The sequence below is a fragment of the Melanotaenia boesemani genome, chromosome 24 (genome assembly GCF_017639745.1).
Source record: "Melanotaenia boesemani isolate fMelBoe1 chromosome 24, fMelBoe1.pri, whole genome shotgun sequence".
Taxonomy (NCBI): domain Eukaryota; kingdom Metazoa; phylum Chordata; class Actinopteri; order Atheriniformes; family Melanotaeniidae; genus Melanotaenia; species Melanotaenia boesemani.
Window position 1 is genome coordinate 7,092,592 of NC_055705.1, and position 56,670 is coordinate 7,149,261.

Consider the following 56,670-nt stretch of genomic DNA (forward strand, 5'->3'; position numbering starts at 1 on the left):
TCTTAAATTTTCAAACACTGACTTTCAAAGTTTCAAAACGTTTTCTTTCAGTTTCAGATTATGGCAGTGTTCTCATCCCATATGTAAACAGCAGTTATTTATTAAATAACTAATAAATATTGGGCCTGTTATTGATTATTTTGGACCATTGTGGCAGTGGATTATTGACCTGAGTGGATGATGGATCAGGGTAGATTATCACTAACTGCTGAGTTAGTTTCAGTCTCTTTGCATCATTTATTAGAAAATTAATTGTGACGATAAAGTTTTCTTATTTGAACAACACGGCCTCAATTCCTGCAGCTGAGATCAGTTTTTGATGTAGTACTTTGTTTTATTCAAAACAACCACAATAACACAACCTAAAGTCAGAGTGATGGAAACTTTGTATATTATATACATATGTATGTAATTAATTAATCTCAATTAACCACATTTTAATTGTATAACAAATGTAAAAAAAATTATTTTTGTTTATAAATATCATTATGATGTGATGTTATTTATGAGGTTTTGACCAGCTTTATGTTAAATATTATTAAATTGTCTTAAATATTAAAGCCTGTCATCATGAAAGATTTTATCTGAAGAAAAAGTCTCACAAATTTAAATGAATCCTGAAATGAAATGAAACTCGGACGCGTCCACTTAAAAGTCTCTTGATGCAGCTGCATAAACAACCCGCTGCTGGTCCTCTTCATTCAGCCTCTGCCAGAGTCCGTTAATTTCAGGGCCTGAAATTCATTTTTTTAAATGGGGGGGTTCCCCCCTTACATGCATCATATAGGAGGGATTTGTTCTCTTTGGGGGGTCTTACCAGTGAGTTTTACTGCAGGTCTCCTACTCGTACCTCAGATTAACGTGCAGATTTCATTGCAGTCTCTCTTTTCTTAGTCGTCATCTCAGATAACTTCAGATAAGTTCAGATGATTTAAGGAGTTCCTTAACTGAGTTTTACCAGGTGATGCCACCACAAGAAGGATTGGGGCAGACCACCTTAACCTTCCACAACTTATAGAGCATCCAGACGAGTAGTGGATGGGTGAAAACACGGTCTGGTGAAGGCTCCTGGTGGTAGAGACTCGGCTGAGGTGGGTAGTACCACAGCTTCAGGTTGTCCTGGAGCTCCAGTTTTCCCTTTACCCCCGATCTTAAACAAGGCTTCTGATATCCACCCATGGTCTTCAGGTGGAAGCCCTCTGCCCACAAACAGGGCAGCTGAGTGAGGGGTGACCCAGTAGGGGTTACAGGGTGGATAGATGTGAGTAACAGGTTGGGTGGAGGAGGGAGGGTGGGAGTGGGTGGAGGAGGGGCTGCCTCTGGGGTTTTGAAGCCCTGGGCCCTTCATTCTGGCCACCCTGGATGGCTGGTGTCTGGCGGGGTCGGCAGCTGCCGATCTTGGCCCACGGGGCCTGTACCCTGTGACCCCGGGGGGCTCTGGCTGGGGCTTTGCTCTGCCGCCCTTGGGGTGGGTCCATGGTAGTCTTTGTGGTGGGGTGGCTTGGGTTCGTGCTCCAGGATTACCAACGATCACCCCGATCTCTAGGCTGCCCTAGTTTGCCTCTAGTCTCCGTGGAGGCGTGATCGCGTTTGCAGGATCACACTCATCTCTGATCGCTCCTCATTCCTCATCCTCTTCATGCTGACAGTCACTGAGTTGTCCAGTGTGTTTATACACTAAGAAATACTTTTGTTTAGGATTATTTTTATTATTATTTATGTGTGTGTCTTTGGTGCTTTGGTTGTTGATGTGATACATCTTGTTGCTGTCTGGGTTATTTTTTCTTTTAGGAACTCCTGATGATTGTCAGCTTAGTTTACTTGTAAAAGCTGTAAGAAATTCTTTGTTGTGTTTCTGTACAGGTGTAGCAGCAGAAGGAAGGCTCCTTCTTCGCCTCTGGTTCCTGCAACAAGAGGGGGACACTCTCCTCCGCCTTTAACTCCAGGGCCTGTCTTTGGGTGGATCCTGCTGGACTATCCAGCTCCTGTGGTCGCAGCCTCCTGGCTGCCCTCCAGAGAGCTGTTTCCTGTCTGCGCCGCCTCCCAGCCTGACTAAACTAAATATTTTAATATGTAGGTGTTGACAAACATGCAGTTATTGTGGTATTTATGTATTTATTTATCAATTTTACTGGTGATTTAAGTTTGATTCACTAAGTATTCTATGAAAATGTTACCACCACTTCCTTTCTCCTCAGCGGAGCTGCTTTCAAAGTGATTTTCCAAACACATGAAGTTTCTGGACAAAGTATCAGATCGGTATCGCCGATACTGGCTTGTATTTTACTTGGTATCGGATCAGAAAGAAAACAAGTGGCATCGTACATCACTACTCCAGTACTCCTGCTGGCAGCATGCGGTGTGACGGAAACCTACGAGCCTGCGTGCTCTAGTCTGGAGCTGCTCTTAAAGGGCCAGCGTCGCTAAAATACCCCACACAGTTATCACAATACCAGCTTTACAAGCAGAACGAATGTGAACAGGTAAACAGTTTAAAACATAATAAGCTCTGTTTCACAATGACACATGTTTAATATTAGTTCACTTGTCTACAGATAAATATATTTAGTTCAGTAAACGGCCTCTCATTACACAGTTCTTACCTTTCAGTTTACCAAACCAAGACTTGGTGGTTCACATGTTGCAGCTGCAGAGCCGAATGTCACCATGGCCAGGAAAGTGTCTCAGGTAAACTGCAATCACACGTCAACTGTTTAAAAGTGGGTTGTTAATACAAGTTACTTAGACTCTGTTTTACAGAAACAAGTCATGGAAGGTGGAGATTACTGGTTCTCCGGTCAGCACTGCATCTCAGTGAGTGATGACCTTTTCAGCCAGAGCATCTGTAGTTCTACACTTCATTCTCTGTACAGCATTAAAGTCTTTTCCTACAGATTTAAACATCCGATGATAAAACTTTGTTCAGGCTCTAGACCCCCAAACTCCCTTGGTGTTCCTCTGTTTGATCGGGAGAGGATGGAGCACATCTGGCGGGTCCAGAAGAAGCATGTGAAGAGCATCCAAGATCCACCAGGTGTTGCTCTCTACACTAAAACTGGGAGCTGACCAAGGGAGGTGTGTGTCTGCCGGTGTTTAGGTGAACCAGAGGCTCAACTTCCTTGGAGTCTTTTCATCTGCAGCTAAACCGCTTCAAACCAGGTTTGTGTTGAGAGAACTGAAACCAGAACGTGTGTGTTATTATTGACGTGTGGTTGTGTATGTGATGTGGTTCATGTGTTGTGTACGCCAATAATGTTTCAGTTTGATATTTCATGTTACGTTTCAATGTACTTCTAGGGAGCAGTGCCAACAGCCTGAATGTTCAGGTTTACCTGTTGGAAGGCCTACACAGGTGGAACCAGGACCAGGTGTTGCTGCCATGGCAACTGAGAAGTCTCCTTTGTGCTGCTACTCTGGTGATTTGCTGCATTCTGTCAACCAAACCTACAAGAAGCTGTTTGGCAGAAAGGTGGCGCCAGAGTTCTGTCCGTCCTCATGTTACACAGGTCAGAATTACATCAGTATTACCAGGACAAAGGAAAAGCATGAGGCTGCATCTCTCTGAAAACTCTTGTGTTGTACTGTATACCTGTGAAACTGTGTTGCTTAGTGAAAACAATATTTAGCCTTTTGTTACTGTGTATGTATTTCATGATCCTTCCAGCCGACTGGTTTTTACTCATTCCAGTCTGCATGGTGTTTATTTATTTGGTCTTGTCTCAGGCGAACTCGTAGGAGTGCAGTATCTGTTCCAGCAGACTGGTCAGGAACTGCAGGACATGAACCCTGACTCAGAGGAGACCGCCCGGTTGGTTGAGGAGCACGATGTGGTGCTTGATGAGGAAGATGAGGGCTTTTCTGACCTCACAGACGAGCCACAGTGCTGGATATGGAGGTTCAACCTGCTCCCAGCACCTCCTCCACGCTGGCCTCTGGCATATCTGAGGCTGGAGATTCCTCACATGAAACTGTGCTCAGTAACAGTTATTTGCTGCTGTTTTCTACATACTGTATGTTCACGCATTTTATTGAAACTAAAGGTTTTAAATAGTAATTTTCTGTTTTCTGCTTAATAACATTGGCAGGCTGTTGATGAGCAGAATGTGGCTGGATACCAGCATGTGGAGGAGAAAGATCCTAAATAGAATTTAGGGAACTTGCTCGTCAATAATTGTAAATAGTTCTGATTGTTTGAGTGATTATTGTAAATATTGGTCTTTTTTAAATGGTTCTTGTATTATTCATTTTCTGTGTAAAAGCAACATTTCTCATTGTGAAGAGCGACATTAAACACACAATATTAGTGAATAATTGTAAATAGTTTAATTATTGTTTAACAGTGTTTATTGAAAAACATGTTTGTCGTTGTTCTTAATGACATTGAACATTAAACTGAGTGTGAAATGATTATTGTGGTGATTATGATGAAAGTATGTAAATTACTGGTAAGAAAGAACCACATTGTGACATTAAACTAAATGAAATCTTGTTTTTCCCTGATGGGGAATAATCTAGTGAATATATTCATATTAAATAATAATATTTAAATAAACTTTTCCTCCACCCAACCTCCCATCTCTCCTGGGTAGGCTGGTTGGTGTTTCATCTCCAGCTCGGATCCTCTACCAGAGTCCTGGGAGCTTGAGGGTCCTACGCAGTATCTTAGCTCTTAGCTGCTCATCTGGATGGAGATGTCTGATGGTTCTCCAGGTTTCTGGTGGAGCCGCTTCTCCAGTGTGGAGGACACGGCCCCCAGTGATCCCATGACCACTGTTACTACTGGTGCCTTCACCTTCCAGGCTTTCTCCAGCTCTATCTTGGGTTCTTGGTATTTCTCCAGTTTCTCGTGTTTCTTTTTCCTGATATTTACCTGGGGTCCTGCCTGGTGTGGTAGATCTGGGTCTCGATTGTCCTGGTACTCAAGTCTTGCTCCTGTGCTGCCATGATTAGCGCCTCTGTGCTGTCCTTCAGTCCAGCCCTCTCTAGCCATTGGTTGGACTTGTTCCACCACTTCGGCTGTCTGTCAGTGGTACATCCCATGCAGGGGTGTTGTTTGTTTTGTGGAAGCAGGTGATGTGGAAAAATAGTTTCAGGTAAGAAGAAGAGCTCTGGACGCCATCTTGATGTATAAAAAAAGAATGATTTTATTACAAGAAGTGACATCTTAAACAGATCTGCAGAGTCTGTGAGGTCTCTGGCCAATCTTGAGAATCCCAAAACCACATGTGTGAGGCACCTTATATACCTTTCAAACAAAGACATTCCTTAAGTTCTGAGTTGACCAATCCTGTGGAAACACATATGTTTACATATATGGTGTTTGTGTTGAAGTCCAGTCTCTAAGACAGAGAAGCTCATATGTTAAGAACCTGAGTGTGTCTTACATCAGCCTGTCTATACATGGAGTCTAAAATTAACTACTCTTAGCAAATTGCAGTCTGCTTAAGCTGCAACCCAGTATATCCCAATCTATGTCATTTTAATTCATTCTAATTATAAAATGTTGATAATAAGACACTTCAGGGACTCGTCCTCCCATGATGGTTCCTCCATTTCATTCTCCTCCAGGTTCTATTGTCTGAGACATTCACTGAGTGCTTCATCCCTTGGGTCCATCTTCCTGATGTGTTCATGGAGCTTGTTTCATCTTGGATAGTGGCCCTGATGCTCACTAATCCTCATCCTCCCTATTTGTGCTTAGCGTAGAGTCTCTGGACACTGGATGTGGGTGGAAGCCTCCATGCATGGTGAACATCTTCCGTGTTTTAACATCTGTGGTCTGAACTTCCTCCTTTGGCAGCTTATTTTCCCAGCAGGGTGTCTTGTTCTTGCCATTGAGCTGACTTCTAAGCACGTTGCAGGTATTACAACATGTACTATATAAATATATATATTCATTCGTTATCTGTAGCACTTTGTCCATTACGGGGAAGCTGGGCAGGTACACCCTGGACAGGTCACCAGTCCATCACAGGCCCAACACAGAAAGAGACAAACAATCATTCACACACACACTCATTCCTAGCGAGAATTTAGAGACCAAGTAACCTAACATGCATGTTTTTGGACGGTGGGAGGAAGCCAGAGTACCCGAAGAGAACCCACGTGTACACGGGAGAACATGCAAACTCCACACAGAAAGACCACGTCCCTTCAGGTTCAAATCTATATTTTTGAGTCCTTGTTTTTATTTAGTCTAGTGTTTAATGTTTGCTTTACTTTGTGTTTGAGCTGCTGTAACAGTGAAATTTCCCCACCGTGGGATCAATAAAGGATCTTATCTTATATATATAGTTGTGTTTGTGGTTTTTAAGCTAAGGCTGCACCACGTTGCTAAAATGAGCACACTTAGCTTACAGAGAAACAACATGCGCCAGAAATTCAACAAAAACGTCCTTTTCAAAAGGTTATTAGCTAAACCGTGTTTTTTATTTTTTATTTTGCTTTACAAGAGCTTGTACTTTGATTACTGAGGTGTTGTTTGTATTTGTGTGAAGTTCTCTCACGCTACTATGTCCTGTGTATTTGTGTAGTGAAATTTTAAGTGTGTAATTTAATTGTTCTTCGGTGTAACTTGGAGGATTTTTCAGTGTTAAATTAAATTCCCTGTTTCACTCACACATATTTATGTTTTATCTCTGTCCTCCAGGTTTAAATCTCCACATTAGTCTAGTTTTCTGTGCAGGGTGGGATTTCAACAAGATAATAAGTGCAAATAAATGTCACTTTTATGTCCAAGATGTTACAGACATTAAAGAGAATAAAGACAATAATTTATTATAATGTCTTATTAAAATGTAAATATTGCTAATATAGTAAAAAAAAATTCAATGTTTATGTTTAAACTAAACATGTAATAATTCAAATAATTTTATATTATTAATATTCTTGTTAATTTATATATATTAGTAGCCTAAATATTGATTTAACATGAACCTTGTGTGTGTATATTCATTGTGTGTTTATTTTCATATGAAAGTCCATGGTTGTAGCTCTGCTCTAGAATCTTTGGTTATAATTATTCATAATTATGCATTGAGCAAGTTATGGTTGTTTATAAAGTGCATGCACCATTAAAACAATGTGATCAGTGAGACAGCTGACTGTGGCAAGATGGCCGCCACTGCAGACGTTCAACTCACTTTATTAAAATCAGCTGAAACTAATCAATAATCAATACAGTCATTACTGTCTGATGAGACCTTCTGGAATCACAGTGAGGGGTTTCTCAGTCATTCTGGTTAATAAAGAAACTAAATGTGTGGATGAAGAATGCAGATTTGAAACTACAGCAGCTCTTCAGCTGCTCCTCTGATGAAGATGATGAGGAAGACATAATACTAAGCCCAATCGCAGAGTTCCACAGTTGGGCCTACTAAGCCCCCTCGCAGAGCTCCACGGTGGGGCCTACTAAGCCCCCTCACAGAGCTCCACAGTTGGGCCTACTAAGTCCCCTCATGGAGCTCCACGGTGGGGCCTGCTAAGCCCCCTCGCAGAGCTCCACAGTGTGGCCTACTAAGTCCCCTCATGGAGCTCCACGGTGGGGCCTACTAAGCCCCCTCGCAGAGCTCCACGGTGGGGCCTACTAAGCCCCCTCGCAGAGCTCCACAGTGGGGCCTACTAAGTCCCCTCATGGAGCTCCACGGTGGGGCCTACTAAGCCCCCTCGCAGAGCTCCACAGTGGGGCCTACTAAGTCCCCTCATGGAGCTCCACGGTGGGGCCTACTAAGCCCCCTCGCAGAGCTCCATGGTGGTGCCTACTAAGCCCGCTCGCAGAGCTCCATCGTGGGGCCTACTAAGCCCCCTCGCAGAGTTCCACGGTGGCGCCTACTTAGCCCCCTCTGAGAGCCGCGCGGTGGGGCCTACTAAACCCCCTCGCAGAGTTCCACGATGGGGCCTACTAAGCCCCCTCATGGAGCTGCATGATGGGGTCTACTGAGCCTCCTCACAGAGCTCAACGGTGGGGCCTACTGAGCCCCTTCGCAGAGCTCCACGGTGGGGCCTACTAAGCCCCCTCGCAGAGCTCCACGGTGGAGCCTACTAAAGCCCCCTCATAGAGCTCTACAGTGGGGCCTACTGAGCCCCCTCACAGAGCTCCACGGTGGGGCTCACTAAGCCCCCTCTCAGAGCTCCACGGTGGCGCCTACTAAGCCCCCTCGCAGAGCTGCACACTGACCTGTGCTGACTCCGGAGTTGGCGATGACTGTGGCATTGGTCCACTGGTCGGCACTGGAGACGGAGTAGGAGCGTTGGTGCATGCCCTCAAGGCCGCCAGTGGAGCTGGACTAGTAAAGGAGTGAGATGGGTGAATTTGGGGAATTGAGTTATCAGCCTTGCAGCAGCGTTCTGAATCAACGGGTGACAGTCAAGCGATTTTTTGCTTAAACACGTGAAGAGGGAATTACAGTAATCCTGTCTGGATGAGATGAAGGCATGAACGATCATCTCCATCTCAGATGATGAAACAACTGGACTCAGCTTAGCAATGTTTTTGAGGTGATAGAAACAAGAGCGAACAAGTGATTTTACATGAGCATCTAAAGACATTGCAGGGTCAAGGGTTACACCAAGGTTCCTGACCGAGGGCTTAATACATGAGGCAAGTGGGCCAAGACTCTCAGCTATCTCAGGGAAAAATCTGTCAGGGGCACAAACAAGGACCTCAGTTTTTACATCATTAAGTTGAAGAAAGTTATCATTCATTCAGCTCCTGAAAGCATCCAAACATCCAAGTATGCATAATTTGAATCTTAAAAACATCCTGAGGTTTAAAAGAAACAAAAGGCTGAATATCATCAGCATAACAATGATAAGAAATATCTTTAAAAGACTGGTTTTCGTCCTGCTTGTGGGTCTGTTTCCAGTTGTTCTGAGCTTGGTTTTGGGTCAGTTCGGAGGAGAATTGAACTAGTTTTGGACTTGGTCTGAAGCTGGTTTTCAGCTTTGGGTGGTGTAGTTATAGAGAGGTCTTAATTATGTTTTGTAAAAGTTTTGTAAGGATTAAACTGGTTTAAAGCTAATCTGGGTTTGAAATGGATTTTCAGTGGTTTTGTGATATTTTCTTAAACAGTTTCAGACTGATGACCCTGAACTGGATTAAGACATATAGAAAATGATGAAATGAGACTTCAGACTGGTTTAACGGTGGTTTGTGACTAGATGCTGAACCAGTCTTGTGTGTGGGCTTTACAGCCTTTCAGTTAATGATTTAAGACTTCATCTTAATATTTAGGTCCTTATTTTGGCATGAATCTTATTTTTAATGCTCCTCGGAGACCAAGACTGAGTGTCCCCGCAGCTCTAGTAAGACTCCTGTGTGTGTGGCCCCTGGGGGTCCATTGAAAGCATTTCACAGCTTTAAACATTACTTGAGAAAGATTGGAGGGTGCAAGGCTGACAACAGAGCTGCCAGTCAAACTTATTGTCACGGCAACACACAGTCTGACAGCTGTCAGTCTTTGCATCTCGCTCTGTGTGTGTGTTTGGTCCTCAGGAGGTAATACTGCCACTTAAAGCCTCACACACACTGCTACACACAAACAAAAGCACACGCAGATTTCATTAGCATCACAAACAGTTAAAGCAGCATTAGACTCTGGCAGCTAAATCAATAGGAGACAAATGATAGGCCCCATCGCAGAGCTCCACGGTGGGGCCTACTGAGCCCCCTCGCAGAGCTCCACGGTGGGGCCTACTAAGCCCCCTTGCAGAGCTCCACGGTGGGGCCTACTGAGCCCCCTCGCATAGCTCCACGATGGGGCCTACTGAGCCCCCTCGCAGAGCTCCACGGTGGGGCCTACTAAGTTTCCTCATGGAGCTCCACGGTGGGGCCTACTAAGTCCCCTCATGGAGCTCCACGGTGGGGCCTACTAAGTCCCCTCATGGAACTCCACGGTGGGGTCTACTAAGCCCCCTCGCAGAGTTCCACAGTGGGGTCTACTGAGCCCCCTCGCAGAGCTCCACGGTGGGGCCTGCTAAGCCCCCTCGCAGAGCTCCACGGTGGGGCCTACTAAGCCCCCTCGCAGAGCTCCACAGTGGGGCCTACTAAGTCCCCTCATGGAGCTCCACGGTGGGGCGTACTAAGCCCCCTCGCAGAGCTCCACGATGGGGCCTACTAAGCCCCCTCGTAGAGCTGCACGGCGGGGCCTACTAAGCCCCCTCTGAGAGCCGCGCGGTGGGGCCTACTAAACCCCCTCGCAGAGTTCCACGATGGGGCCTACTAAGCCCCCTCATGGAGCTGCATGATGGGGTCTACTGAGCCTCCTCACAGAGCTCAACGGTGGGGCCTACTGAGCCCCTTCGCAGAGCTCCACGGTGGGGCCTACTAAGCCCCCTCGCAGAGCTCCACGGTGGAGCCTACTAAAGCCCCCTCATAGAGCTCTACAGTGGGGCCTACTGAGCCCCCTCACAGAGCTCCACGGTGGGGCTCACTAAGCCCCCTCTCAGAGCTCCACGGTGGCGCCTACTAAGCCCCCTCGCAGAGCTGCACACTGACCTGTGCTGACTCCGGAGTTGGCGATGACTGTGGCATTGGTCCACTGGTCGGCACTGGAGACGGAGTAGGAGCGTTGGTGCATGCCCTCAAGGCCGCCAGTGGAGCTGGACTAGTAAAGGAGTGAGATGGGTGAATTTGGGGAATTGAGTTATCAGCCTTGCAGCAGCGTTCTGAATCAACGGGTGACAGTCAAGCGATTTTTTGCTTAAACACGTGAAGAGGGAATTACAGTAATCCTGTCTGGATGAGATGAAGGCATGAACGATCATCTCCATCTCAGATGATGAAACAACTGGACTCAGCTTAGCAATGTTTTTGAGGTGATAGAAACAAGAGCGAACAAGTGATTTTACATGAGCATCTAAAGACATTGCAGGGTCAAGGGTTACACCAAGGTTCCTGACCGAGGGCTTAATACATGAGGCAAGTGGGCCAAGACTCTCAGCTATCTCAGGGAAAAATCTGTCAGGGGCACAAACAAGGACCTCAGTTTTTACATCATTAAGTTGAAGAAAGTTATCATTCATTCAGCTCCTGAAAGCATCCAAACATCCAAGTATGCATGATTTGAATCATAAAAACATCCTGAGGTTTAAAAGAAACAAAAAGCTGAATATCATCAGCATAACAATGATAAGAAATATCTTTAAAAGACTGGTTTTCGTCCTGCTTGTGGGTCTGTTTCCAGTTGTTCTGAGCTTGGTTTTGGGTCAGTTCGGAGGAGAATTGAACTAGTTTTGGACTTGGTCTGAAGCTGGTTTTCAGCTTTGGGTGGTGTAGTTATAGAGAGGTCTTAATTATGGTTTGGAAAGGTTTTGTAAGGATTAAACTGGTTTAAAGCTAATCTGGGTTTGAAATGGATTTTCAGTGGTCTTGTAATATTTTCTTAAATACATTTCAGACTGATGACCCTGAATTGGATTAAGACATATAGAAAATGATGAAATGAGACTTCAGACTAGTTTAACGGTGGTTTGTGGTTAGATGCTAAACCAGTCTTGCGTGTGGGCTTTACAGCCTTTCAGTTAATGATTTAAGACTTTATGTTAATATTTAAGTCCTTATTTTGGCATGAATCTTATTTTTAATGCTTCTCGGAGACCAAGACTGAGTGTCCCCGCAGCTCTAGTAAGACTCCTGTGTGTGTTTGTGTGTATGGCCCCTGGGGGTCCATTGAAAGCATTTCACAGCTTTAAACGTTACTTCAGAAAGGCTGGAGGGTGCAAGGCTGACAACAGAGCTGCCAGTCAAACTTATTGTCACGGCAACACACAGTCTGACAGCTGTCAGTCTTTGCATCTCGCTCTGTGTGTGTGTTTGGTCCTCTTGAGGTAGTACTGCCACTTGAAGCCTCACACACACTGCTACACACACTCTGGCAGCTAAATCAATAGGAGACAAATGATAGGCCCCTTCACAGAGCTCCATGGTGGGGCCTACTAAGCCCCCTCGCAGTGCAGGAAAGCACATGATTTTAAAATAGGCTATTCCAACTCGCCATGTAATACTTGGTCAGGTACCTTAAACTAATTGCTTCATTGGAGGATATCTACAGCAATGTGACTGTCTTTACAGCGTATTTACAGGTGCACCAGATTATGATTTGATACAGACACAACCACACTAAATAACCAGCAAAAACTAGGTGAGCTGAGGGCATCTTACATTGCTACTCCCACACACTGAAGATGTTCCAAAAACCTTGCTAAACATTAATAGTTTTGCAGCATTTTATCACTACCATCCATTATCCAGTTACATCCCATCAACAACCATAAACAGGGCAAAGAAATGAGTCTTCACCATGTCCTGATTTGTATGAGGTATATCCAGTTTCCAGTATAGAGCATTTTGATTCTGAAAAGGCATCTGAACCATAAAAGTTGTTTGGCTAATTACAGTTATTCTCAACCCACTGTGAAGACATTGCCCAGTGTTGTGTGTGTTTGTGTGTCTGAAAAAGGGTTCAGTGGTAAGAGACTATGGCTCAAATAAACAACAAAAGCTCCCCGTCAGGGAATCAAACTGGTCTTCTGCATGAGAGGCGGAGATACTGGTCACTATACTAACAAGGAATGCTCTGTAGGCCCAAAAGCTTCACATCCACTACCAAAGGTAAACTATACAATTTGGAACAAGCTCATAGTAACTGCTGAGTTGGAAGCTGCCAGAGTTTCATTGCAAAAGATTACACCCTTTACACTTCTGCATGAGGGTGGTTACGGCGTCATCGCCACAAACACCGAGTGTGTCTGTGGAGGCTTGACGAGCACCTCTTGCACACCTAACGTACACCCTGCTACGCAGACGGTTACACAGATGTAATCTTACGTAGACACCAGACGAGTATAAATCCAGCTTAAGGCAGTGGTCGCCAACCAGTTGATTGCCATCAGTATCAGCTCTGTCCATTTGTCCACCGCAAGGTTGTCCAGTGACAATCCCTTAACACTGGAAGCCAGGGAGGGCTAGAGGACAAAGTCTGGTTATGAGGCAGCATTCTTGCTCCAGATACCCAAATCTCACCTGGCTGCACTGTGCTGAGGGTGAAGTCGGGGTATTGTGTAGTATTAGTGCTGCAAATACCGAAATCTCACTCAACTGCGCTGTGGTGAGGGTAAAACTTTCCCATATAAAGTGTGAGTTTTGTCACCCAAAAGCCCAGCCCATTCCAAAGAAGTCTCATTCATCATTCAAACATCTTCCTGTCATTTACTGGAGCTTGAAACATCAGTTTAAAAAATTCACTTTGCAGGATGACATGATGGTTCAGTCATTTTTCAAAGTTCTTTTTGGAGTACCAGGGGCGCGAAGACGGACTTTGGAATAATTAAAGTCAGAGCAAAATTGTGAAATTTATTCAATCCCCTCCTAGGGCCCATATTAAGGGATTGCCATTGGACAACCCCTTTTCCGTAGGCGTCATAGATTTGAACTTGAATTTTACTGTATTGTTGGGAAAAACTATGTTTCCAGTAAAAATATTCATGCTTTAGAAAAATGCTTATAAGAGTGACAGTTGATCACTCAAACAAATTTCCTACAGTCTTTATGGCCCCTGAAGCTCAACATTGTTCATTTTGGTTCACCCTATGGCTCTGTCACTAATCTTTGCATAGTGAAGAATTTATTAGAAAACTCTGATTTTGTTTCCATAAAAATGTGTCTCTACTTTTTACAGGTCCAATATTTTACTACAAACTAATTTTATCTCTCTTTAAAATTTTAGATTTAATTTTGTTATTTGCTTCTTTATTATAATTAAAGGTGTTACTGTCAAACATTATTATTAACAATATAAATATTAGTTATTATTTTCTGTTTGGGAGCTTGTGTGTTTAACTAGAACTGCACTTCTGAAAAAGACTTACTGTCATGGACAAGTCACTTCTAGGAGTCATCTGAGGGTTTTTCCAGGAAAATGTCCAAGGCAGGTCCGTTATCTGGTAATTCCTGTAGATCTTCAGTCTGAAACAGAGCAAACAAGCACATCACTCACAGGACAACAAACCAGGTTAGAAATTATCCTCCTAACTAAGGATAAAGTCTTCCTTGCCTGCTCATCCATGTCATTTGAGAGATCCACAACCTCACAACACGCCACATGTGATTCACTGTCTGAGGACTGAACTCAGACAATAAATCCAGTTGTTGGATCAACATAAAAACACCATCTATTTCCTGTCTAGAGAACAAAGGGTAGACTGCCTTTGTCTCAGCAGACCTTAGAGGATTATTCTGCCTCTTTTCTTCAAAGGTCTGGTCTTATCTACATTCTGGAAAAATACATTGTTAGTAAAGATCCTGTATGATACACTTTCAAAATATATTGGGGACTGTACTCAGACACTGAACACAACTTTTGTACCAAATTAAACAACACCACAGCAAATACCTCTCCAACTGTCCTGCAAACTCATAAAAATAATTAATTACACAAAAATCTGACATTTGATTTCTACTGAAAGTAAAATAAATGGAAAATGTTTTATTTAAGATAATTCAGAACAAATTATCCTACTTTTGATCAAATGATCTTAGTAAATATGAACGCAACCATTTAGGAAATTCTTAGCCAACATTAACCAGGAATGTATAAAATGTGGGAAATTATAGATTAGAATTAATAAACAGGAAATAATAAGATGCTTACATACAAGATAAAGGTTAACTATGGAAAGCCGTTTTATTCAAAATTAAACAAATAGAAAAATAACTAAATTATTGAATATATATATATATATATATATAAATAAATATATATAAATATATAAATAAATATATATATATATATATATATATATACAGATATAAATATATATACATATATACATATATATATATATATATATATTTAAATATATAAATAAATAAATATATATACATATATATATATATACATATATAAATATATATACATATATAAATATATATACATATATATATATATATATATATAAATAAATATATATAAATATATAAATAAATAAATATATATATATATATATATATATATATATATATATGCATTAATTTATTTAATTGGGATCATGAGGACACTTTTATTTTGGAGTCATTTTTGGGAGCAACATATAGTGTAGCACCACATTGTGCTGCGCCTATTTCGTGCTTCTGTTTTATTTCGGATCCTTATATTCAAATTAAGGGGCGGGGCTTCTAGACGTGGGCTGACTGTAGTAGGGGCAGAGCAGAGTGCCTCTAGAGAGAGAGTGGCGCCATCTCCGTTCACTGCAATGGTTCAGTTTTTTCACAGCAATGGCGGCGTATGGAGCCCCTCAAAAGTTCCCGGAAGTTAGCAAAAGCTAAGCAACGGTCAATGTATTTCAATGGAGCAGATTGTCAGAGCTACATTTCTTCAAGGTAAGATGTTTTAATAGTCATATTTCCATATCAGTTGTGCATCGAAATCAACTTGACAGGAGTAATTAAATATGTCGACGGATTGTCACCGTCTAGATTAATATATTTAGAGATTATAAACCGATAAAAGTTTATGCTAGCATACTGATAGCAACAGATGCCACAGGCTGATAAATGTAAATTCTGTTCGTCAATATAAATTGATCCAACGCCGTTGATAGCGAGGTTAATGTGTAGGGAGAGCGATTGTAGTTACATTTTTATTTAATTTTAATGTATTCATAAGGCTGTGGAATTATGGACAAAGATATGAAAATGAATACACAGTATTAGACAGCACAATACTCTTAGTATATATGTTTACAATCTTTGCAACTATAAAGCCTAACCTGTTAAATGTAACAAACATGTTAACCTTAAGAACTTAACAAAATATACATATACAAAAGAAGTGGCTGATTGTACTTGAATGCATTTGCTGCACTAGACAGCACTCAGCACTCTCCCAGTGTGCAGGATGAGAGCAGAGAAGCAGAGAGATGCTTAAGGGAAGTATATCACTCTTCCCTCGTGCAGCATTGTCCTGAAGAACTTTCAGCAGTTCTGGGGTTGCCTGACGTTAACTGGGATACTGTTCTTCTTCACCTTCCTGGTTTGGCCACTTTTAAGTGTTGTTTCCTGTCTTTTTTTTCTACATTCTGCAACCTCAACCATATAAATCTCCCTGTGATGTGTTCTCTGTTTAATTTAAAAATATTAAACTTCCCAATGATATGGTCTTTGAAAATGTGTAAATGCATTGTTTTAATATGATTGCCTCACATATTTTTTTGTTTTTACAGTCCCTGATGGTGGTCAAATGTATCCTGCTGACTTTGGCCATCCATATTTTCCTTCTGTCCCTGTCTTTGGGGAAGCCATACATACGCACGCCTTTCTCTGAGCGAGTGGAGCATCCCCATGCAGCACAGCATACCATGGTGAAGACTGTATTCAAGGATAGCAGAGAAAAGAAATGGCTAGACATGCTGATCTAGTCGAGTTTTATGCTATTGTAAAGGAATTCTTTTAGGTATTAAATGCATTTGGAAAACAAAGGGTGTTTGTCTGATTTATTATGTATATGTAGGGAGTAAGTCTTGGGATAGTTAACAAATAGTGATAGAAAGCCATGTATTTTCCATGAATTGAAATCAAAATTTTATTTATTTGCCATGGATTTTCTGTAATAACACATTATATTGTGAGTCCAGACTTGTGTAGTTATCAGTCTGCCTCAGTCAAAATAAAATTCACACAAGTAGATAGTAATAAGTAAGAATAGATAACCCATTTATTTGAAATGAATTGGGATCTAAATTTTATTTATTGGATATAGATTTCCTGTAAGAACAGTTATCATTATGCTGTGAGCCTAGATTTATTGTGTAGTCACTTGGTAAATCATTGTCATCACCTGTTGGTATGCCTCAGTCTGAAAGATAAAGTTAAAAAAAACAGAAAATATTACAATTTACATTGCTGTTGATGTCATACAGGTTTAGTTAACATGATTCATATCAATGAACACAACTATAAAAATATTGCAAAGCAAAGCCTTCATTGATCATTATTTACCGATTATCGTAGTGTTCTTATTATTTTGTATTGGCCGCCAAGCACTTCCTGGAACTTTTGGAGGCTACATGGACCACGTGATCGGCAAGCGTTTTGAGCTTCCGGTGGCGCCACTCTCTCTAGAGGCACTCTGCTCTGCCCCTACTACATTCAGCCCACGTCTAGAAGCCCCGCCCCTTAATTTGAATATAAGGATCCGAAATAAAACAGAAGCACGAAATAGGCGCAGCACAATGCGGTGCTGCACTATATGTTGCTCCCAAAAATGACTCCAAAATAAAAGTGTCCTCATGATCCCAATTAAATAAATTAATGCATATATATATATATATATATATATATATATATATATATATATATATATATATATATATATATATTCAATAATTTAGTTATTTTTCTATTTATTTAATTTTGAATAAAACGGCTTTCCATAACATTGAGTTTACTGGTGAGTAGTAACAGGTGCAGCAGACAGACATGTAACGAAGACCTGGTTAAAAAGCAAGTATATCCTCAGCCTCAGTTGGAGGGTTTGGTTATGTGAATGGAAGGGAGTTGGTGGAGGAACTTTTTTACTCCTTTTTCCTCAAGTCACCCCACCTCTGCTGTCTTTCCTTTATCACATGAAAGCCTTCAACTAAATCTTGTTTCTTTACATTTAACTGCACTTCTCATTGTTGTTTTGGTCTCTTCTATTGATCTTTTTCCTCATCTCATGCTAGTCTAGCAGCCTTTCTGCTGTGTCGACATGCTCGTCGGTTCAGTCTGGATCCCGTGGAGCTACACGAAGCTGGTGTGTACTCCGACGCTGCCTTACTTGACCCGTCGGGTGAGTTGAACTGCAGTCAATCGTTCCACCTTGCAGATTCTGTCTTGAACAGCTGTGCTACAACTACACTGAACAGGACTGATTTACACAGAATGATGGAACAGTAAAAAAAAATATTCCAAGGAGGTTAAAATGAATGGTAAGCCTGTCAGTAATAATGACACAATGGCAACAGAATTTAACTAATTTTGTTGAATCAGTGGAGGAACTCTCCCAAAAATTAGAGCCTTTGTATTTTAATGAAGTAAATGAGGAACTTGTTGCCAGTATCATAAAAAACTGAACACAAAAACTAATGAAAACACACAACAGTATATTAATAAAACCACTAACTTGTTTTACCAATCTCTCCATGTGATCCTGTTAATTTCCTTCTGACTGGAAAAATGCAGTCATCATACCAATTTTAAATCAGGAAATCTGGACAACACAAGCATCTGTTGTCCAATGTCTACTTTACCAGCTCTGTCTAAAGGCGGATTTATGCTTGCGCGGCGTTTGCATCTGTGTAACCGCCATAGGCTTGATGTAGCTCTGCAGAGGCTCATGCACGGAACTGAAGTGAACCATCAAAAGGAACTCCAACCCGGTGAGTTTACCGGCCAATACCACCCCTGCTGCCACCTTTAGGTTAGGAGGAGAATCTGCAACACAACGCTAAACAATGCGAGAGCAAACTCACCAGCATCAGCTATGCCGTAACAGCATAAATCCACCTTAAGGTTGAAAAAGTTGTAGCTACACAACTAATGGACTGTCTACAAGAAAAACTACTTCTACACCCAGAACCAGTTTTAATTTCTTCCAGGCTACTCAACTGAAACAACTAATTGTTACCTCGTGAAAATATGAAACAAAATTTGGATAGAGTTAATGTGGTGGGAGGTGTTTTTCTTGACCAAAAAAAGCTTTTCTTACAGTAAACCACAGCTTGCTTTTGTCAAAAATTTGTATAATTTAATTAGTTTCACAAAACAATTAAATTGTTTACATCGTATCTTCAGAAGAGAAGAGTGTGTTAGAGTACACCAGGACACATCTAGCTTCTTAAATAACCGCATGGGTATTCCACAAGGGTCCATTCCTGGCCCCTTACTTTTTATTCTATTATTCAATGATTTGCTGTTAAAATATTAACTTCATTGTTCTCATGTTGTTGGTAAAGTCACGCTTTGTAACTTTCCGACCTATAACTCAGCATTCCTGACCTGTTTGATAGCACACTGACATTTTTTAGGCACATTTCTGAAGTTGTCGCAGCCCAGCAGCATCACTATGCTCTATCTATCCATCTATCTATCATGTCAGAGTGTCTGGTTGTCTGATGGTTGTGTGATTCAACAGCTTGATCTCCATCTTCAGTTAGCCTATCTCTTAGCAGCAGGTTGCAGAGATGGTTACACCTTCCGTCCAGGATTAAAGATGTCTCTGATCTCCATCTCCAGACGGACACCGGGAACCTTGAAGATGGACACTGCTGAAAAACAGAACAGTTTGAATTGGGTTTTATTGATTTTCCCTTATTTTTTTCCTTTTATATATTATGGCAGATGATCAAATAAAATGTGGGACAAGTTTCAAATAAAGTGAAACCCTCCCAAATCTGGTCTGGAAATGAACTCCAGAATTCATGAGTGGACTAGCAAACCTTCTTTCACTGCTGGTAAAGTGACCAGTTAAGACAAAGGCCAGAATTATAATCTTATCACATTCCAGAGGAAGAATTTCGTCTACTAAACTTGGCTTAATACTTTATCATTATAACTGTTTTAAATGGTTTAGTTCATAGTTGTAATTCTTGTAAGTGGTTTAGAAACTTCAAAAGCATAAAAGAAACTGTTAGAAATTTTCTGATGTTTTGTTGAAAAAGTTAATCTTTCCATGGAACCACAGTGCCACCCTGTGGTCACAATCACCAATGACAGATCCAAATGAAAAAAATACAAAGTTCTGTAAAACAATTATGTTTTAATATAAGTAGGGCTGGGCACGTTAATGCGTTAATGTGATAATAACGCACTAATTAATTAACATGCATCTGTTTTTTCCTCAAAGTTCTTGCACACTGGCTCCAAACACACAGAGAAAGCTCATGTAGAGGCACTACTTGCCAACAGTTAAATGCTTGGGTACCCCAGCCAGAAGGGGTTGTCCTACTGCCAGACCACTTTGACTCACTACAGAGCAGAGACAATGTGGAGAGTTTGCAATGACAGTGGGCGAACCGAGCTGAACTCCTTACAGCAGGGGTGTCCAGCTCCAGTCCTCGAGGGCCACAATCCTGCAGGTTTTCCATGTATCGCTTCTCCAACACCAAGGCCGGATTATCCAATGGGCCTAATGGGCACAGGCCAGGGGCCCACATGAGGCCCACATGAGCAGTTTTAAGAAAAAAAAAAAAAGCTTTAAGTTTTAAATATAGGAGCCGATAACCAATCATTATAAAGAATCATGTCGATACAATTTTTAACCTTAACAGAATTAATTGATTGGTGGGGTGCGATTGTGAAAACCCTGGTAACTTGCCCCATGGCCCCGCCCCCTATCCACGTCTTTAAATTAACCAGCGTTGAACTGTGAGAATGAGTAGTAAGTAAGAGTAAGAGAAGTGGTTGTTTTTAAATGGAAGCAAAAGTGAAAAACTGAGGAGAGGTAGGCGTGTTTATTAAGAAGTGTACCTTCGATAGACCTGTTCTTCGTCAAATCAAGGGAGGAAAATGAGGATGAAGTAATAGAGGAAGACATGGAAGCTAAGCAGGTGGAGGAGGCTATCGTTAGCCCTACAAAAAAGCCTGAGGCTAGCTGCAGCAATGGCAATGCCAACTCGGGACAGTCAATGAAAATCCTTGCACTGTCCTTATCGATCATGGAGCTGCTGCCTTTCACAACAGAGCAAGCAAATATCCCACTTCAAACCATGATGGGTGCTTGGGCGGTAAAGTCCGCTCCTGCACAAATGATCTAATGTGCTGTCATCTTCCAAATGGGGAAAAAGTCTCGAGATTGGATGACCTATTCACCATCTACAGGTAACATTTTTAGCGTCCCTTGTCATTGGCATCAAAGAAAAACCAGTTCATTTGTGGTTTTTCTAACACCCCGAACGTGTGCAAGACCACTAGAAAAGCTCAGAGCTAAACTGGCACACAGCTGGAAGGAGAGAAGCGGTGTTGGCAGGAGGTGCTCAGATGGGTTGTTGCTGCAGGGCTGCCAACTCTCACGCATTGGCCATGAGACTCACACATTTGAGTGACTTCTCACGCTGAAATACACATCAAGAGCCATACTGGCTAATCAGGAAGTTCGGTGGACCACATTACTCTTGGGCCGGTGTCCGGGTGAAACAAATAAATAAGTGGGAACGGGCCTACGATATCATCTAAGTATCTGAGAAGAATAAATAATAGTAATGTGTGGATCACTAGTGAAATATCTAGTCATCTTATACCAGCATTTATATAACTAAACTTTCAGGATAGGGATAGGTAGGAACTACTAAAAGTTGGAACTTTTAGGTCTTGGTTAAAATCCTCCAAGCGTGCAGTGGCCACCGGTTAGTGCCAATCTTTCTACCATTAGCCAGAGTCTCACTCACACTTCCGTGGGACAGCAAGTCCTCATTCACCACCAGCTGAAGACTGTATGCAAAGCACCCCAAATTTTTCACATTAATCTCCTGCATGGCTTTTTTCATGTTGCTGGAGTTGCCACACAAAATAACATGGACATTGGACTCTTGTATTTTTCGTCTGGCCAGCATCCCCTGAGCTGTTTCCTGTATAAGATCTGCAAATCTTATTAGCATTTAGCACATCACTTTGAGCTGTGCTACTTCTGAGCGTAATGCCTGACATCTGAGGTCCAAATGTCGGTTGTAAAATTTATTGCAGGGACTCTTTCTAGCATGTGTGAAATATGTTAACTTACAGTTTCATTTAGTTTGGGAAGCAGCATTTCAGGGATGCATTTCTGTCCTGGACAGTGTATCATGGCTCCAAATGCTCAACAAGGCAGCAAAAGCCAACATTTTCCACGACACAAAAGGGCTGGTCATCCAGGACAACGAATTCTAAAACTCTGTCCATTATTGCAGTCGCTGTTTCACCTTCTTTTTCAAACTTCTCGAGTTTTTATTAAAGGCAGTGCCAGTGTTTGTTGCTGAAGTTCGTTTCACTTTTTCGTTTGAGACAACAAACTCTGCATGCTCTCCATGAGGTTGTTTGTGTTGAAGGAATCATCACCTGGAAATTCCATTTTTTGTAGTTAAAACGTGTATTGGTGTTGGACCGAGTTGTTCCCTGAAATCCCTTCTTTTGAAGACCGTCGAGTTTTTCCCGTCTGGGCCCTTTGTTCACAGCAGAAACACCAACAAGAGAAAACTCTCGCAAAACGTGTGATTTTAAATTGCTTCTGGGATTTCGTTATCACGGGAGGCTATTTGAATAAGCCAGCCCCTCTTCCACGACTAAAATCACCTGCTCAGCCTACTGCAGTCACCATAACAACAAGTTGTGTGAAGATGTTGAAACAGCGCTCCCATGTCAACTGTTCGGTTATCAGTTGCCAAAACAACATCAAAATGTTTTTAGTCTCCCTGTAGCAGTGGAACAGTCTATCAGGGAAATGAATTAAATTAATTTTTGGTAACAACGTACCTGCATCTCTGCATTTTGTGCCTGAATGTTTCAGTAATTTGGGACAATTTCAGGCAAAGATGGCATCAACCCTGTGGTTGGAAAGAGGGGCAATTCCAACTTTGAGCAGCTCGCCATCAATGCAATCGATAAGTGTCGCTACTAATGCTAAGGGACGAGCCTAAAAGCTTAACCCCCTGCAATGTACAAATGAGCCCTGTGTTTTCTTTTTTATAAATGGGGTAAAGTGCTCTGCCATGTAAATTTTTGTAAACATTTTGTTGTAAACAAGCTTTTTCCACCATCTTGGTATCTTCATGCTCAGGCTCGGAGTCTGGTTCAAACATAAATGGCTGAATTTCATAAGCTGCTGCCCGGTCAGGTTGCTCACCATCACTAAGCTGTTGATGTTTTGGAGTTGGATGCACTGTGCATGCACTGGGCCATCCCTGCAGCCAATCAGCACACACCTCATTAACATTAGTCAAAAGCTTGCATGAACTCTCACAAGACAAAGTTTTGGAATAAGGAAAGGGTCAGAACAAGCTCTATGCTTGATTTTTCTTTTTTTAAAATAAGTTTTCAAAGAAATATTTAAAGACACTTATAGGACAATAGATACATGAAATTTTACTGCATTCATTTGCCTTTGGAAACTTCTGTCTTGCATGTTAGGCGTGTTGTCATTTTCCTGGTGGGATTTTCTTACAAGAAATAACACCAAATTGCTGGCATAACACTACTGCTAACTGTTAGCAACATTGACTCATATGCAGCTGCTTTTCCACCTACCAATCCAAAACAACAGCCACGCAAGATTGCATAACGTCCTGTGTCTGAGTCTGGCGGTGTTGGGCAGGAAAAAAAACATTCAGTTTTGGATGGCGTTTAGGCAGAAATACTCGCAGATGGCGATACCCGTACTTTTGGAAAGGGTTGACGAGTACTTCCGATGTCAGTATCGGTATCCAGCCAAGTTTTTCATGCTTGTTGGCCTGACTTATTGCCTGAAATATTTGGTGGGTCCTGCTGGACCAAACAAAGAAACCAAAACCTCCACAGGTGGGCTGCTGCATGGAAAAGTTTGGGAACCCGTTTTAAGGTTGGACGGTCTCTTATCTGTCTAATGCTGGGCTTATATAGAAGACTTTGAAAAGATTTTTAAAAGATTCTAGAAAACTACCAGCTCACACCTGCTCACATCTAAAGACAAATGTTTAGAGTTTTAAGTCTTAGCCTAGTCTCAGTCTAAGATTTCACAAGATGATTTACAAGACTACAACTTAAAATTTTTTGTAATATATTGGTTGAATAAAACAAAGTCCACAGATAGTGGATCCTACACGTCTGCTGCCCGGGGTCTGAGTTTCTGTTGTCATGGTTACCAACTACCGTTTAGTCAGCGCAATAATTTACAACAATAAATCTATTTGACCGGAACTGTCCATTATCAATTTTTAATGGACACCCTTCAGCCAATCAGAATCGAGTATTCACCCAAGCTATGGTATAAAAAAAAAACGGTATTATCTTTTTTCAAAATTAATCTTCCATAAATAAATAGTTTATAATGTGAAATAAAGTGTCCCTGGATATTATTCACGGTGATGTAGCAATAACAGCTCTTTATATTCACCACGTTTTGCCATCTCCACCAGGCTGGACGCATTTGAACTGTTCTGTTTTTGACTTCACTAGATGTCACTAGAAGTTAAGAAGTCAAATAAAAGAAAAAAAAACTTGTACTCATGCGTTCATGTTTATGTTGACCGTTTTTTCCTTTTATATTAGTCATTCTGAATTTTCTCCAAAGTGTGGTGAATTTAATTTAAAAATAAATTAAACAGAAAAAATCCTGGTAGCTGGCAGCAGCTCTCACATCGCCTTGATACAAAAACAACAATATCATCAGAATCCAGACATAGGCTAACTGAAGCTGAAGCAAAACGGTGGAATGGGATTTTATCCAGGTGAGTGGCAATCAGCTTCCTGTTAGAGAGAAACCTTACTCTCTGTGGCCATTCTGACACACTTTATGAACCAGGCAATGGAAATTTCTTGGGTCAGGTCCAGTTAATGGCTCAGTTTGACCCTATGATGCGTGAAGATCTCAGATGAATCCAAGCTAAGGAAGCCTCAGACATGTACCTGAGTGGTTGCATCCAAAATGAAGTAATGTAACTTGTGCCCAAGTGCACAACAGATCCTACTGTTGACAGAGTAAAAGAAGCTAAATATTATTGGGTAATAATGGATTGCACACCCGATGATGATACATCAACATTCACTGTAATGTGTGTCATCATCACTGATCTAATTGTTCTCTATGCTATTCTAACTTTGGTGAGCACTCACAAGGTGACACAAAATTGACCACAAGACCTTTTCTGTAATCTTTATTTAACCCTGGAATAATAAAAGTCTTTACTAATAATGTATAACCAAGGTCATATGATTTTTTTAAGAGTTGAAGAGTCAAGTGTCAGTGAGAACATGCATTAGTCAGGGGTTGAAGAAGATCTGGAAAACTAAAGTTGAAACTAATTCATATCTATTTGCACTAGGACTGTCAAAAATAACATGTTAACAGTAACAAATGTATGTAATTAACTGTGTTAATATTTTTATTGCAATCAGACATTTCTCCGTTATGACAGCGGGCGTGGAGGGGTGAGGTGGAAAAGATAAGCCGGCTGGTTCTATGATGACTTGAGAATAAACTCAACATTAATGGAGCAACTCATGGTTGTTGCCTCCATGGAGAATGAGGGTTTTTAACACACACACTTTTCCCGGTGAGAGGGTTCCACACCTACACTTTTCCCATATAAATTTTTTTTTTTTTTTTTTTTTTTTTTTCAAACTTCTCCTGTGTTTTGCACCAACATGTCTGCTCCAGAGGATCTCTGGCCGTGAATCATGATGGCTGTTGGTGAGCAAGTGATCGGCTTTTCTCTCTTGTTGACCTTTTATTATTCAGCCGAGAAGGAGGAAACTATCCGTTCATAGTTCACACCATCACAAATTTACCCCAAAGTCTTGTTGTTGGCAGGACGTTCTCTAACACAGTAGCTGCTGGTGGTAGACAGGGTTTCTACTTCAGCTATGCAGGGACGGGTCTAGAAAAGTTCTCATGGGAGGTCAGGCAGGAGCACTGACCAGGAAAAGGGGAGCACAGATGAGACCTTTTTTTAGGTCTAGATTTTATGAAATATTGAACTGATTATTTCAGCTAAAGTGATCATTTAATGTAAAAAAAAAAGTAAAGAAAAACTTGTAAAACAAGCAGCCAATGATGTATTTTATCAGCAGGTGTTTACTTTGGGTGATGCTGCTGTAGGACTTTTATCACTGCTGCACAAACACACTTCAATGATAAAAAGGAAAAACCTGTTTTTATCCACATCAGTTTTATCAGAGTTTCTTCATCAATGTTGGCTGTTTAACATCAGTCCTCACATCTGCTGGATTGATGACAGATATTTTCACCATGGAGATGGTTGGTGAGACGATGATACATGAATTCTGAAGTAGAAATGGAGCAGAACAACATTACATGCTGCATTTACTGACAAGAACGGGGACTGTGGTACAAAGAAGTGGACCCAAATGCAGAACACTCAGTGAGGCGAGGGAGATGCAAACAATGTTTATTTATAATGAATGTTAATGGCTTGGTCCAGGTCCGGGAAGCACGTCCTATGAGAGGGCAGAGCGTTAATGTGGGTCTGAGAGGGTGCTGGGTTTTGTCTGCAATGGCAGCAGCTTACTGTAGTCCAGAGGAAGACTGACGGTGGAGGAGTAAACCAGGAGATGATTTCTGGTGGAGGTGGAATGAGTTTGGTTGCAGGCAGGGCGAGCAGGCAGGCAGTCGGCTTGGCATGGGGACAGTCCTTATCCAAGGTGCTGTGGTGATCCAAGGAAACACGGTCTAAGGCTGAGGAATAAAGACGACAAGATAAGCTTTACTGAGAACAAGGCACAAGGTAAAACTTAGAATGAGGCCTGGTTACCACGCAGTAACGTGTGACAATCTGGCGAAGACTGGAGCTCCTGCATGACTCTAAATAGCCGGGAGACGAGCTGGCTAACGAGCCCGCTGATGAGCTGCAGGTGGTGTCAATTGAGGCTCCAGCCTCCGCCCTCCGTCCCCACGGCAACCTGCTCAACCCAACCTGCAAACTCACACACACACACACACACACAGCCATGACAGTACCCCCCCCCTCAAGGGACGCCCCCAGGCGGCCCAACAGCAGCACGCCGCCGGGAGCGGCGGAAAGCAGCCACCAAGGCAGGGTCCAGGATGAACCGCCGGGGAACCCAAGACCGCTCCTCCGGACCATAACCGACCCAATCCACCAGATAGTGGAACCCACGGCCGCGGCGGCGAACATCCAGAATGCGGCGGACTGAGAAGGCCGGAGCACCACCCACGACCCGGGCGGGCGGAGGGGGCCTGGCCGGAGGGCACAAAGGGCTGGACAGGACAGGCTTCACCTGGGACACATGGAATGTGGGGTGGACACGCAGCGAAGAGGGGAGCCGGAGCCGGACCGCAGAAGTACCCACCAGGGAGTCGATAGGGTAGGGGCCAATGAAGCGAGGGGCTAGCTTGGGAGGCACATCCTTCAGAGGGACATCCCTGGCAGACAGCCACACTTTCTGACCAGGCGAGTAGACGGGAGCCGGTCGACGGCGTCGATCAGCATGGCGTTTGGTGCGCTCCGCCGTGCGCAGCAGGATCGCCCTAGTCCGCGTCCAGACCCGCTGCACCCGTTGCAGGTGATGCTGCATGGACGGCACGTCCAGTTCCCGCTCCTCCGCGGGGAACAAAGGGGGTTGGTAGCCCAAAGAGGCCTCGAATGGGGAACAACCAGTGGCCGATGACGACAGGGAGTTGTGGGCGTATTCCACCCAGCCCACATAACGGCTCCAGGTGGAGGGATTGTCGGACGCGACACACCGCAGGGCGGCCTCCAGCTCCTGATTCAGCCGTTCCGTTTGTCCATTAGACTGGGGGTGATGACCAGAGCTTAATGAGACTTTGGCCCCAAGGGCAGTGCAGAACGTCTTCCAAACTCTGGACACAAACTGAGGACCCCTGTCGGACACGATTTCGGCGGGGACGCCATGGAGACGGAAGACGTGGTTCACCAGAAGGTCCGCAGTTTCAGTGGATGTAGGCAGCTTGTCTAGGGGAATGAAATGTGCAGCTTTAGAAAACCGGTCCACTATGGTGAGTATGGTGGTTTTACCTTGGGATGGCGGCAAGCCAGTGACGAAATCAAGTGAAATATGCGACCAAGGGCGTCCTGGGACTTCCAGTGGCTGGAGCAATCCTGATGGTGGTTGGTTGGAGGATTTACTCCGAGCGCAGACTGTACAGGCTGAGACGTAATCCCTGGCGTCCCCTGCCAAGGATGACCACCAGAAATGCCTTTTGACCAGATTTATTGTTCTTTGAATGCCTGGATGACAAGCAAACTTGGCGGTATGTACCCAGTGCAGAACGGCAGAACGAGCGGATGTGGGCACATATTGGCGGTTGGGAGGACCGTTCCCAGGGTCCGGGTCCATGCGTAGGCCTTGGCGTATCTTGTCCTCAATCTGCCATGTGACCCCTCCAATGACCACTGACGGAGGAAGAATGCGTGCTGGTTCAGTGGAGTCCCTATTCGTGGCGTGGATTCTGGACAAGGCGTCGGGCTTGGTGTTCTGGGATCCTGGGCGGTAGGAAATGGAGAAGTTAAAACGGTTGAAAAACAGTGACCAGCGTGCTTGACGGGCATTCAACCTCTTCGCGCTTCGTAAATATGCCAGGTTTCTGTGATCTGTCCAAACCAAAAAGGGATGTTGAGCTCCCTCCAGCCAGTGCCGCCACTCCTCCAAGGCTAGCTTTACAGCCAACAGCTCCCTGTTGCCCACATCATAGTTCTGCTCAGAAGAGGATAATCGTCTAGAAAAAAAAAGCACAGGGGTGTAATTTATCCCCCTTACCTGAGCGTTGGGACAACACCGCCCCCACTCCGGAATCGGAGGCGTCTACCTCAAGGACGAACTGTCGGTCGGGGTCTGGTTGAACCAGAATGGGAGCCGAGATGAAACGGTCTTTGAGGGTGCTGAAGGCCTGTCCTGCCTCCGGGGTCCAGATGAAGGGGAGCTTAACTGAGGTCAACCTTGTGAGAGGAGCCGCCACCATGCTGTAGTTCCTAATGAAGCGTCTGTAAAAATTTGCGAACCCAAGAAAGCGTTGCAGTTCCTTCCTGCTGGTTGGTGTGGGCCATTCAGCCACTGTCCTGACTTTGGAGGGGTCCGTCTTCACCTGCCCGCCCTGGAAGATGTATCCTAAGAAGGAGATCGAGGAAACGTGGAAGTCGCACTTTTCAGCCTTGACGTACAGGCGGTTCTCCAACAGTCGTTGCAGGACCAGATGCACGTGCTGTTGGTGCTCTGTGAGGGATCGAGAGAAAATGAGTATGTCATCCAGATACACGAAAACAAAGTGATGCAGGTAGTCACGTAAGACATCATTAATTAGGGCCTGGAAGACGGCTGGAGCGTTTGTGAGACCAAAAGGCATAACCCGATACTCAAAGTGACCGAGGGGAGTATTGAAGGCTGTTTTCCATTCGTCTCCCTCTCGTATCCGGACTAAGTGGTAGGCATTTCGTAGATCCAACTTGGTGAAAATCCTGGCCCCCTGGATGGGTTCAAAAGCAGATGATATCAGAGGTAATGGATATTTGTTTTTGATGGTTATGTGATTCAGTCCTTGATAATCAATACACGGCCGCAGAGTTTTGTCCTTTTTCTGGACGAAGAAAAACCCTGCACCGAGGGGAGAAGATGAAGGTCTGATGAGGCCTGCATCCAGTGACTCATGAATATAATTCTCCATCACCTCACGTTCGGGTTTGGACAGATTATATAACCTGCTGCTCGGAAACGTGGCTCCAGGGACCAGGTCTATGGCGCAGTCGTACGGTCGGTGTGGTGGTAAGGACATAGCTTTATCCTTGCTAAAAACTGAACCTAAGTCGTGGTAGACTGGAGGGATGGCTGATAAATCCACTGGACTTTCAGGAGGATGGGCCGGAGAATTAGAGGGGGGACGTGCGGATCTGAGGCAGTTTGACAGACAAAAAAGACTCCAACTCTCTACGCGGTTCTGGCTCCAGTTGATGTGAGGGTTGTGCAATGCTAGCCAGGGATATCCTAGAATGAGAGGACTGTTAGCAACAGGAAACAGAAGGAATCTGACGGTCTCTGTGTGATTACCGGAAACTTGTAATGAGAGAGGACCAGTAGTATGGGTGATGGTAGTGAGAATCCTACCATCCAAAGCAGTCACTGAGATGGGGTTTGTCAGAGCGACGGGGGAAAGACCGAGACGATGTGCCGTATCTGGATCCATCAGGTTCTGTTCGGCTCCAGAATCGACTAAAGCTTGTAACTGATGATCTGTACCGTCTATGGAGAGAACTGCAGTAAACACACAACGTGGAGGATTCGGCTGTTGAGCTCCGCCCACCAGTACTCCTGCCCCTACTGGCGGGCACCGTCTTTTGGCCGCAGCTGGCAGCCTGAAACTAGGTGTGTTGCTGACCCACAGTAATAACACAGATGATTACGGGTACGGTGCTGGCGTTCTCTTGCCGTTAGACCAGTTCGTCCCACCTGCATTGGCTCCTCCACTCCGGTTGGTTCGGGTAGAGCCGGAAAGTTGGAGCTAGCACCGCCCGACGGCATCTCCAACCTGGCGGCCGTCCGTTCGCTGAGCTGGGAATTCCGGATTCCGCGTTCTCTACGCCTCTCGGCTAGCCTGGAATCCACCTTGATTACTGAGGTGACGAGTTCCTCGAAAGTGGCGGCTTCTTCCCTCAGAGCCAGCTGATCCTTGAGTTGATCGTTGAGGGAGTTAAGCAGGATTCCCGTTAATACCTCCGACGGCCAACCCGTCTCTGCGGCCAGAACCCGGAAGTCAATGATGAATTCCGCTGCGGGTCGACTTCCCTGTCTTATATTCAGCAGTCGTTTCACTGCATCGGCTCCTCTTAAGGGGTGATCAAAAGTACTGCTGAGGTCGTCTAGAAACGAAGAAAAAAGGGTTGAATCGAGCTGATGAGACTGAAAATATGCCAGAGCCCATGCGAGCGCTTTCCCACGGAGGAGGGCTATGATGAATGAAATCTTGGCGGAGTCAGAGGGGAAGGAACGGGGAGAGCGAGAAATGGCTAATTTGCACTGCAATACAAAACCTCCACAACTGCTTATGTCCCCGGAGAACGGCTCAGGTGTAGGGAAAGCGGCGTCACGGAAAACGGGATCAGGAGTAGCTAGAGGGCTGGGCACGGCGGCTGTGGGAGGAGGTCCGGTGGGTGCTGTGGATGAAACAGATAATAGACTGTGAATACTTCGTATCTGTTCGAAAACTGCATCCAGGCGATGGTTACAATGACCCTGTTGTTCTCCTATTAAGCGCAGGGCTCTCTCGTGCTCTGCGAGGACTTTCCCTTGGTCTGTTAGGGCCGTTCGAAAAGAGTCTGCTGGGTCCATGGTTTTTGGCCAGATTGTACTGACAAGAACGGGGACTGTGGTACAAAGAAGTGGACCCAAATGCAGAACACTCAGTGAGGCGAGGGAGATGCAAACAATGTTTATTTATAATGAATGTTAATGGCTTGGTCCAGGTCCGGGAAGCACGTCCTATGAGAGGGCAGAGCGTTAATGTGGGTCTGAGAGGGTGCTGGGTTTTGTCTGCAATGGCAGCAGCTTACTGTAGTCCAGAGGAAGACTGACGGTGGAGGAGTAAACCAGGAGATGATTTCTGGTGGAGGTGGAATGAGTTTGGTTGCAGGCAGGGCGAGCAGGCAGGCAGTCGGCTTGGCATGGGGACAGTCCTTATCCAAGGTGCTGTGGTGATCCAAGGAAACACGGTCTAAGGCTGAGGAATAAAGACGACAAGATAAGCTTTACTGAGAACAAGGCACAAGGTAAAACTTAGAATGAGGCCTGGTTACCACGCAGTAACGTGTGACAATCTGGCGAAGACTGGAGCTCCTGCATGACTCTAAATAGCCGGGAGACGAGCTGGCTAACGAGCCCGCTGATGAGCTGCAGGTGGTGTCAATTGAGGCTCCAGCCTCCGCCCTCCGTCCCCACGGCAACCTGCTCAACCCAACCTGCAAACTCACACACACACACACACACACAGCCATGACATTTACTGACTCTTGGATATCTGATGTTATCCTAAAGAAGGTCAGTTAACAGTAAATATTTGTAGCATCGGCTCGTTCTGTTGATACAATACAGTAAAAACGGGAAGATTTCAGGCATATAAAAACTTGTAAATGGTAAGTAATCATGATGAATTTAAAAGCTGTGTATAATCTGATTAAAAACTTTAATAATTTGACAGCCCTAATTTGCACACATCCATCCTTTAAGACAATATGAAAGTTTGCAATGTTCATAGCATATATATATCATATATTAGATTGGTAGATTCAGGGACCCCCAAATGACTGTTTGCCCCCTAATGGCTAAGTGCGCCACTGTGTATGATTGTGTTTGTGTATGTGCGTACACATACATGTGTGTGTACTTGCATGTGAGCATATAAGTACAATATATGAATTACGGTGGCCTGGGTGGATGTATGACTCCCAGCCGGACTTTTTGTTCCTCTGGCCATAAATGTTCTCATCTGCTTTATAAAGAGACTTTAAAAACTTTTGCTGATGTCTGACTGTTATACACTGCTGCTTCTCAATGCTCCTTATGAACATTAAGTTAATCTTACATACGTAAATATGTGTCAGACATTTTTTATAGTGTTGGAAAAAGTTCAGATAGTCAAACAATCTTGAGCTGACATCAAATTCTGTTACAGGTATGATAGACAGAGATTACAGCTTAAAGGCCATTGGTGCTGCAACTCTGCAGGTTTCCAGATGCTGGCCAATCAGAAGAAGGGTAGTTTAGAGAAGCCTTACAGAGACGGCAAATAAAATAATTCATTTCAGAGAACAAATAAAAGGGGCTAGTATAAGTCAAAACCTTTAAGACTGTAAATCATGAAAACCTGCTCTTACTTATTAAAAGCAAAGACCTGAAAGATATTCTTACTGTCTCTGAGGTGCATGATGGGAGGAGGAAGAATACTGAAGTACGGGTGCTGCATGGCCTCCTGAGCTGAGATCCGCTCTACTGGAACCAGCTTCAGCATCTTCTGAACCAAGTCCTCGGTTTTATTGGGCAGCTGCTCCAACCTGGTCAAAAAAAACACAGACTGACGGAATACCTGCTCCAAACTGATTTCAAAATTGTCAGCCATGTTTGATGCCTGAATAAAAACATCAAGTGGTTATTAAATAATTTTAAAATGAAGCTGTAGAGTTTAAGGTATTGAGAATAAGTGAACACGATCTCACTTGCCCCCTTAAAAATATGTAATTCCTGCAAATAAACAAGATTATTAAGATTTATTAAGAGTGGGACAGCTTGAGATAACTAATAACTAATCTTAACCATATGCTCTATAAATGTTAATGGACTGTTTTCAGTCACTCACACATTACTCAAAATGGTAAACAAACCAAGAGGTGGCACCAGAGAAATCGAAGCACTCTCATGCAGTATAATGCATAAGAAGAAGGCTGCTTGCTTAATCTAGTTTTAAAAATTTAGATTCCCTAATAAAAAAGGATTTCCTGTTATGAGTTGTGTGGCAACAGGCTGGAAAAACATTTATCCATACTGTTTTGTTTTCCATACTAATCATGAAACCATGCTAGTGTGGCTTAACCATGATTAGGCCATACTAGCACTTATAAAATTTAACACACATTATAGTAAAGGTTAACTTCGTAACGTAAACCTTCAAAGTCGAGTCATACTCAGCTTACCTTTTCCAAACAGTCCTAAACTCTTTTGGTTCAGAGTGAAGAAACCACTCTAAAGAGAGCAAAGGATTACCACATATTAGCTTCAGACAACAATCCAGAGTGTTCCAGTTCCCAGTCTGCTTTTGTTGATATGAAATGGAAGATGCAGTGAATTCGGAGAGTTAACCTAAATTCCATCTGGGTTTACTGGCTTGTTTTAGTCAACATTATCGCAAACGTCAGCTTACATACTATATCTACCGCATTATGTTAAAACATAACCACGGTGTCAAACTGCCAATATCCACGATGGGCCATATAAAAAGGGAAGGGAAGATGTTAGACTCAAAGAAATGCAGCAGCAGCAGCATGAAAGAGGAAGGACTAAGAAGAATAAACAGAAAACAAAACATAGGCATGGTCGAACATGCATACATAACGGGCACTACAGAATGCATACAAAGAACAATAAATATCACATAAATACTCCAGTAAAACCAAACACACCCCTGTGACGACTTTTGGTACTATGGCGATGTTTACTCGAGTTTCATTTTCCTTTTAATTTCCAATTAAAACTAAAATCCGCTTTTAAAAGACCTTGTAAACACCTAATTCTGAATTAAAGTGTCCATTCCAGATTAAACTTAAATCTTAAGTACGTGACTGGTTTATTCTGATTTTAAATCTGAACTGAATCTGAATCGATCATGTAAAAGTTCATTCTGCTTTAAATTAATTCTGACCAAAGCAGGATCCTGGTGTCCAGCTGCTGCTTCACAATTAGAATCAAATTTAAAGTGAAAATGGTTCTTGTTATCTGATCTTCCATGTTGTAGACCAGGGATCACCAACTCCAGACCTCTTGAGCCAGTGTCCTGCAGGTTTTTAATATGTCCATTCTGCAGCACACCTGCAAACAATGGGTCCTTAAGAGGCTGGTGTAGACCCTGACAACAAGCTGTTGGAGAACTATTTTATTTGAACCAGGTGTGTTGCAGCAGGGATGCAGTAAAAACCTGCAACATTTGCTCAAGAGGTCCAGAGTTGGTGATCCCTGTTGTAGATGAAAAGAAAAGAAGCAGGAACTGGAGTTTGTTTTCTTTTGGTAGATGTAAATACATCACTGTACAATCAGAACCCTTCCCAACCCCCTGATCTAAAGTGGAAATAAATAAAAATGATTAAACATATTTTCCATGTAAACCTAAATTTGGAGCACAGAAAAGAATGTGAAAGAGAGACAGGAGTAAAACACACAAGCAGCAAAAGAAAAAGCAAACACAAAAAAAATAAAGAAAAAAGTACCTAAAAGGGCAGTGCACCTAAAAATGTATTTTGAGCTGTAAACGACACAGTATTACTTAATTGTAATTAAAAGCTACATATACTATTGATAAAATTTGTACTTTCTAAATTTATTTTAAAACGGGATCCTGAGGGTAAAACATGGCTTATACCTCTACAGGGTTAAGCCAGATTATGCTTTTCGTGACAGAGAGGTTATCTACGTCATGAGAAAATTTTAAAAACCCCACAGCCCCTCCCGCCAGATGCAGATACACAGCAAAATTGGAAGAGTTAAATTTAACACTATGGAGTTAAATTAACACTATGCCAGTGTTTATATAATTCTCACCAGGTCAGTGTTAAAATTACACATTTGATAGTGTTAATATTTTAACTCATTCATAGTGTTGCTTTTCTAACACTCAGTGTTGTTTTTTTGACACTTTAAAGTGTATTTTTTATTACTAAATAGTGTGATTTTTAACACTAAATGGTGTTAAAAAATAGTGTTATTTCTAATATTACGGTGTTAAAAAGTGTTATTTTTTTAACACTAAATAGTGTTAAAAATTATATTTTGAGAGGGGTTTTTCACCTTTGAAAGAACCTTTTAACACTAAATTATGTTCTCCCTTTAACTACTAATTTCACACTTTGTGTCATTCTACTGAGACAAAGATGACAATTTTCATTAGCAATGTCAACTTCATACATTAAAAACTGTTTTCTTACACATTAAAGTTTTTAAAACTACATTCATTTCATTCACCTCTAGCATTAGCTTTACCACCATATTAATGACTGCACCAAATTACAAATCAATCTCAATGCATCTACAGTCTTAATCATATCTGATTGCAAAACGTTCAATGTAATAAAACATACCAGTTTAAGAAATCATTAAGACAAATGATCATTTCAAGTATTTATTCATCATGAACGCCAAGCACCAGTGTTGTCTGAGCAAAAGGTAACATAGCCACACTTAAATAGAAAATAAAGGCACAACGTATAGGCTCTCATCCTCCTTACTGTAAGCACTTTGCAAGTCAAAAGGCTTGTAAATGACCAGATTGTCTGCTTTGATAATATCTTTTTCATCACTTTCAAACACTTGATAGGCATGAAAATGCTCACTGAAATGGTCAACCATGAATTTGTCGACAAGGAAGTAGATGACCATGCTTATCAAAAGTATCTTTTTCACTCTACAAAACACCGGCATTTCATGTTCAATCTCACTGCAAATGATTAGTCCTTGCCTGTACTCTGTACCGCTGACTTTAACCCAATTAGTTGAGAAGATCTCATTTGGTAGGGAATGAAAAACCCTTGCAAACATGTCACTGTCTTCATTGTCCACATTAAATACTTTCATGGGCCCGTATTCGATATGATGCAGTGGAGTAGTCTCCCAATGATATCCCAGGGACATTTGATGTTTTTTTGCAAGTGATTTAGTAATGTTTTTAAAGTTTTTCAGTGTGTTTTTGAATAGCCGGTGTTTTGCCTCGAATCGCATGCACCACATATGTATCAGAGGTCCAATTTTCCTGATAGAAGCCGGATAGTGTATCATAAAATGATGTTTCGGGATAAGATTCCGATCTGGATACAACTGTTTGAACAACTCATGATGTTCCCATATTAAATGTTTTAGATGAACAGTCATGCCAAGTGAAAGAGATGGAGAAAATATTATGTTAATTATCTGCAGCAACAGAAGCAGCAAGGTCCAGTTTTTGTTTCCTTGAGGCACAATATCGCCAAAAATCAAAGGAATGTTTCTTACAAGGCAAAGAGTTTGGATTGCATTGAGTCCTATATTATTGCCACTACTGTCCATAGTGATCCTGGTCGGACGATTTTTGCGTTCCAGGTATCCATAGTCAAAAGCATAAATTCTTGACAGTAGATCAGGTTTCGACAAAATGTTTTCAGAGAGATATTCCATCAGTAACTTTATCTCGTACTGAGCCACTCCCTCGAGAATGTCGTGCATTATGTCCAAAGAAAAATTGTGGCAAACATGAAAGAACTGCAGGCTATTTAAGGATGATTTGTGCTTTAAACCAAACACTGATAACCTCTGTGGATCTGAATGCAACTCACTGCAATGCATTTCAAAAATATCCTTTCCTCGCAAAACTATCCTGGGGTCATCCTCGTGATGAACATTCTGGGCATCATCTTTATCAATCAAACACAAACGACAGAAATGGCGTCCACTAAAAGACTCTGTAAAACCCATAATTGCATGCATCCCCAAGTTGTCCCCAGTTATCTGACATATAGTGCCATAGACTTTTTCAGTGGAGAACGGTAAATCGAGGCCATGGGACTCCAGTGTCTTGATGTCATCTATCAGTGGTTGTAGAATAGCATCAAATCCATATTTTTTAATATCCTCTGTATGAAACAGTGCAACCAAATGTATGTTCATCAGAATAGAGTTAAACTTTGGTGGCAGATTTCTTAGGACAAAATAGAAAGCACCTACTTTGTGTACACTGTGTTTTGAACCCAGCGGGTTGGCGGTTTCGAAGTCATCGTAGTACAACTGAATTTGTAAAGAGGTTGGTTGGTTGGAGAATAATGGATGTGTCTTACAGTAACTTCCATCACACAAATCCTCTAAAATGTTGGCTTTTGATGCATGTGGTTCCCCTAGCAGCTTACAGATATCCGAATTGCGACACATAAACTTTATTGTTTCCAAAATTGGAATGTAAATAAAGGTGTCTTTCACTGGAACTTGATCATAAGTGCCTGTTTGTTTATTTCTCCTCGAATCGAATCGAACACCTAACATTACTTCTACAGGTTCCACAAGCCCCCATTTTTCTTTGAAGTATTTCATTCTTTTAGTTTCTGTATTGAAGTCATGAAATGGGTTTTCAAAACTGTTCAGGGATTCTTCTAATGTAGATCTTGCAGGATTATCTTGAGGCAAAACAGACAATATATCATCTTTGACTTGGGAGTGAAGCCCGGTTGCAAGTTCCTCTAAATCATTAACAATTGTTGAGACAACACTATTTGCCACCCCACTTCCTTGGAGTTTTGCAATAAGTGAAGCACAAATATGATTAACATTGTTCTTGTGAAGACTTGACCCACTATTCTCAGAACATCCAGCCTCTTGACTCATCACCACATCTGACCCACTAACATCTTCAAGATCATCAGTCTGAAAGGACACTGAACTTGTAGAAACACCACTCTGAGAAATATTTTCATGAACAGTTGCTAGATGTTTTTTGAAGCCTGAATATGTTGAAAATTGCCTCCTACAACGATCTTGAACACAAGTCAACTTAAACCTGGTGCTTGGATAGAAACTGTGATCAAGTCTTAAATGGGTTATCAAAGACTTGCTGGCCACATGTTCAGCCTGACAAATGAAACATTTCAACATTTTTCAAACCTAGTTGAAGAGTTTAGCCCGAAACTCACGAACTCTTGGAGATTCATCTGTTGTTGTCGCATCGATATTATAGATGGTTGTCTGCACAAAAGTGTACAGTGGGCTCAGGGACTCATCATAGGACAGGTTGAAAACATAGTGGGATTTAAACAGTTCATCGAAAGCACCCAAAGAGCTGGTGGCTTGGCAGGGAATGAGCTGTTTGTCCACGACAATGTAGAAAGTTTCAATGTTGATCTTGGTTCGGCCAACAGCAAGGATGTATGGTTGTTTACCCTCTCGTTCTCGCAAGTGTTCTTCAATGCTGCAGCATGACTGAAAAATAAAACGATATTATGAACACCTCCAAGTGACTTTTAAAACATATGGCAAGGCTAACTTCTACGTGCTAAAAGGACCTTTCGTTTGGTCACCCAGCTACCAAACTGCAACATTAGGAATATGCTTCACCCAAAACTGGAAAGAGTGTTAATCTCCCTATTCACTTAAAAGCACTATGTGTGATGGATGTGTGACAACACATAATATCACAATCAGCACAGCAGAGTATCTAATGAGTTTTCAGCTGCTCACTGCATATTGCATTCTGTTTATCATGAAGTTTTACTTGTTTGACTAATTACTACAAATTATATTGTGTGTCCATGTGCCATCAATCTACATACTTAAGGAATTGTTATTAGCATTATCGCATTTACATTTTGGAGGAAGAACACTGTTGTAGAAGTTAGAGTTAGAAGTTAGAGAATTCCTACATGAATCCAATCTGTAAGATTTTAACAATTGGGGCATAAGCACCTTATGAAAGTGGACCATTTTTCCAACAGCATCACTGGGACTTATTTTGATCCTTTTCCGACCAGCAGTGGGTGGCAGAAGATGGAGAAGCAGCAGCAGAGAAGCCATGTCACTGTCCCAGTCTATCAGGAGAAAATAAAAGGAGACAAAATTAGCCATTATCATCTACCTGAAACACAAAACATCAGCTTTTAATGTACAAACAAGGCCTGTCACAAATCTTACTGGTGTCATCATTGACCGCAAGTTTTTCAGCAGCTTTCAGAAGTTGACACACTTCAGTTGTCTGAGTCAGATGTTTTGCCTCTTCAATAACCTTGGGCTTGAATGCTGTGTCCCACTTCTCAAGCATCTTGGCGGCCGTTTCCACTCCAAACAGCAGTACAAAGTCTTGGTTTAGCTGTTCATCATATATAGTAAAAACACAGACAATGATAAGTGAACTGTCAAATGCTTAAACCAAATTCAAGACTGTTTCAGTAAAAGATGAATACAACTTACAAGTCCTTTGACATCTAAAAATCATGGAAAGGTTTTGAAGATATCTGTTGTTCTTTGTGGGTCATAAACCAGGTCCTGGCGATGTTGAAAGGTCATCTTCATCTTCTCAAATACACTTCCATCATCATTGCAGTGAAGGAGAAATGATATTGCCTCTTTGCAGGTATCTCCATGAAGCTGCTGAGGCAGTGTGGCAGATGTTCTTCTGCGCTTAGGTCCTTGTTCTTGTACCACCGTCGTTACCTTCGCTGGCCTTTGACATCTTTTCCTTGACATGGTCTTGAGGCGCCATGCTAAATATCCTGTGCCTTTTTCCCCATCATAAAAGTGCTCCTATACAAATAATCGATAAGAGAAACACACAGAAATAACATACATCAGAACAGAAGGTTCATCACTTATGGATCATTCAGAACATTTCATATCTAATATCTAGGGCTGTCAAAATTAACACCTAAAAGGAACCTAACTTCCTTTTAACAGAACTAACTTTTTTAATGAGCGATTAACGCACGCAGGGCCTGTCCCCGACCTGATCCTGCAGTTTAAGGAAGTAGCACAAAAATAACATTGTGGTTGCAGAAATTAATTTTTCCTAAAAAGAAGGTATAGAACTAGGAAGATTTAAATTTAAGAACATAAGAGTGGAATCCCGTTTTTTTTGGTGTGAACGTTACAATGAAAATGGGGAGCACGGTGGTGCCAGGCGAGTAGGAGGGAACAACCAACCAGAGTTCAGAACGGCAGCCGAGATCTCGAAGCAAAGGGGCGACCAGTAAGTAATTGTAGACCGCAAGAACAGACTAAGAATATACAAAGGCTTGATGTCCTGGGCAACGATGTGGCAAAGACTGATGATCAAACCAAGGTAGAAATACTGACAAGTTGAGATGATTGATGACAGCCATATGTGTGGTAAAACTTCCCAGATCAAAGTTTATGCTTGTAAAAGATCAGGAGCATTTTCAACATGTGTCACCCAGGCAACATCGGGTTAGAGACAAAGTAGAATTTGAGCTTTAATTATTAGCTTTACATTTAACTGTAAAAGGTAAAAGAAATAAAGAGTATCATGAATGAAGTAAAAGTAAAGAGTAAAAGTATAAACACCAGTTAACTTAACTTTATTGATACTACAAAGAAACAAGTGCTACAAAAGGATAAACATGTTAGTTATGGATTTGTTTCACTGCAAATACGGTACAGCTATTGTCTGAAAAATACTCCCTCTTTCTGCAAAAACGCCATTTACGAATCTTTGTAGGCTAGTTGTCACAAGCCTAGAGCACTCACTTGTGGTTGTAGACAGTAATGTTTACTTTTGAGAAAAACATTTTGTTAAAAAATACATGTAGGATAGAAATGACATTTGCGATTAAGATGAGTAAGGACACTTGCGAGATTAATCAAGATTAAAATTATAAATCGCCTGACAGTCCTAGTTATATGTCGACTCAATTAATTTCTACTTTGAGGATTTGAATAGTTATGATTGATGTTTAAAATGGTTAATCTGCATCCTCATGACTCTACAGTGTGTAGAAACTGGGGTGTATTCTGGTATATTTCAAACTAAAAACTCACATAGCCCTTTGGAGAAAAAGGATCTTTGAGTGAAGGAAAAAGTGTCACGATTCCCAGGGCATACTTCTCCTTATGCTTGCGGGAAGGAATCCTCCTTTAGGAGAAAAAAAACAAAAAAGATACAAAATCCAAAGCACCTCTATTAACAGTGGGTTTTCCTAAGCGTCACTTTAGTCAAATGCATTTTGAACATTCATTCAGTTCTATTGTAATGCAAGTCCTTTTAGGCTGAAATGGTTTCACAATAATTAAAACAGTTTCTTCAGTTAACACTTACCCATGGTTCTCAGTCATATGGCTAGCCAATATGTTGACAAGTTGCCTCCGGGTACGATGTGTCAGTGAATTGTTTGACTGATACTCTCCGAGAACATCCTCACCGCCAGGCTTTACACGCAAGGCATTTTCTACCATCTACTCACATATGGAAGGAAAAGGAAGTTTAGTAGAGAAAATAATAATAATTTAAACAACAGTACACTAACTCATTAGCCCATTGAGCAACAGGTGACAAGGTTACCCACTAGTAATACCCCCCCCCCCCCCTCCTCCTCCTCCCCACCACCACCAAACATAAAAGTACTGTTTTAGAGAGAATGCTTCGGATGGGTCACTCAAGCTGGGGACATTTAATGAGCCAGCAAATGTAACCAGAGACAGAAGTGGCAGGAAAGTGGATGGACAAAGACTAACAGTAATTTACACTGTATCCCATGCTTGCGTTACAGCACAATGAGATATAAGGTTTTTGTTCTTTTCACTGTATGTGGGCCAAATTACTTACATTTAAAGTAAAACTAAAGGAATATTACTGCTGTAATTTGATTCTTTTACGTTATGGTATTCCATCTATCCAATTGAAATCATTCTGATTAGAGATTCCAGCTGACTTGATTACATGGCCACTGGATAATGGGATCCTCGCAAGTGTGAGTGTGAAACTGACATGCCACAGTGTGGAAGGAGTGCTCAGGAAGTTTGTTTGTATGCTCAGACAGATGAAAAATTAGTGGGCACACATGATAACCTAAATTTGCTTTAAATGTTTCTGGTGACCTATAGTCAAATTACTGTACTAACATGGAAAGTACCTCTTTTGCAGCCTCGGACTCGGAAACCTCTGTAGTAGATCTGTTTCTGACCTCAGACCTCGATCCATTTCCGACAGTGGGAATACTTAACTCTTTGTGAAGATCAGTGTCACTTGATGACAGAGAGATGGTATCAGTGAGGGAAGATGGTGTTGAATGATCTAAAGGAGAGAAAACTTTAAGAAAAGATGACACCATTGATACAAGGCTGTTCAAGGGTGTAGAGATCATATCTGAAACCATATTGACTTAACATGAATGAACGGAAAATTCTGACATTGTGAATTGGGATTCAATGTCGCAAAAGGCATTAAAAGGAACTGCAACCAGGGCCATAACCTGTTTCAATAGCACCTCCCTGTCATATTTGGTTCAGTATTGAGGAACATAAGGAAAACACCTTGCTGAGGGGGACAGTTAAAAATTTTACCACTATGTATAAAAACAGAACTTACCTCCCAATAAGCTGTCACATACAGTCAGGCATATGTTCGGACTGGCTTCTATCAGTTCAAGAAGAACATCCTCCTCCACTGCTGTGTCAGATTCATCAAAAACCTGAAGTTCAGCTGAATCAGGAAGCCCAAACTTACTTTTGACTGCAAGAAGATGATAGCGTGAAATCAATTAAAGATAACTGGATTAATTTTAAAACAATGAAAATCTAAAATAAGATTCACATTCTTGAAATCTCTGTATTGTTATGCTCTGAACTGGCCATTACCTACATCAGAGTACACAAGAAAACAACTTTTACAAGGTGAGCATATCTTCCTGTTAATTTCATTGCTTGTGTCTCTGCAATGACAGACAAACTGGTTTCTATTTAAAGTACAGTTCCTAAAGTAAAAACTCTTACATTTAAATTACTATGATTTGGTCAGTTAAAATCCCCAAATTAAAAATTTCTGCCTGTTTATTCCTTTTGTGGAAGAAAATCATACTGACCCATGAAAAAAAGAAAAAAAAACTCTTAGAAAGATCATAGTCAAGCTTCCACCATGAATTACTACACAATCATTCAACCTAATAGAGGCCTTAAGACTATTAATCACACCAGTTACTGCACTTTGGATTGGTTCAATAACAATATGATTTTACTTGTATAAATTTTCTTTTAAATAGAATATGTTGGTGAAAAAGATTTTTGTTTTCAGAGCTGAAACCAGAACTCAGCATCATGCTAACAGTTTAACAAGATAAGGAAGGATTTAATTATCACAAGGATGTAGTTTTATCATTAATCAGCGTTTGCTTTAATTTAGTAATTATCTGGATATATCTGAACTGTACAACCAGCAGGAAAAATTACTTCTGCACTCTGTTTCATCCATTTCAACCACAGACAGACTCATGGTGTGGTGTTACGCAGGTTGCAGAAATCACATCGGGTTGAACAACTTAATCCAGCTGCTGGAGTTTGCAGTCTCATATTTTGGTGCATCATGCTCCAAGCAAACAACCTATAACAACGGCGTCCATGAACAATAACCAGTCAAAGAAAGTGGTTTAAAACGGCCTCGTAACTGAGGATATAAAAACGAAACTTACGAAGCTGTGTTGCGTTCAGAGACATCTCGAAAATAGCACTATTTGTCATCAAAACAAGGATAACTACTGACTCCGCGTTGGGCTTCGTTTCAAACAGATTTTTGTTTTTAAAGAGGGCGCCGCTAAACTAAGCCTGACAATGTACGTGGGTGACAAACATGTTTCGACGAGTTTACTATGTCCTTTTCAGATTTAATACGTCAAAGACACGGGACATGTAGCTATCAACATCACTGATGGCATATATATACTTAATTTACCATAGTTTTCCTCCTGTCTTTGAAAGCTACATGTTTTCTTAAACAATATGGCTACTCACCTTCACTGATGAATTCCCGATAGGTGAAACCTGCCTGTAATCTGACGTACTTCTTAGTACTCTCGTATTTAACTTTCAGCAACATGATGGCACATCACAGGAGCTGCAAAGTGGAAAACACTCGCTGTTACACTTTTAAAACGGAAAGATGTTAAACAAATAACCAAGTGACCAACAATCTTTCTAAGTCAAGGTTAAATTTCTGCACCGGTACTACCAAATACTTATATCAAGAGAAGAAGTTAAACGCTCATTTACTCATTGGTTTACCATTTATCTGAAAAATAAGTATCCAAACCTTGTACGTGTGATTGCTGTGACTGCTGAGGGAGGGAAAATGATTTAATGACCCAATAGAATTTCTATCTTCCCGCTATTTGCAGCTGCTGCAGACCTGTCGTCTTTTCAAGCCCCGTTTCTAAATATCCAATGTCCGACTTCCAAAACGCCATTTGTGAACAGTGAGCTGACAAAAGCTATCCAAGAATTATAACCAAACTAATTTGTCATGAAAAAAAAAATAAAAACACGGTAATTAATGACTTGATATACTGCCATCCTTTGTTCGTCATCCTAACGAACCTTTTAAAAAATCCGCCTTTTTTTCAATGAAGGGAACGTTACGGTTGCGGGACAAACATTACACACAACACCTTACAGTTGCTTAAAGCGTAATTCTGAACACGTAAATACTAGTACAACAGAATTTAATTGAAGTTTAGTTGTTTTTTTTTAAATCTCAACCGACGACAGAAACCGCTCCTTGCTAGTCAAGCTAGCTTAACACCGTACATACCAGTTTTAGTAATGTTTGTCCTCCATACATTACATCTTATTAATTGTTGTTATGTATCACTATTGGGGTCTAGTAAAAGCCAATATGTAAGGTTCTTACCGTTTTTAGTGTATTCGAAATATCCGACTTGTCGTCTCGCCATGCGAATTGAGGAGGAAAAACCGCCGTCAGAGACCGGATGTTGGACCAACTCTCACTCCGAGTTTGCGTTCAACTCTCTCACGTAGCACCGCCCCCAGAGCTGTTCCAACACGGCAGGTGCTCAGAACAACACCGAGTCCAACACTGTGCAACTCAAAATAATTTTCACTGGAAAATCTGACACCAGTTAACACTACCAATTTTGCTGTGCACGCAGCTCTGCGAGGTGGCTTAGTAGGCCCCACCGTGGAGCTCTGCGAGGGGGCTTAGTAGGCCCCATCGTGGAACTCTGCGAGAGGGCTCAGTAGGCCCCATCGTGGAGCTCCGCGAGAGGGCTCAGTAGGCCCCACCGTGGAGCTCTGCGAGGAGGCTCAGTAGGCCCCATCATGGAGCTCCATCAGGGGACTTAGTAGGCCCCACTGTGGAGCTCTGCAAGGGGGCTCAGTAGGCCCCACCAAGCGGCTGTGGGAGGGGGCTTAGTAGGCCCCACCGTGGAGCTTTGCGAGGGGGCTCAGTTGGCCCCATCGTGCAGCTCTGCGAGGAGGCTCAGTAGGTCCCACCGTGGAGCTCTGCGAGGGGGCTCAGTAGGCCCCATTGTGGAGCTCTGCGAGAGGGCTCAGTAGGTCCCACCATGCAGCCCTGCGAGGGTGCTTAGTAGGCCCCACCGTGGAGCTCGGCGAGGGGGCTCAGTAGGCCCCATTGTGGAGCTCTGCGAGAGGGCTCAGTAGGCCGCATCGTGGAGCTCCACGAGAGGGCTCAGTAGGCCCCACCGTGGAGCTCTGCGAGGAGGCTCAGTAGGCCCCATCATGGAACTCCATGAGGGGGCTCAGTAGGCCCCACCAAGCTGCTCTGGGAGGGGGCTTACTAGGCCCCACCGTGGAGCTTTGCGAGGGGGCTCAGTTTGCCCCATCGTGCAGCTCTGCGAGGAGGCTCAGTAGGTCCCATCGTGAAGCTCTATTAGGGGACTTAGTAGGCCCAACTGTGGAGCTCCACGAGGGGACTTAGTAGGCCCCACTGTGGAGCTCTGCGAGGGGGCTCAGTAGGCCCCACCAAGCGGCTCTGGGAGGGGGCTTAGCAGGCCCCACCGTGGAGCTCTGCGAGGGGGCTCAGTAGTCCCCACCGTGGAGCTCTGCAAGGGGGCTCAGTTGGCCCCATCGTGCAGCTCTGCGAGAGGGCGCAGTAGGTCCAATCGTGAAGCTCTGCGAGGGGGCTTAGTGGGCCCCACCGTGGAGCTCTATTAGGGGACTCAGTAGGCCCCACTGTGGAGCTCTGTGAGGGGGCTTAGTAGTCCCAATCGTGGAACTCTGCAAGGGGGCTCAGTAGGTCCCACCACGCAGCCCTGCGAGGTGGCTCAGTAGTCCCCACCGTGGAGCTCTGAGAGAGGGCTCAGTAGGCCCCATCGTGGAGCTCTATGGGGGGACTTAGTAGGCCCCCCCGTGGAACTCTGCAAGGGGGCTTAGTAGGCCCCACCATGGAGCTCTGCGAGGGGGCTTAGTAGGCCCCACCATGGAGCTCTGCGAGGGGGCTTAGTAGACCCCACCACGCAGCTCTGCGAGGGGGCTTAGTAGGCCCCACTCTGGAGCTCTGCGAGGGGGCTTAGTAGGCCCAATCGTGGAATTCTGCGAGGGGGCTCAGTAGGCCCCACTGTGGAGCTTTGCAGGGGGGCTCAGTAGGACCCACCATGGAGCTCTGTGATGGGGCCTATCATTTGTCTCCTAGTGATTTAGCTGCCAGATTCTAATGCGGCTTTAACTGTTTGTCACGCTAATGAAATCTGTCTGTGCTTTTGTGTGTGTGTAGCAGTGTGTGTGAGGCAGTATTACCTCCTGAGGACCAAACACACACACAGAGCGAGATGCAACGACTGACAGCTGTCAGACTGTGTGTTGCCGTGACAATAAGTTTGACTGGCAGCTCTGTTGTCAGCCTTGCATCATCCAGTCTTTCTCAAGTAACGTTTAAAGCTGTGTGCCACACACACAAACACACACAGGGGTCTTACTAGAGCTGCGGGGACACTCAGTATTGGTCTCCGAGGAGCCTTAAAAATAAGATTCATGCCAAAATAAGGACTTAAATATTAAGATGAAGTCCTAAATCATTAACTGAAAGGCTGTAAAGCCCACACGCAAGACTGGTTTAGCATCTAGTCACAAACCACCGTTAAACCAGTCTGAAGTCTCATTTCATCATTTTCTATATGTCTTAATCCAATTCAGGGTCGTCAGTCTGAAACCTGTTTAAGAAAATATCACAAAACCACTGAAAATCCATTTCAAACCCAGATTAGCTTTAAACCAGTTTAATCCTTACAAACCTTTTACAAAACATGATTAAGACCTCTCTATAACTACACCACCCAAAGCTGAAAACCAGTTTCAGACTACGTTCAAAACTAGTTCAATTCTCCTCCGAACTGACCCAAAACCAAGCTCAGAACAACTGGAAACAGACCCACAAGCAGGACGGAAACCAGTTTAAAGCAAAGCCCATGTCAGACCTTTAAAAGTGGTATAATCCTTGTCAATGTCCGATGTTTCTACATGGAGAGTAAAGAGAGCAGAGAGGAGCCCAGTGCATCATGGGCCGTCCCCCAGCAGCCTCGGCATAGAGCAGCAGGACTAGAGGGATGGATCAGGGTCATCAAACCAGACCTGCTATAAGGTTTATCAGGAAGGAAGGAAAGTTAGAAGATAATCTGAAGGTGGAGAGGGGGTCTGATACCTGAAGTTAAACTGGGAGCCGGTTCCACAGAGAGGGTCCGATAACTGAAAGCTGTGCTTCCTGAAGCCAAACTTTTATATCAGATGGAGACTTTTCAGAGCATTTCTGGGACAGAACAATAATGGGGAATCTGTAGTCCATGGACTAGTTTTCCTGCATCACTCTTAGACAGGATGCTCCTCATCTTGGGAATATAAAGTAGGAGGAAGAAGGAGGTCCTAGAAACCTTTTTTATGTGAGTCAAAGGACAGGAAAACTTTATTTTTAAAAGACTTTTTGTGCATTTTATGAAACAGCAGAGCAGAAAATCAGACGCTAATGAAGTGTGAATGTTTCAGATCCAGGGGCAACAAAATCTCATGGAAAGAATCAAGTGACAAAAGCTTTTCAAACAGCCATTTAATGCATCTTCATGACCTTCTGTGACAACTGTATTTTTATTGCAGTCATGTTTTACGCTTTACTCCTTGTCAGGATTTACAAGTTTTTCAACACCAGAAATGTCCAAGTTGCATGTCAGATTCTACTCAGGCTGAACGGTCTAAGACGCCAAACTTAAGGGTTGTTTCCTTTCATAAAACAGGGAATTCTGGTCTTTTAAAGGATCTATGGGTTCAAATCACACCCTGACAGACTACTTCTACTAGGTTAATCATCTACCAGTTTCACATGTTTATCAGCACAACATGAAAATGTCATGGCACAGTGCAGGAAAGCACATGATTTTAAAATAGGCTATTCCAACTCGCCATGTAATACTTGGTCAGGTACCTTAAACTAATTGCTTCTGTTACGTCCCCTTTTATGTCCAGGGGTCAAAAGGACTGTAAGACAGAAAAGGCCGGACCAAGGGTAAATGAAATACAATAATGTTTATTAACAAAAATGGGTTCCAAAACACGAACAACCCTTAACCGGCAAATAATACAAAACAAACAAACTCAAAGTGTCCCTGTCGGGTATTTAACAATTAGTCTTAACTCTACTTGGTAACAAAAGAAACAAACAAACCAAAAATGTCCCCAAAACGGGCAACAAGCTCACAGGCGGACCAATTAACAAACAAAATAAACACACGCTCTCAGGCGGACTTCTATCAAAACAAAACTAAACTCCTAATAAACTAAACACAAAAACCTCCTTCTTTCAGGCAGGGACGGCACTAAAGCTCAGAACACAAAAAGGTATTTATCACTAAACCAACTCTCTAACTCGCACAGAAAAGTCTCCAAACCACACAATCCACAATGCTCCTCAAACTGGCAGGCATGTGTCCCACAGTCCAAAGCTGCCCCGAATGATGGTGATGATGCTGTCTTAAAGGAGGCCTCTTCTCCGGATTGGACAGCTTGTTTGGGGAGTGAGGGGTAAGGCGGCCAATCAGGGATCAGGGGAGGCGGGTGCTGGGCGTTCTCCACTGTCAGCGTCTCCAGCACGTCTTGCAATTCTCTCCTGGCTGGCTGATAAGCCGGCGGGCGTCACAGCTTCATTGGAGGATATCTACAGCAATGTGACTGTCTTTACAGCGTATTTACAGGTGCACCAGATTATGATTTGATACAGACACAACCACACTAAATAACCAGCAAAAACTAGGTGAGCTGAGGGCATCTTACATTGCTACTCCCACACACTGAAGATGTTCCAAAAACCTTGCTAAACATTTATAGTTTTGCAGCATTTTATCACTACCACCCATTATCAAGTTACATCCCATCAATAACCATAAACAGAGCAAAAAAATAAGTCTTCACCATGTCCTGATTTGTATGAGGTGTATCCAGTTTCCAGTACAGAGCATTTTGATTCTGAAAAGGCATGTGAACCATAAAAGTTGTTTGGCTAACTACAGTTATTCTCAACACACTGTGAAGACATTGCCCAGTGTTGTGTGTGTTTGTGTGTCTGAAAAAGGGTTCAGTGGTAAGAGACTATGGCTCAAATAAACAACAAAAGCTCCCCGTCCGGGAATCAAACTGGTCTTCTGCATGAGAGGCGGAGATACTGGTCACTATACTAACAAGGAATGCTCTGTAGGCCCAAAAGCTTCACATCCACTACCAAAGGTAAACTATACAATTTGGAACAAGCTCATAGTAACTGCTGAGTTGGAAGCTGCCAGAGTTTCATTGTAAAAGATTACACCCTTTACACTTGCGAGGCTTCTGCGTGAGGGCGGTTACGGCGTCATCGCCACAAACACCGAGTGTGTCTGTGGAGGCTTGATGAGCACCTCTTGTACCCCTAACGTACACCCTGCTACGCAGACGGTTACGCAGATGTAATCTTACGTAGACACCAGACGAGTATAAATCCAGCTTAAGGCAGTGGTCGCCAACCAGTTGATTGCCATCAGTATCAGCTCTGTCCATTTTTCCACCGCAAGGTTGTCCAGTGACAATCCCTTAACACTGGAAGCCAGGGAGGGCTAGAGGACAAAGTCTGGTTATGAGGCAGCATTCTTGCTCCAGATACCCAAATCTCACCTGGCTGCACTGTGCTGAGGGTGAAGTCCGGGTATTGTGTAGTATTAGTGCTGCAAATATCGAAATCTCACTCAACTGCGCTGTGGTGAGGGTAAAACTTTCCCATATAAAGTGTGAGTTTTGTCACCCAAAAGCCCAGCCCATTCCAAAGAAGTCTCATTCATCATTCAAACATCTTCCTGTCATTTACTGGAGCTTGAAACATCAGTTTAAAAAATTCACTTTGCAGGATGACATGATGGTTCTGTATTTTTTCAAAGTTCTTTTTGGAGTACCAGGGGCGCGAAGACGGGCTTTGGAATAATTAAAGCCAGAGCAAAATTGTGAAATTTATTCAAGCCCCTCCTAGGGCCCATGTTAAGGGATTGCCATTGGACAACCCCTTTTCCGTAGGAGTGATAGATTTGAACTTGAATTTTACTGTATTGTTGGGAAAAACTATGTTTCCAGTAAAAATATTCATACTTAGAAGATTGACAGTTGATCACTGAAACAAATTCCCTACAGTCTTTATGGCCCCTGAAGCTCAACATGGTTCATTTTGGTTCACCCTATGGCTCTGTCACTAATCTTTGCATAGTGAAGAATTTATTAGAAAACTCTGATTTTGTTTCCATAAAAATGTGTCTCTACTTTTTACAGGTCCAATATTTAACTACAAACTAATTTTATCTCTCTTTAAAATTGTAGATTTAATTTTGTTATTTGCTTGTTTATTATAATTAAAGGTGTTACTGTCAAACATTATTATTAACAATATAAATATTAGTTATTATTTTCTGTTTGGGAGCTTGTGTGTTTAACTAGAACTGCACTTCTGAAAAAGACTTACTGTCATGGACAAGTCACTTCTAGGAGTCATCTGAGGGTTTTTCCAGGAAAATGTCCAAGGCAGGTCCGTTATCTGGTAATTCCTGTAGATCTTCAGTCTGAAACAGAGCAAACAAGCACATCACTCACAGGACAACAAACCAGGTTAGAAATTATCCTCCTAACTAAGGATAAAGTCTTCCTTGCCTGCTCATCCATGTCATTTGAGAGATCCACAACCTCACAACACGCCACATGTGATTCACTGTCTGAGGACTGAACTCAGACAATAAATCCAGTTGTTGGATCAACATAAAAACACCATCTATTTCCTGTCTAGAGAACAAAGGGTAGACTGCCTTTGTCTCAGCAGACCTTAGAGGATTATTCTGCCTCTTTTCTTCAAAGGTCTGGTCCTATCTACATTCTGGAAAAATACATTGTTAGTAAAGATCCTGTATGATACACTTTCAAAATATATTGGGGACTGTACTCAGACACTGAACACAACTTTTGTACCAAATTAAATAACACCACAGCAAATACCTCTCCAACTGTCCTGCAAACTCATAAAAATAATTAATTACACAAAAATCTGACATTTGATTTCTACTGAAAGTAAAATAAATGGAAAATGTTTTATTTAAGATAATTCAGAACAAATTATCCTACTTTTGATCAAATGATCTTAGTAAATATGAACGCAACCATTTAGGAAATTCTTAGCCAACATTAACCAGGAATGTATAAAATGTGGGAAATTATAGATTAGAATTAATAAACAGGAAATAATAAGATGCTTACATACAAGATAAAGGTTAACAAGCTACTAATGACATAACAAAACATAAGTTCTGCTATTAAGAAGAAAAACATCCCAGTTAAAAGTTCCTTCCTCAGATTATCTCCAGTAAAAGAAGCTCTGAGGGGATGAAGGGGAGAAGGTTTTTTCTGACGCTGCCATTGTTTCATGCTCCTTTCTAGTATTTGATCCCTCGTAACACAAATGTTGAAGATGTTGGTTTTATCCTCTCTTTCATTCAGGCTTTCCATGACATCTGCAATGCTTATGGTGACACAGGAAAGAGAAAAAAGTTCATTTTGTGAAGGTTTTATATAAATATCTCTGGAATGTACAAACTTTGAGAGAAAAAACGTTGTCATAAAGTCCCTTTTCATCTCTTGATGAGCCTTAAACTGCTGTGGACCATCTCTGCTGCATAACTTCTGTTTCCATCCAAGGTGATGACATTTGATTCATCACAAGCTCTGAAAATAAACCTGCTTTAGATAAACTGCACAGCAAGATGATCTACAAATCATTGCATCCTGTTTCTATTTACATTTCACACAATGCCACAAGTTTTTATTTAGAATCGGGAGGAAAACATGTTTGAAAATGACTTTAGAAATATAAACTGTACATGACAGAAAGCAGAAGAAAAGGAAAGTTTAGGACACATAAATGATAAATATTAGTTACAGAAACGTTACTCTGACATGTTTGAGCTTTATTCTGTCCTCTTCAGTGGCGTCTCTGCATTTGGGGCCAGTAGGGCCTGGCCCCACCAGATGTCGCTATGGAGCAGCCCTTATAGAGTAATAATCTACTAAAAATATCTAATCAAAAATAATAATACTCTATAAAGACTAATTATCTTATAAAGACTATTTTTATATAAACATTCATACATTATCAAGAGCTTTGCCCACGAATGCCGACAGTAGCCTACTTTCTATAAACGCACAGAGAATGGGGCCGGCCCATCAGCGCCTGTTTAAATTGATGAACAACTAACATGATGGTGCGCATGTCCAAAACTGTTCTTAGTAGACAGCCGTGGGGCACAACTATCGTGGCCCCAAGCCGATGTCATCCAATTAAAATACTGGGATGACATACGTCAAGACGTCAATAAACTGTGCAGTTTTCATGGATTGTGGGTACTACGCATCAAGCTAGGTTGATTTTCAGTGTTAGCGACTAGGCGAAAGAGATGAAAAATGAATGAAGTTGATTCATTAATAAAAGCTAAATTTAACACTTTGCCACTTGAGCAAAAACTAGAAATTAAACGTTTGGGACCTCACCACCCGGTGGATTTTAACATCGTTCAAACGGGAAAGGACAAAACCCGTTCCTTCAACCCAGAATGGTTCTATAGGAAAACATGGCTAACTGCAAGTGTCGCCAGAAAATAGCTGTTCTGCTTTCCTTGCCTACTCTTTGGAGGAGAAACTACATGGACCTCATCGGGATTCAAAGATCTGAAACATCTTTCAGAACGTCTGGCCAAACATGAGAGCAGTGGCTCACATGTTGAGAATTCTCTGAAACTGGGCTTGCTTGGCAGTGCTAACATAGCAGCACAGATAAATTCCGCTCACAAACGCGCCATTGAACTACACAACAAGCAAACTGAAGAAAACAGGTATGTGCTTGGAAGAATCATTACATGCCTAAAACTCTGCGGTAAATGTGAAGTTGCCTTAAGGGGCCGTGATGAATCTGCCGCTTCGGTGAACCCCGGTATTTTCCGGAGCATTTTTGAGACTATGTGTGAGGGTGACTCCAGACTCAGACAACATTATGAATCACAGCCATACTTCAAAGGGACCTCAGCCACAATTCAAAACGAACTTCTGGACTGTATGTTTAATGTATATCAGGAGGAAGTTGTGAAGCAGGTGTCCAAGGCTACTTTACTTTCGTTGCTGTTCAAGCTGACGAAACAACAGATGTGTCGTGCAAATCGCAGATGGTGGTTGTGCTCCGTTATATGACTGGAACAACAGTGAAAGAGAGGTTTTGGAGATTTGTTGAGGTGAAGGATAAAACGGCACCTGGTCTTGCAAGAACAATACAACAAGAGGTTAATGCAGCAGAGGTTAAATGCACTGGCTATGTTGTCCATTGAAAATGAATTCATTCATGGATTACTGGACTTTGACAGACAGGTTATTGACAAGTTTGCTCAGATGAAAGATCGACGTGCATCCTTTCTATTCAAGAAATGAACTGCAATGGTGAGTGATTTTTTTCCATGAGCCTTCATTTGTAATTATATGTATGAAATATGTTGTGTTCTTGAACTGAAATTGAATTTTATGTGTATGTTTTGTCATTTTTGGGGGGTCATTGAATACAGATCAATCTCAGGTTCTAATGTATATCCATCACAGAAGTATCAGATGGTGCATACAGGTGTAGACTCTGTTGTGCCCCACTCAACTTTTCATGCCAGAGACGCCACTGGTCCTCTTACAATAATAATCAAACATTATGGATATAAATGACATCTAGTTATTTTAGATCAGCTATAACATCACAAACATATTTTCTGACTTCTGACCTGATCCTAAATATGACAACATTCAATCACAATGATTATGATTTATAATCTATTAAATATTTGGCCGATTATGCATCTTAATCTAAACTAAAAACCTTTTGACCAGAATTCTGTCAGAATATCAGAGAATATTCAGTCAGTAAAGTCACTTACACCATTTCCTGCTTTTTATGTGTCAACTTTAACACATTCATGTACAGCTGCCATGAAATAAGCAGCAGGTATTAACTTTCTATATTTACATCAGATAACAATTTCCTGGCACCGAAACAAGAAAAAACCTTCATCAAACTAAACAACAAAACAAAACGTCTGATCAAGAAACCAAAAGAGTCCAAAAACTAAACCCACAGACCATGTTATTGACGGCTGAAACTGTGATAGAAATGACCAAACACATACAAACTGGTTACCATTAAATGCAGCTGCACAAGTTTGAAAGATGGACATGAGGTCAGTTTTCTAGAAGTCACATAATCAGATATTTACTGTCTAATCTAAACTATTTGAAGCTGGCAGAAAGTTTACATTTAGCAAATGACATCTCAGAAAACTGAACTCATTTCACGTTTGTGACATAATGTGACTGAAATGTTTGGAAAACTGGAAAAATATGACAAAGTTTTGTAATGTAGTTACACTTTTGTCATGTGTGTAACTACATGTGCACTATTTTTCTAAACATTTCAGTCATATTAAACCATAAAATGTGAAATGACTTCAGTTTACTTTGAAGTCATTTGCTAAATGAACAATTAGAAATATATTTCTTTAACTTTATGTGTTCAGAGGTTGAATCCCTCCTACCTTGTAACAGCTGCAGGCAGGTCTTCTGCTGCTCTGTTTCCTCTCTTTAGTTTCCTTAATATTCCACTTAGCAGAAACGTTTCCTTCTACAATCTGAGAAAAATAAAAATCCTCCATAAATCAGGAAAGCTTCCTTCATCCAGCAGGTCCAGAGTCTCTCTAACAGGTTTTCAGAGCTGCTTGTAGAAGGAGACGTTCTAAACTTGTCTTTATTATGTCTCACCGAACGCTACGTCAGAAAGGCAGCGTGCTGTCCTGGATACGTGCCGCGCGCGTGCGCAGTAACGTAGCAGCTGTTTGTAGTACAGTATGGTGACACAGTTCTACGTAGCTTCCAGAGGACGAGTTCACGTGCAGGATCAGGATGATTGACAGGTCGCCATCTTTCCTGTTAGTAAGGAGATAAAAGGAAAACGGCGTCATGGTCTCAGGAAGAAGTTACCGTAGCGGTTCAGAAAAACGGAGGAAGAGAGACAGTCAGAGGTGGGACACTGGTATGGGATGAGAACACTGCCATAATCCGAAACTGAAAGAAAACGTTTTGAAACCTTGAAAGTCAGTGTTTGAAAATTTAAAACCTGAAATAAAGTTTTGCAAGTCTGAAAATAAGTTTTGAAACCTTGAAAAGTATTTTGAAAGTTTGAGAAAAAAAGTTTGAATCTCTGCAAGCATAATTTTGTATTTGAATTTTTATTTTTCATAAGTGCAACATGCATATTACAGAGTTTGAGACTCACGTTTTCAGAGATTCAAACCTCTTGTTGCAACCTTGCTGTTTTCAAGTCTACATTTTCAGAGTTTCAAATATGGCATCGTTTTCCCACCACATTAGTTTGCAAAAAAGTTTTGAAACCTTGTAATATGAGATCTGAAAACTGCTGTGTGCATCTTTGCAAAAAAGTTTTGAAACCTTGAAACCTGAGTTTTGAAATGTTAAAATCTTCTCCAAACATTATATTGTAAGGATTAAATTTTACTTTGAAATCTGGTCGGATTAACTTTTGCTCTCGTAACTTTGCAACATCCGCTTTTCGGAGTTTCGTCTGCACCGCTGCGAGTTGCGATGGGGGGATTTTTGGCAGCGTTCTCTCGCTGCTTTGATTTGAAACTCTGAAACCCACACTCTGAAAAACTAGAGAAAAAAAGAATGGCTCCGGGGGAGTGTTATGACCCTCGCCGTTGCGGATTCGCTACTGGACCTGCCCTTCTACACGACAAGCGGATGTGGAGGCGTGATCACTCTGACCCTCCGAGATTGGCTGCCGGACCTGTCAATCAAGGGACGCGGATGTGATGTCAACGGTCCTCCCCTTCTACTTGGCGGATTGGTGGCTGGGCCAGTGTTGCTGCAGCTGATCCTCATCGGGATGATTGCCTTTTGTTTGGCTGACAATTAAATAGGGGAACTTACCATTCCTCTGGAGCGATATCACTAGGGCATTTGCTCATTTTGTGTGAGGTCCTCTGAGTAAGCCGGTATTTGGAAATTGTGTACTTTTGGAGCCAGTGGGTTCATTCTGGACAGAGCGGTTGGTTTTTGTGTTGTAGTGGTTGTTTGTTTTCACAGAGTGCTAATTTGTTGTAATTTGAGAGTTTACTAGGGACTTCTCACTAAGAGAAGCTCCCCTCTTTATGTTGTTA

At 42.2% G+C, this 56,670-nt stretch overlaps 1 protein-coding gene and 1 long non-coding RNA gene across 2 annotated transcripts; both read right to left on the reverse strand.

The window, feature by feature from the left end:
• Positions 1–37,173: 37,173 nt before the first annotated feature.
• Positions 37,174–44,999, reverse strand: LOC121635621. The gene is made up of 9 exons (XM_041978897.1): positions 44,808–44,999; positions 43,913–44,015; positions 42,498–42,641; positions 42,043–42,218; positions 41,229–41,365; positions 40,952–41,045; positions 39,092–39,266; positions 38,867–38,988; positions 37,174–38,383 (listed from the first exon to the last, which is right to left on the reverse strand). Exons 2-9 carry the CDS (start codon positions 43,995–43,997, stop codon positions 38,069–38,071), a joined length of 1,248 nt encoding a protein of 415 aa, XP_041834831.1. The 5' UTR covers positions 43,998–44,015; positions 44,808–44,999; the 3' UTR covers positions 37,174–38,068.
• A 1,997-nt stretch (positions 45,000–46,996) lies between these two features.
• Positions 46,997–55,271, reverse strand: LOC121635640. Its single transcript, XR_006009499.1, has 3 exons — positions 55,030–55,271; positions 50,892–50,988; positions 46,997–47,085 (listed from the first exon to the last, which is right to left on the reverse strand). It is a non-coding gene; the product is annotated as an uncharacterized LOC121635640 (long non-coding RNA).
• Between the last annotated feature and the right edge of the window lie 1,399 nt (positions 55,272–56,670).

What these genes read in the sequence shown, in the direction of transcription:
- LOC121635621 (XM_041978897.1), bottom strand. Translation starts at nt 43,997, where the DNA reads ATGTTGCTGAAAGTTAAATACGAGAGTACTAAGAAGTACGTCAGATTA. An exon ending in AGTCCGAGGCTGCAAAAGAG is followed by an intron (nt 41,366 to 42,042) that starts GTACTTTCCATG and finishes ATATGTGAGTAG; the next exon opens with ATGGTAGAAAATGCCTTGCG. An exon ending in CATATGACTGAGAACCATGG is followed by an intron (nt 41,046 to 41,228) that starts GTAAGTGTTAAC and finishes TTTCTCCTAAAG; the next exon opens with GAGGATTCCTTCCCGCAAGC.